Raw genomic sequence first — 72,089 nt, forward strand, 5'->3', positions numbered from 1 at the left:
GCCAATTCTCAAAGGCTTGCCCAAGTACCAGGGCAGCTAATCTGCAATGTTGGCATAGTGGAGGAAGACTATCTCTATATTGCACCTGGGGACATTTACATGCTTGTAGAAGAGAAGAATAGGGAGATCAATGACAGTGTTGTTCTCATGTGTTTAAGGTATGACTACATTTTTCAAGTATGTTTATTTTCTCATATGTTAATAATGTAAGAATATTTTCTATTTTGTTTATTTTTCCTTTATAAACTCTTTTAGGAAACTTATGAAGGAATTGCTTCCAAATCAAGTCAACAAAATATTCATTTGTGATCCCTTAGTGTCACCTGCATTGATTGATATGAAGAAAAAGACTTCCGAGCTGCATCCTATTTCAAGCCAATAAAAAATAAGAACATTTATTTTGTTGTTTTGCCATATAAGGTTCGTCTCTAATCGATGATTCCTATGTGTTTAAATATTTGACATACGATTTTTGCTTTCTTAAATATTTCTTTTACTTTTTTCCAATGGACACTGGAGTGCTTGTGTTATTAATCTTCTAAGAAGGAGTGTTATTTTCATGAATAGCCTAACTGGCATGTATGGGCAAATTTAATTGTAAGTAGTAGTTCTCCTTAATAACTTGAATATTAATCTTCCTTCTAAACTTCATACTTTATTTTTCCTTATATTCAAATTTAATTTTTAATAGGGCATATAAGAGAGCTATTGCGACTATTGAAGATGAATATCCAAATTTGAAAAAGGAGGTACAGTATAAGTTTCTGAATCAGCCAGTGGCTTTACAAAAAGATTCTACCTCATGTGGATGGCATGTTATTGCCAATGTGTGGAAATATCTTTTGTCTAAATATAACGAGATTGTGAGCAGAGTGTAGGTTAAGTTAAAAACCCACTATTTTTGTAGTAAATCTTTACTTAATTTTTTAACTTATTTTCTATAGTTCTTGGTTCTTAAATCTAAGAAATTTTCTTAATTTGACAGACTCTTGGATCTCACAAGTTTTGCATGTGGAGTGTTCGTGCAAGAGCTATCAATATTATTTTGAATAATTCAATTACTCCGAATGATCCAAATTCTCCACCACCCCCAAGGTAAGCCCTCCATCTAAGAAGAAGAAGAAAATGCATGTACATTCACCACTAAAGCATTTTATGTTTAAGCAAGGAACTCTACATAAAGAAACCAAGGGTGCTCCCTCAACAAGGCACACATAAAGAAACCAAGGGTACTAAATCAGGAAATACCTCAAAGAAAAGTGGTCTTCAAGTGGGTGCCAAGAAGGGTGTTGGCAAGAAAACTAAGAAGGGTGTTGCCAAGAAGGGTGTTGGCAAGAAAACTAAGAAGGAACCCAAGTTTGCTGGTAAGAATAACCAGAAACATTCAAAGGATATGGACATGGAGACAAAGGAGGCCACAAAACTAGAGAAGACAAAGGGGGACATGGAGACAAAACCAGAGGAGATGGAGACAAAATAGAAAGCTTCATTCTCCTCCCTATTTATCATTGTAAATATTTGTAAATTTTTTTCTAATTTTATAATCTTTTTGTAAAGATTGAGAAATTCTCTTCTCATTTTATGATGTTTTTACTCAAAACACATTTGTACTTAAATTTTTCAAGGTAGAAACATGAGTTTGTAATGGTTTTGAGATATTGTGCCATAATTGTCATCTCGTGACTCAAGTACATCTCTAAAAGGAAAATATTAGAGCTCTTAAAAAGAGCTCTAAATATTGTAATTCTAAAAGAACAACATGAAAAATTACAAAGGCACAACAATCACAAGACAAAACTTTTCATTAATGAATTACATACGTAAATTTACAAAATCCCAAGAGTTGAAGGCAAATATTATAATTCTAAACAAACTTCATAAAAAAACTCGAAAGCCTTCTTATTAAGTCATGCTTATATAATCATATTCCCAATCAGCATCTACCAAGGTCTTCAACTCCATTCGCATTTGAATCTTTCTATTCTTCACCTTGAACTGTGCCCCACTTATATCCTCACTTCCCATGATATTGAGGTGCTCCCTAATATTTAGGAAAGGCTCTGATGCCTGATTGCACTTACAATTTCCACCACACCATTGGGCAACCTAACGCATATGTCAAGAGGCAAAACAACTTGTTCATCTGCTTACAATGGGACCCAACTACTATTTTTTTTCATCCACCGTTCGTAATAAAAGCGAATGTATAAGGTAGCACGAGCTTTAAGATACCGAAATGTAACACTAGACTCTACTATTTTGCACTTAAACGTATCACCCTTATGCTGCCAATGTTTCACTGCTCTCCAAGCAAGGCAACCATGTCATCACCTAGTACTTTCTTGTGCACATCGGGAACCATATGCACATTGGGCTTCGGTGCATTCACATTATCACACTTCTTCTTATTTGGGCATTCTTTTGCTATATGCTTAGTACTTCCACAAGCAATGCATTTTCCCTCGCACATATACTGCTCTTCCTGCTCTCGATAGTGAGACCATAGTTCGCCACTTTGCCAGGGATGCTTCTTAGCAAACTTATTTTCAGGCTTTGGATCGTTTTTTACTTGGTTTTGGTCCTTTTTAGGTGGCTGTCCACTAATTTGCAGTTTGAGACAATCCTCTCTTTGCCTTGGAATGAGGGTTTAGCCTTTTAGATCGACTCAACTTGAATTCCCATTGCTCGATGGCAACGGTGATTAGTTGTTGTAAGGTGTGATCACGATACATTTGTAGTCTCGCTTTGTACACCGGTTGTATTTCCGATCGAAACCTTCTCTTCCTTTCCACCTCTGGAACATGCATAAATGGAGACACCTCCAAAAGAACTTTCCACCAAAACTTGTGCACAGATACATTCACCGTTTCCCCTTCATTCTACTTCACCCAATCCCACTTCATTGTTATCCCTTCAATGCATTGGGAGAGGCAAGAACAGTGCATAAAAGCTTTGCTTGAACTGTTCCCATGATCTAACAAGATTTGGGGAGAGCTTCTCAACAAGCCACCAATGAGCAGCAGCAGTACCTTTCATAAACATGCTTACATGCCGGATCATGGATTTGTGAGTGAAATCCTCACATAAGGCAATATCAAACTGGGCAATAAAATAAAGTGCATTTGATGCATCGAATTCCCATGATATGTATCAAACTTAATAGATTTGTCTCCGACTTTGAAATCATGAGACTTTGATCATTAGCATACATCTCAACATGTTTTCCTATGTGCCTGTCCATTTGGATAGCCCCTATAACCGGCATCATTTTGGTAACAAAAGGTAATGCATTGGGCAAAGAAACATGTACCCTAAAAGCATGAGGCATGGCTGGCCCCTCACCATGCATTGGTGCATTCTCACCCATAACTTCTCCCTCTCACGATACATTTGTAGTCTCGCTTTGTACACCGGTTGTATTTCCGATCGAAACCTTCTCTTCCTTTCCACCTCTGGAACATGCATAAATGGAGACACCTCTAAAAGAACTTTCCACCAAAACTTGTGCACACATACATTCACCGTTTCCCCTTCATTCTACTTCACCCAATCCCACTTCATTGTTATCCCTTCAATGCATTGGGAGAGGCAAGAACAGTGCATAAAAGCTTTGCTTGAACTGTTCCCATGATCTAACAAGATTTGGGGAGAGCTTCTCAACAAGCCACCAATGAGCAGCAGCAGTACCTTTCATAAACATGCTTACATGCCGGATCATGGATTTCTGAGTGAAATCCTCACATAAGCCAATATCAAATTGGGCAATAAAATAAAGTGCATTTGATGCATCGAATTCCCATGATATGTATCAAACTTAATAGATTTGTCTCCGACTTTGAAATCATGAGACTTTGATCATTAGCATACATCTCAACATGTTTTCCTATGTGCCTGTCCATTTGGATAGCCCCTATAACCGGCATCATTTTGGTAACAAAAGGTAATGCATTGGGCAAAGAAACATGTACCCTAAAAGCATGAGGCATGGCTGGCCCCTCACCATGCATTGGTGCATTCTCACCCATAACTTCTCCCTCTCACGATACATTTGTAGTCTCGCTTTGTACACCGGCGGTTGTATTTCCGATCGAAACCTTCTCTTCCTTTCCACCTCTGGAACATGCATAAATGGAGACACCTCCAAAAGAACTTTCCACCAAAACTTGTGCACAGATACATTCACCGTTTCCCCTTCATTCTACTTCACCCAATCCCACTTCATTGTTATCCCTTCAATGCATTGGGAGAGGCAAGAACAGTGCATAAAAGCTTTGCTTGAACTGTTCCCATGATCTAACAAGATTTGGGGAGAGCTTCTCAACAAGCCACCAATGAGCAGCAGCAGTACCTTTCATAAACATGCTTACATGCCGGATCATGGATTTGTGAGTGAAATCCTCACATAAGGCAATATCAAACTGGGCAATAAAATAAAGTGCATTTGATGCATCGAATTCCCATGATATGTATCAAACTTAATAGATTTGTCTCCGACTTTGAAATCATGAGACTTTGATCATTAGCATACATCTCAACATGTTTTCCTATGTGCCTGTCCATTTGGATAGCCCCTATAACCGGCATCATTTTGGTAACAAAAGGTAATGCATTGGGCAAAGAAACATGTACCCTAAAAGCATGAGGCATGGCTGGCCCCTCACCATGCATTGGTGCATTCTCACCCATAACTTCTCCCTCTCACGATACATTTGTAGTCTCGCTTTGTACACCGGTTGTATTTCCGATCGAAACCTTCTCTTCCTTTCCACCTCTGGAACATGCATAAATGGAGACACCTCCAAAAGAACTTTCCACCAAAACTTGTGCACACATACATTCACCGTTTCCCCTTCATTCTACTTCACCCAATCCCACTTCATTGTTATCTCTTCAATGCATTGGGAGAGGCAAGAACAGTGCATAAAAGCTTTGCTTGAACTGTTCCCATGATCTAACAAGATTTGGGGAGAGCTTCTCAACAAGCCACCAATGAGCAGCAGCAGTACCTTTCATAAACATGCTTACATGCCGGATCATGGATTTCTGAGTGAAATCCTCACATAAGCCAATATCAAATTGGGCAATAAAATAAAGTGCATTTGATGCATCGAATTCCCATGATATGTATCAAACTTAATAGATTTGTCTCCGACTTTGAAATCATGAGACTTTGATCATTAGCATACATCTCAACATGTTTTCCTATGTGCCTGTCCATTTGGATAGCCCCTATAACCGGCATCATTTTGGTAACAAAAGGTAATGCATTGGGCAAAGAAACATGTACCCTAAAAGCATGAGGCATGGCTGGCCCCTCACCATGCATTGGTGCATTCTCACCCATAACTTCTCCCTCTCACGATACATTTGTAGCAAAGGTAATGCATTGGGCAAAGAAACATTTACCCTAAAAGCATGAGGCATGGCTGGCCCCTCACCATGCATTGGTGCATTCTCACCCATAACTTCTCCCTCTCACGATACATTTGTAGTCTCGCTTTGTACACCGGCGGTTGTATTTCCGATCGAAACCTTCTCTTCCTTTCCACCTCTGGAACATGCATAAATGGAGACACCTCCAAAAGAACTTTCCACCAAAACTTGTGCACAGATACATTCACCGTTTCCCCTTCATTCTACTTCACCCAATCCCACTTCATTGTTATCCCTTCAATGCATTGGGAGAGGCAAGAACAGTGCATAAAAGCTTTGCTTGAACTGTTCCCATGATCTAACAAGATTTGGGGAGAGCTTCTCAACAAGCCACCAATGAGCAGCAGCAGTACCTTTCATAAACATGCTTACATGCCGGATCATGGATTTGTGAGTGAAATCCTCACATAAGGCAATATCAAACTGGGCAATAAAATAAAGTGCATTTGATGCATCGAATTCCCATGATATGTATCAAACTTAATAGATTTGTCTCCGACTTTGAAATCATGAGACTTTGATCATTAGCATACATCTCAACATGTTTTCCTATGTGCCTGTCCATTTGGATAGCCCCTATAACCGGCATCATTTTGGTAACAAAAGGTAATGCATTGGGCAAAGAAACATGTACCCTAAAAGCATGAGGCATGGCTGGCCCCTCACCATGCATTGGTGCATTCTCACCCATAACTTCTCCCTCTCACGATACATTTGTAGTCTCGCTTTGTACACCGGTTGTATTTCCGATCGAAACCTTCTCTTCCTTTCCACCTCTGGAACATGCATAAATGGAGACACCTCTAAAAGAACTTTCCACCAAAACTTGTGCACACATACATTCACCGTTTCCCCTTCATTCTACTTCACCCAATCCCACTTCATTGTTATCCCTTCAATGCATTGGGAGAGGCAAGAACAGTGCATAAAAGCTTTGCTTGAACTGTTCCCATGATCTAACAAGATTTGGGGAGAGCTTCTCAACAAGCCACCAATGAGCAGCAGCAGTACCTTTCATAAACATGCTTACATGCCGGATCATGGATTTCTGAGTGAAATCCTCACATAAGCCAATATCAAATTGGGCAATAAAATAAAGTGCATTTGATGCATCGAATTCCCATGATATGTATCAAACTTAATAGATTTGTCTCCGACTTTGAAATCATGAGACTTTGATCATTAGCATACATCTCAACATGTTTTCCTATGTGCCTGTCCATTTGGATAGCCCCTATAACCGGCATCATTTTGGTAACAAAAGGTAATGCATTGGGCAAAGAAACATGTACCCTAAAAGCATGAGGCATGGCTGGCCCCTCACCATGCATTGGTGCATTCTCACCCATAACTTCTCCCTCTCACGATACATTTGTAGTCTCGCTTTGTACACCGGCGGTTGTATTTCCGATCGAAACCTTCTCTTCCTTTCCACCTCTGGAACATGCATAAATGGAGACACCTCCAAAAGAACTTTCCACCAAAACTTGTGCACAGATACATTCACCGTTTCCCCTTCATTCTACTTCACCCAATCCCACTTCATTGTTATCCCTTCAATGCATTGGGAGAGGCAAGAACAGTGCATAAAAGCTTTGCTTGAACTGTTCCCATGATCTAACAAGATTTGGGGAGAGCTTCTCAACAAGCCACCAATGAGCAGCAGCAGTACCTTTCATAAACATGCTTACATGCCGGATCATGGATTTGTGAGTGAAATCCTCACATAAGGCAATATCAAACTGGGCAATAAAATAAAGTGCATTTGATGCATCGAATTCCCATGATATGTATCAAACTTAATAGATTTGTCTCCGACTTTGAAATCATGAGACTTTGATCATTAGCATACATCTCAACATGTTTTCCTATGTGCCTGTCCATTTGGATAGCCCCTATAACCGGCATCATTTTGGTAACAAAAGGTAATGCATTGGGCAAAGAAACATGTACCCTAAAAGCATGAGGCATGGCTGGCCCCTCACCATGCATTGGTGCATTCTCACCCATAACTTCTCCCTCTCACGATACATTTGTAGTCTCGCTTTGTACACCGGTTGTATTTCCGATCGAAACCTTCTCTTCCTTTCCACCTCTGGAACATGCATAAATGGAGACACCTCCAAAAGAACTTTCCACCAAAACTTGTGCACACATACATTCACCGTTTCCCCTTCATTCTACTTCACCCAATCCCACTTCATTGTTATCTCTTCAATGCATTGGGAGAGGCAAGAACAGTGCATAAAAGCTTTGCTTGAACTGTTCCCATGATCTAACAAGATTTGGGGAGAGCTTCTCAACAAGCCACCAATGAGCAGCAGCAGTACCTTTCATAAACATGCTTACATGCCGGATCATGGATTTCTGAGTGAAATCCTCACATAAGCCAATATCAAATTGGGCAATAAAATAAAGTGCATTTGATGCATCGAATTCCCATGATATGTATCAAACTTAATAGATTTGTCTCCGACTTTGAAATCATGAGACTTTGATCATTAGCATACATCTCAACATGTTTTCCTATGTGCCTGTCCATTTGGATAGCCCCTATAACCGGCATCATTTTGGTAACAAAAGGTAATGCATTGGGCAAAGAAACATGTACCCTAAAAGCATGAGGCATGGCTGGCCCCTCACCATGCATTGGTGCATTCTCACCCATAACTTCTCCCTCTCACGATACATTTGTAGCAAAGGTAATGCATTGGGCAAAGAAACATTTACCCTAAAAGCATGAGGCATGGCTGGCCCCTCACCATGCATTGGTGCATTCTCACCCATAACTTCTCCCTCTCACGATACATTTGTAGTCTCGCTTTGTACACCGGCGGTTGTATTTCCGATCGAAACCTTCTCTTCCTTTCCACCTCTGGAACATGCATAAATGGAGACACCTCCAAAAGAACTTTCCACCAAAACTTGTGCACAGATACATTCACCGTTTCCCCTTCATTCTACTTCACCCAATCCCACTTCATTGTTATCCCTTCAATGCATTGGGAGAGGCAAGAACAGTGCATAAAAGCTTTGCTTGAACTGTTCCCATGATCTAACAAGATTTGGGGAGAGCTTCTCAACAAGCCACCAATGAGCAGCAGCAGTACCTTTCATAAACATGCTTACATGCCGGATCATGGATTTCTGAGTGAAATCCTCACATAAGCCAATATCAAATTGGGCAATAAAATAAAGTGCATTTGATGCATCGAATTCCCATGATATGTATCAAACTTAATAGATTTGTCTCCGACTTTGAAATCATGAGACTTTGATCATCAGCATACATCTCAACATGTTTTCCTATGTGCATGTCCATTTGGATAGCCCCTATAACCGGCATCATTTTGCTAACAAAAGGTAATGCATTGGGCAAAGAAACATGTACCCTAAAAGCATGAGGCATGGCTGGCCCCTCACCATGCATTGGTGCATTCTCACCCATAACTTCTCCCTCTCACGAGCACACTCAGGGGCATGAGTAGCATGACAAATACACGGAATATTTGCACTAACAGAAAATTGCAACCCATGTTGCATGTGTTGTGCATACACGTTTTCAACCCACAATGGAATTTGACGTACATTTTGACCAGTGTCATAAACATTGCATTCTTCACCACCACGGGCTACTTAAGGTACATATGTAAGGTGTGAAGTCACCGATCGTTCCTCTCTAATTGTATGAGGATTCATCCTCTTAGACATGTGCTCTTGTTCAACCACCTGTGGAGCTACCAAGACACGTGAGATAGCTGCATTTTCTCCATATGCATCCTTAGCACGAGCCAAGTATGCACGTGATGCATCGCTTGGTTGCATGTGCAACCCTTGAGCTATTACTGCCATGGCATGATCCATAAATCATTAAGCTTTCTGCCTTCAAACGATCATATACCAATGGATCCTAACACTAGAGCTTCAATTCTTCTTCTTGTGCAACCTGCATACGAGTAAGTTCATCCCTTAAGGCTATGGACTCTCCTTCTTGTATTTTGTCTTTACCACACAAGATAGCTTTCCCACATGTTCATGTTCCTTAGTATGCACCACATCAGTATGTTCTTGTAAAACATTGAAATCATGCATATCATTGTCCCTGCCTCTTGCGTTGGCATCTTTAACATTCACTGTACGGTTTTCCATAGTGTTCTAAGTGTAAAGATAGCTAGTCTTCACGGGGATCATCTTTCACGATGGAAGTGAAAGAGAACCATATGCTCTCATTCTAATGTAGTTCCGTCGATCGGTGTGGAATGTTTGGTTGTTGAACACAATGCATCAACACACTTAAATACACTAAGATTTAATGGACAACAAGCACCCAAAAAAAAAGTAATTTATTGAAATGATAAGAGACACAATGAGCCATAATGGTTGGTCCCTCCCTCAAATAATGTATATTGACCTTGAGAGAATCAAGTACATAGTATCATGGGAATTTCTAACCAGATTTCCATACCAATGCATATGAATACGGTACTGCAAACAATATGATTGTCGATGAAGATCTTCAACTCACACTACCATCTTAAGTGCCCATGTTCCCTACATCTACTCTCTATTGTTATATCCACACATGATAGACACAATCTTCAAAAAAGCACGTAGGACAAGAGAACACTACACAAGGTATGTGAACACAAGGTATGTGAAGACAGAGTCCTGCTCCTTCCTCTTGCTACTTACTTCCATAATTGATTAATTAAAGCTTACCAATTGCAAGTAGAGTCAACAAAAGTCTTCGCGATGGAAGCGTCTTGAATGCTGAAATTCAAGTGATTGCAAGAAACACTAGGAAAGCTTCCCCCATGGTTCAACTTGAGAGAAAGGATAAAAGTAGGATTTTTAGCCGAAAGCCAAAAATTACGGCAAATAAAAGGATTGTTTTGCTGAATTTGAGCCATTGGGAGCGTGTGTAGGAGATTGAATATGACTTGGAAACACTCTTAAAGCTTGGAAAACACTCTAACAAGCATGGATATGATGTAACGAAGGAAGAAGTGCAAAAAACACAGCCATTAAGGCCTTCTTCAAGAGGGCGCCAATTTCTAGAGAAGAGAGAAGAGAGAAGAGAGAAGAGAGAAGAGAGAAGAGAGAGATAATGAGATGTCCACCTAAGGTGTTAAATAGAGAGGAAAAGTGAGTTGGGGTCCAAGCTAGGAATGACACATAGCTAGTTGCTCTCTTTGAACAAAGGGGATAAAGTCTAGGCGGTGGATATTAAGCTTTGTCCACCTCAGGACATCAGTGTGTACAAACACAAGACTGGTCATAATTTATAAGTGAGTTTTAGTCGCCTAAAACTTAATAAGTGTGTATACACTCACTTATAAATTAATGCTAGATCGTAAGGCTCAACTTTGACCACTACTTACCCCATGTCACATGCCACATAACCATGTCAGTAGACAGTTTCTCATCCATGGTTCACGAGCAGGCGTCCCCTTATTACCAGGAACTACACATTAGTCAAGCACACATCAAAACAACATGCAAATTCAATTTGCAAGCAAGCACATAAAGATGCTATTCAATGCAACATTGATATGGACAATCCCCATTCATAAGACTATACCAAAATAGACATGTTCCAAGCAAGTACACGAGGTACCATACCTAATGGAACATCAATCCTCCATGCATTTTTGAGACAGACACAAGTCCCAGCAGAAAACCAAATCCACAATATCACATGACTGACATCAATCCCCTACATGACAACCATGGACGCCAATCCAATGTAAACACGTATTTGATTATGTGGCATGTCATTTGGATACACATGCGGCACATTTTGATTTTAGCCTATACAGTGATTCATTTGTGCCAGGACCATACGGCATTCTAGCCATGAGTTATTGCTTTATTTAGTGGATACCCTAGATGCCATATTCACAATATGGTCGAGTGGATGGGCTTGTGAGCTTTCCTTTCAACCCAGGAGCTATTACTTCATCAGTTTTCAAGGATCTATGATGTATACCACGGCTATCCACCTAGAGGATATACGACTAGCTTCATCACCGACATTAATTCTCCATTTGATCTAGGTGGTTGAAGAGCCATTACCCGAGAGTTTGCATAGCTTGAATTTTCCTTTGCTCCAAGTGTTTGGAGAGCCATTACCCAAGAGTTTACATGGCTCGGATTTCCGTTTGATCCACGCGAAAGCATGGTTAGTCTCATCATCAATGGCATTCCATTATCCTATCCATTTAATCTCGACAATCATGCAACTATGGCATGACTCATATTTTGGCATTAGGTCTTCTTCTATTTGCTTTCAACATCGATACCTAGTTATAGGTTGATTTTTTGGATTTTGTATATAGCCTCTTGTATATGTTTGTTTGTGGACAACCACCCTTTGATTTCGAGGACGAAATCATTATAGGAGGGAATGGTTTGTAATAAAAAAAATTTACTATGCACATGCACATGGGACTTAGGGCATCTTTATGCATGTGGAATTTGGGACATGTGGCCTTGGGACTATTAAAGGTACATGGCCTATGTGCTTGCGTACCTTTTGATCATTATAAACTTTATCTTTCTTGGAGCTTATGGCCCAAGCTTTCATGGTGGCTACTCCCATGAGTAACGCATGTGTATTCCATGCTAATGAGTACAAGTTGTGTGTACTCCAATCAATGAGTACAACCATCATTCTCAATCCCTAGATCCCTTTCTTGCATCATAGATGATATTATGTAATCTCTTTGGAATCACCATGTATCGTGACCGCTTGGTTGGGCATATTGCACCACTTTTGGATAAAAAGAATTTAGTATAAAAAATTTGGCTACAATGTGGACAAAGACTTCAAAAGAAATCGCATGTCTACTAATTGCTATGTACCTAGACACTAATCTACGGATTAGGGATCTAACCCAAACCAAGTTAGGAGGTCCCTAGATTACTAAAACAAGCTTTATGGCCATTTATAGCAAGTTAGCTATTTATGACGTAACTATCACTATTTAAGTAAGCTTGGGTTATTATGAGACATAGTTGTGGGGATGAGCCACTAAAGGTCTAGCTTGGACCAAGAGAACAAACATGCTCTAGCCTTGTCTCGGGGGAGATCAGTGATGTCAGTCGTGGTTGGGAGGTGAGCTAGCCTGCTACCTCATGATTTGGTTAAGGGACTAACCTTGGTTTTCAGCTGTGTTTAGGGAGATTCAAGGAAGGACTTGACACTAATACAACAGAAATATATACCAATGGAAAGTTTAAATTATTTCCTACACTTAACGAAAACCAAAGTACGATCCTGATTCCATGAGTCTACTTACAAAGCTTCAAATCATCGACTCCATCATGCATAGCACATACCATTAGCTATGACATCCCCACTCACATAATCTTTAAAGATAATTCTAGCACTGAACACGCACACACACACACACACACACACGGCGCTGGCAATTGCACCGTTTTGGATAGGACGATTTAACATAAATCAGAAGGCCACAACTTGAACTATATATTCACAGGAATCTGCATGTCATGCACCAAAAGTTAAATGTTTCTATTACTGCTCAAGACTTCCTGGAGCACAAAAGAATGAAATCCCAAATTCCAAAATCTCGGATGCGCTGAGGTATATAAAGATAAAGAATGGTCAGATGGAGCTATTGGTGTAATGATGGTAGAATAGAGGGGTCAAGCGTGATTCCAAAAGGACCACTACATCTGCAATAAGGTTGAAATAGTAAAGGAAAATCAACAGAGTACTGTGAACACTTACAAACGTAGCATGTTTCTCTTCAAGATAGCTCATGAATCAGGAGGACTGCTCGTTTTCAGTTCCCCGGCTTTGCTCCCCACTACTTGTGTTATCTCTTGTAGAGTGACTGCCTGATAAAAAAAGACGGAACAACCAATGCAGAGGAACACTATCTATTCCACCGACTTCAGGAGAAGCACCCGGTTCCCCACTTGCTGCATTATTCCCTCCATTTCCCGACCCATCCTCCGACAAGCCGGTAGATTCATTAGAACCCAAAATTGAAAGCCTGGTCAAGTCAAAACCAAATGCTGGCATGCCCCACAAAGTGAACTGCCTTGGACCTTGACCACTTTCATTTCCTGAAGAATACCCCCCTTCTCCATGCCCTTCTCCTGCTGTTCCTTGCCCTTCCGACGGATTAGGATCTGACTGCACAGAAGTCGTGGTCTCATTTTTCCTCGCTTCGTAGTCGGCATCATCTGTGGGCAGCTCAAAGCGACAAACTGGACATGAATTATGCTCTGCTAGCCATGGGAGAATGCAGTCGGGGTGATAGATGTGTTTGCAAGGCATTTGCTGCGCCTCTGCTTCTAGCTCAAAATCATCCTTGCACACTGCACATTGCAGAGTATCAGACCCCATATGTTCTTCAGTAATCTTGAATCTTGGCAGTTTTTGAACAGCCGATTTGGCAGCAGGTGGAGTGCCATACCTGTTCTGATCATTTTCGGCCAGGAACTGAATCAACCTATCCAACTCAGGCCCCAGAAAGTAGTCCCCGAAGTGATTAGGCATCATTTGAGGCCCCAGGCCTTGCCCGTTATCTATGAAAACCTCAACGCTGCGGAATCCATTAGGCATGTCTCCATGCAGTATCAACATGGGGGAGGGTGCAGGGAACACAAAAGTGGTATGTGCTTGTGTATGGCCATCACCGCGACCATGGTCATGGCTGTTGTGTGCAGAATGACCTGAAACTGGTGTCCCATGGCTGTTTGCATGTGGGGCTGTACGGCCATCATCATCGTGTGCAGCAAGCCCTGAACCCGTTGACCTATGGCCACCGTCATCTTGTGCAGCATGGCCTGGAGTACTAGGCCCATAGCTGCTTGCATGTGGGGATGCGGCATTGAACTCTTCGACAACTTGCATCATGGCTTCTAGAAGAGATGGGACATGTGAGAACTGTCTGGACAAGAGCCTGGGGCGATGGCCTTGAGGGTCGGTTTGTTGTTGCTGTTGTGACGGTGGTGGTGATGGTGTTGCTTGTTGTGGGTCTATGGTAGATCTAGTGCGTGTGGTGCCAACAGAAGCAGGGGAGGGTCGTCTGAGAAAGTTACCAAGGGCAAGGGGTAAGGTGGAGAAGGCCACACCTGGTTCTACCTCGGTGCTGTTCATCTCTTCGATGAAACCCCCGCTGCAGAAGGCGCACACCACATCCTCGCCAACGTTGGGCGTAGTCTGCACATTGCACTGGTGGCACCAGTAAACAAGGTTTTCTGCTGCAGAAGCCATGGAGAAGACTGTCCAAACCCTGATGTATCGCAAAGACTCTACAGACTCTTAGCAGCTCTGCAACAGAAGATCTCTTGAGCAGGCAAGGAGCCACAAATATAAGGCTGACTTTTCTTGGAAGCCGCTGGAAGCATCGCCATACACATCATCCATGTGGGTTTTTCCCCCCTTGTCATGTTATAGGCTTTGCACCTTGCACTCTTTGAACCCATGACCTTTTTCGTTCTAGTGTTCAATGCACACCCATGGTTAATATGATAATAGTTACGATGGTGGATGGCAGTTGGTCACTTGGTGTTGAACATACACACTCCGTCCACCTTCTAGCCTTGCACCCTTTGCAAGAATCGTGTCACAACTCCGGACATGGTAGCGTCGCAAGCTGCTTGCTTGTGCACAGTTGAAATTCGCAACCTTGCCTTGGATTTCCAATTTGTATACCTCAAGTGAAACCCATTATTGCTGATACACTTATTCGCACAAAGCACTTTACACACTTTATTTGCACAAAGCACTATACACATGGTAATCAAGGTTTGCAGAGGCCATGCCAGGACTCTAGACACAATAGCGTCGCAAGCCATGAAGATGTGCTTGCTTGTGCACAGTTGAAATTCGCAACCTTACCTTGGATTTCGAATTTGTATACCTCAAGTGAAACCCATTATTGTTGATACACTGATTATTCAAATAAAAAAGAGGGAATGTTGTAAAATAATAATTAATTTGCCTTCATATCTTCAAATGCATGATTGCCCTTTCGAACTACAAGCCTTCATCGAGAAAAGGTCTAAGGATGTTACCAAGCACCACAGCATAAGAATGCCTTGATCCAAAGAAATGGAGGTGATTCGTTTACATATGAGGTCACTTTGACTGGGACATCCATTCTTGCACAACAAGGAGCATCCAAGGAGGGGCTCTTGTTTGCAGGGGGATAATGCACTTCCACGAGCTACATGGTCCCATCATATGGAAAGGCATGAAGACATGCTCACTTGTTCCTAGGCACTGAAAGTAGGTATAAGATAGCATTGAGATCTATGGACATATGTGCCAAGGCTCGAATGTGACTTAGATTAATTAATAATGGTCACTAACTATTAATTACTAAGTGAGGAGAGGTGGCATCTGAGGACAATGCCTCATCCTCGTGCTTCTTTGTAATCAACTCAAGACAACTAATGGATAAGAAAAGGAGAAGTTCGAAATATGATTTTTGGGTGTAGTAAACAATCATGGAAGAGCCTTGTTTTCTATGTTGATTTTAATCCTATTAATGAGAATTGAGACAAATTAATGTAATGGTTGTGAAATTATATTAATGAGAATTGACACAAATTAATGTAATGGTTGTGAAATTAACATAATGATTTAGTGATTAGTGAAGTATGTCATTGTATTAAAGGAGGGTCTCCTTATTTTAATCCAATGATTGGAAAGCATTAGTCCTTAATCTAAGGCTTATTAAGGCCATTGTAAAAACAATGGCCCCACTAACCTTGCATAGTTGATTGTGCGCAAAAAGCACAAGTGGTTGCACTAGGGCCTAGCCGGGTATGCTTTTTATATCCTCCTAGCACTGCTAGCAAGATATAATAGGGAGAAGTTGGGTTGTCAACGAAGAGAATTTGGTCAGCATTAATCAAATCTAGAACATTTAGTTTTGGCACTTTTTTCTTTGTTGCATTAAAAAGCTAAGATTGTTCTTCAAAAGGTGAATGACATGGAATTAATGAACTTAATTGCAAATGCTTATCTTATTTTAAAGTGATGCTTATGGAAAATGATTACAAATCAGCAACTTTAAGTAGATTTTGGGAGGACATTAATTTCAAATGGGATTTTTTAAACCTCTTGAAAAGATATACCTTTTTATGATAATTTTTTTACCACAATTATGATCTAGTAGGGTTTGGTTTCAAAAAAAGGTTAGTAATATAGAGCAAAGCTTTAATGAGGTGAGGGTAATAGCAAGGCTCAACATTTTTTAGACTCGTAAATTTTTAATTAGAATTTCTGGACTCCAACTTTTGTAGTTAGGTAGCCAATAACCCTTATTATTTGATTGTCTTGTCTTAAAGAAAAATATTGACCATTCAAATACATTTTTATCAATGGCCAAAATTACACTATATTAAAAGTAAAGCACAAGTTATGGGCCTCTCTCTATTCCATATTAATAATATGTCTTGACTTACTATCTAGATCTCTATTGGTTACCTAGCTTCTTTAGCTTTTTTGATAGAGACTCCATCCTTCTCATGTCGATGTAGAAGCCACCCTCTTACAACTATTCATTGATACTTTCTTTTTCCCACATTTGTACATGCACTCATCTCATACTAGAGATATATTGTTCTTGAAAGAATCTATCAAGGCACGTCATTTGAGGATTGGGGTACTTTGGAGTCGAGTAGTGTGTCCATTGATGTGAATACCCCCTTAGGGTGTGAACAGCCCTTATTAAGGTCTAGGTCAAACGATGAGGTTTGATGCCTATAAAACAATGTACATGGTGGAAGTATTATCATCATTCATTTATCATTGTGTTCTATAATCTCTCTCCATTGTGCTCTCTCTCTCTCTCTCTCTCTCTCTCTCTCTCTCTCTCTCTCTCTCTCTCTCCCATGTGCACCATTGTTATGGCTTGAGCTTCCATCTTATCTCTCTGCTTGCACTCTACTTCTACACAACTATCATGGGATATATTTCATCCTCCATAATTGTATATGTCTAATCCTGGATGCCAATATGGTATCAGAGGTATCAGAGCTAGGCTGAACCATATCTACATTAATTGTTGACCTATAGCCACCATCATCCTCATCTACCTTTCTGTGATTTTTAGGATTTGTACATTTTTAGGGTTTTTTGTATTTTTAGGGGTTTTGCATTTTCTCTACTGCCCCACCATCAAACTTGTGTTTTCTTCCATTTAGCCATTTTTTAATGAACTAGCCACCATCATCTCATCATTCTCTTACAAGAAAGGTCGATACCACTAGCTAGAAGGGAGTTTCCACAAGCATAGGAGGTCAACAATAGTCCCAAATTAGCGTCGATCTAATAGCCTATAGAAGTAAAATGTACATCATATAGAAGATGTCCAGCAAAGTCTACTTTAAGAGCTAGCATTCAACCCATGACTCCCACCATGAATGTTGCCATAATCATGTGATTAGGGTTGTATTTCTTTTCTGAACTATGGTTGTCCAACCATCAACATCTCCGCCAACTCACCAACCTACACATGTGTTATGTGAGTGAACTTTCTTAATAAAACTAGAGTTAGAGATGAGAGTATATGAATATCTCTAAACAATTAGAAAAATATAAAGAAAATAAATTTGTGATAAAAGAAGCCCACATGCCAAAAATAGTTGCATGCTCTTGCATGGGCTTGCCATTTACATAAAATAGGAGTTTCTTTTACCAAAAGCTTAAATAAACCCTTCCTATCCAAATCACTAAGAAAAAATATATATAAACCTCCAAGGGCTAATTCACGTGCAACCAAATTAATAGGTCCACACCTATGTATAACAAAAGTGAGCGGATAACAAAATACAAAATATCCTATAGTAAATACCACAACCAAAATACCATAATCATTGGCTATCCTGCCAAAGCCAAAATACTAAACGAAAAACCTTCCTGGTAAATCATGGCCATCATGTCCCAGCCATACCATCTTACAAGCACAAGGCTCGTCAATCTCACCGGTACCTACAGGTTGTCCATTCAAACACATTATACATTAGCAACACTTGCTAAAATTCCACAACAACACATAAGCATTAAATCTAACACTTGCTAAAATTACACAACAACACATAAGCATTAAATCTAACACTTAGTTCTAGCCATCCCTAAACTCATATGTCCTACACATGGAATATTCGGAATCACCCAACAAGTGGCATGCTTCAAACATAGTGGTAATTATTAAACATCCCCCAATTATCCACAAAGGGACGAATGGAAAAGTTATAACATCCCTCCTACCTGGGATAGCAATTGTCCGTAATTGCATCATATCAATTGGCACGTGTTTGAAAGTAAGATTAGATGAGGCCGAAATAGGTGTGAAAAAACCATTAGGGAAAACTTGATCAACACATAATGCATATATACAACGAACCAATCAAATGAACATATGTGAAACGAGTCTAAGTGTCCCATACCACCAAGGCACATTCCACATGCAGTCATAAGATGGTAAAAGATAGAAGATATAAATGTGTGTAGTGTAAGTACATGAAATGAATCTGATGTCCGATACCACCAGATATCACTTCTTTAGAACAGAAGCCTAAGATGGAGTGGCCCATGAACATCAAGAACTAAACCAAATTAACAAGATTGAGCATAAAATAATATAAAAACATGAGACATCACCTTCAACACAGTATTGGGTGCAATCTTCCCCCCACCAGAAGTATCGGCATCCTCCCACTTCTTAGGTATTTATGTCTTTTTTCACAAAAATAGCCCACATACAAAAAATAGTTGTGCTCTCTTGCATGGGCTTGCCCTTTACATAAAATAGGAGTTGCTTTTACCAAAATCTTAAATAAATATTTCCTATCCAAATCACTAAGGACAAATACGTGTAAACCCCAAGGACTAGTTCACGTACAACCAACTTAAAAAGTCCACGCCCATGTATAGCAAAAGCGGGCCACTACTAACAAAATACGAAAAATATCTCATAGTAAATACCACGGCCAAAATACCATAATCATTGGCTATCTCGTGCCAAAGCCAAAATACTAAAAGGAAAACCTTCCATGTAATTGCTCATGCCAAATCACCGCCATCGTGTCCCAGCCATACCAGCTTACGAGCACAAGGCTCATCAATCTCACCAACCTATAGGTTGTCCATTCAAACACATTACACATTAGTAACACCTGCTAAAATTACACAACACATAAGCATTAAATCTAACACTTAGTTCTAGCCATCCCTAAATTCATATGTCCTACACGTGGAATATTCGGAATCACCTAAGTGCCATGCTTCAAACATAGTGGTAATTAGGCATCCCCCAGCTATCCACCACAGAGGGATAGACAAACAAGCTTTACATCCCTCCTGCCTGGGATAGCAAATGTCCTCATTTGCATCATATCAATTGGTTGTGTTTGAAAGTAAGATTGGATGAGGTCCGGATAGGCATGGAAAAACCACTGGGAAAACTTGATCAACACATAATGCATATATGCAACAAACCAATCAAATGACATCAATGTCTGCAGCACTAGTTGAGCTCAATATCTCAACAAAAATAAGCTCCACAAAACCTACATCGTGGATAAGATTTGAAGTTCCAAAATAATAAAATGGCTCCCTCTTTACATCCAAAATCTTCAATACAATCTTTATCTCTAATCATCGTAAGATAAGATGTTCTTGTCTTCACACTTTAGAGAATTGCATCCTACTAAGATTTAAACACATACAAATTCTAATAGATTTACAATTTTATTGATTTATGCTCCCTTTTTATAAAAGAAAGCCCCCTCTTTACATCCTACTAGGATTCAAACTTATGAAAATTCTAACGTCCCATACCATGAGATAAACTTTAGATATCACTTCTTCATAATAGAAGTTTAAGACGCAGTGGCAAGCTTCCTCTAAAACTTAAATTCTGACACAAATTTTCTTTATCTTAAATTTGTTTAATTACAGAGGGACGGACAAACAAGCCGTTAACATCCCCCCTACCTGGGATAGCAACTGTCCTTCAATTACGTCATATATCCAATGGCCTATGTTTGAAAGTAAGATTGGGTGAGGTGAGAATAAGTGTGAAAAACAACTAGGGAAAAGTTGATCAACACATAATGCATATATGCAACAAACCAATCAAATGAACATATGTGAAACGAGTCTAAGTGTCCCATACTGACCCAAATTTTCTTTATCTTAAATTTATTTAGTTAATACCACAAGTGTGGAAAATATTTAAAGTATACATGCTAAAATCTATTCTTACTTGAGAAACGTTTTTTTGAAATCTTATTATAAAAATAAAGATGGTTTTCTAAAGGAAATTTAAATGACTTTGCTGAAAATGTGAATCGTTGGTGAAATGTGTAGTTGAAATTATCAAGAAACAAATTAACACTCCAAAACATGTGAAGTTTTATAATTTTCTATGTATAGGAAATATAAACTTGTTAATTTGAAGTGAGATATTAAAGAAGGGAAAAAAATAACAACTAAGGTTATAATTTAAGAGTTGTTATTTTAATAGTATTTGAAACAATAATTCATGAGAAACTTGACATCATAAGAATAAAATATAAACTGTTTATGGATATAAAGATAGGAAAAACTTACCTTGAGTGAAAATAGTTTGCTATTAAAGGAAAATAGAATTTTAAATGGATAAAAACAATAACTATTATATGTTCAATAGTAACTTTGCAATCCTCTAGTAATACGGATGGTATAATTATTTTCTCTGGTGGTAACTTAGTTTTAAGGTAATGAAGTCGAGTAGTAAATTCCTCATCAGATATTGATGAGTCATCCTCTATGCTATATCCTCGAGTGATGTTTATGTGGTCATTTGGGAGGTCTTTGATTGGATGTTAGATTATAAGTAAACAATAAACTAATTGACTTTTTGATACATCCAAAATTTAAGCACAATATAAGCATGAATATAATGGATGACTAGTATCAATTCTAACAATCTTGATTGATAAAAAATGAAAACATGAATTTAACTATTTCATGGTAGCTCTCTCTTATGAATCAAAATAAAAGGTTCAAGTCATAAACGAGATAATGTCAAAAGACATTATTGGGGATAGATCATATGAGATTACTCAAGGCCATAAAGAAGGTCTCTACACTAAATAGGACTTAAGGTTTGTACAACCTTTCAATGAAAGAGGTGTGATCATGTAGTACTTGTGCTAGCGGAATTGCATGTGAACTCACATGTGCACAAGGAGGACATGATAAAAAATTTAACACATCTTCTAGTGTCTCTATAGCATAAATTTTATTGAATCTTGTATAAGTATCTTTATAAGGTATTTATAGGAGGTGTCCCTCAAACTTGAAGAAGGCAACCTTAAGGTCATAATTTTCCACCATTAACATACAAGTCTAAATAGGAGTCTCTAATAAGTTTTTCTCTTAATGTCACATGATGGAAAATTATCCCAATTGTTTCGCCATCTTTTGGTTTTAGAAAAGTCTTAACTTATGCTTTTGCAAAGGAAATAAAGGTATACATATATATAAGCTATTTAATAGCCTCGCATAAAAATTATGGTTAAGGTTTTGGGCCACTTAAAGTTTTACTACACAAGCTTTAAATTTGAGCAAGAATAAAATCTTTTGAAACGGTTTACATAAACAAGTCTTTTTAAATTAATAACTCTAGAAGATAGATTTAATCAAATGAAGGTCATCTCGGCACATGATTTTGTAAAGTAAAGCCACATGCCATTTTACGGGCTCAACCAACTCATAACCTGGGAGATGAGGCCTTCAACCAATTTATCAACCATTTTCACTTCCACATTACACCACATGCAACCTCGATATGCTTCTTAACTTAATGATTAATAAGGTCCATCTCCAAAAGCCCAAAGCATGTGGATTATTCTCTTCAATAACTTCCACACTTCTTTAGAACCGGTAGCATCTTCATCAATGGAGCTTTAGTGACACGAGGATGGAGTTGTTGGAGAAATCATAGTCAAAGAGTGTGTTCGAGTGTGTACTAGGAACTAGTTTATGAGTCTTTGTGTGTGAGAGTGCCGCGTGTCACTTTGGGAGTTATCCCATAAGCATATGGTACTTGAGTGTGTGTGTTCACTCTATAAGAGTGCTTTCTTGTGTGTCACATCAATCAAATCAAGCTATCTTGGTCTACATGTAAGTACTTGTTCATTGCTTTCATTTCCTTTCATTTCCATTTCATTATGCTTGCCATCTTTCCTTTCTGCACCTAGAGTTAGCTCGCTCTCCTGTTCCAACACATGGTATCAAAGCCATGCTTCTCCATGGGAAACCCTTAGGGGTGAAGGCCAACCCACAAATGGAAGTTAGTCTTCCTCCTTGGGTTGTCCATCTCCAAGCTAACTCTTCATCGCTTCATCCACATCCAACAACCTCATCTCTCTTCATCCATCGCTTCATCCTCATCCACAACCACCATCTCTCCACATCCATCGCTTCTTTGGTTCCACTCTTTGACAGCTAAACGCTGCTGCTGAGTACATGTGAAGCGGAGGCTCCTCTGCCCGCAAGTGTTGTCCTTGCGCACAACAGCTTCTCCGCTTTCCCTTCTTCTCTGTGTGCATTGTGCCATTGCATTGTGCCATTGTGCAGCCTCCTCTGCCCGCCACTGTTGTCCTTGCGTGCAGCAGCAGCTTCTCCGCCCGCCCTTCATCACTATGCTACTCCACGGTTGTGCTAACAGCCAGGATCTTGATCGTAGGGAGAGATGTCAGAACCTGCAGCTTTGCTGAATGTTGCTTAGGCCATTTGGTGGATCATGTTGTCAGGGCAGAAGGCGATGGTGGCAGGAAGCAATGGCGAGCAAGTGATGAGGCGTAGCTCTACCATTTTTTTGGGATAAGTTTCACAACCAAAATCAATTCAGATTTCAGTCATGACTTCACTATCTTCTAGTACATTGTTCATGGATAAGCTCAAGGGGGAAGGCTTTCCCACATGGCAAACCAAGATGCAGCTGTCTGCTGCTACTTATGGCATGAAGGAGTGGGAAGTTGTTGAGAACGACACAATTTGATCACCCACAAAGAAAAATTTGGAAGCAACAAAATGTAAAAGCCATTACCCTCATTGGTCTTTGCTTTTGGCAAACTCTCTCATTCATCACGTCGACTTCACATCCACGGCTAAGGAGATCTGGCATCTATTGGAGAGCATCTTTGGTAACAAGGTCACTAATTCCAAAGTTTTTCTGAAATTGAAGTTTTTTGAGCTGAAAATGCAAGACAATGAAGAGCTAAGTGATCATCTCTCCAAATTTAATTCTCTTGTTCAACAATTATGAAGTTTGAAGTGTTCTCTAGATGATGAGGACAAGATGGCAATACTAATCAAAAGCATGCGAGGCATTTCTCATTTTGAGCAGACCATTGAAGTATTATGCCTGGCCGCTACTACATATGATGACTTGGTTGCTCTTCTCATTGAGAAAGACTGCCGGGAACAAGGAAACCACTTCTACATCCTTGGCCTCAAGCACTGAAGAGGCACTTATCTCTGCCAACACCAGCAAATGGAAAACCAACAAGAACATCATATGCAGATACTGTAAGCAGAAAGGTCATATTGAAGCCAATTGCTTCAAGAAGAAGGAGAAAGAACAAGAACAACACCATGCTAATCTTATTGCTCAGATACTGTAAGCAGAAAGGTCATATTGAAGCCAATTGCTTCAAGAAGAAGGAGAAAGAACAAGAACAGCACCATGCTAATCTTATTGCTCTGATGAACCGCCAGACGAGCTTCTCGAAGATCATGCACTTTCTGCGCATGTCACCCTCGATGAGGATGACAAAGATTATTGTTTCTGATTTCTTCTATGTGTGTATGGGTGCTCTGCCCTTGCATTATGCATAAAATGGATGAAATAAACAAAGTGATGTGTGATGGTCAATAAGGGTCCTCTGCCCTGGGTTGTCCCCCAAAAATGTGTATTGTTTTTACTTTGATATGATGTATTGACACCCAGTTTAGATAGTAAGAGGGGTGATGAGTGATGGTTCTCACTGCTGGTCGCGCAAGCTAACACACGGGAGGTGTTAGTCAGTTGGACTAGCTAGTTCTCACTGTCGGTCGCAAACTGATGAGACTGAGTAGTCACGACACACGGGAGGTGTTGGTCAGTTGGACTGGCTCTTTGCAGTATTGCAGTGGAGGAGGGATTGGTTTACTCCTTGCGTATTGGGTCTCACACTCTTTGCTCTGAGGGGGATGTTGGAGAAATCATAGTCAAAGAGTGTGTTCTAGTGTGTACTGGGAACTAGTTTGAGTCTTTGTGTGTGAGAGTGCCACGTGTCACTTTGGGAGTTATCCCATAAGCATATGGTACTTGAGTGTGTGTGTTCACTCTATAAGAGTGATGTACTTTCTTGTGTGTCACATCAATCAAATCAAGCTATCTTGGTCTACATGTAAGTACTTGTTCATTACTTTCATTTCCATTTCATTATGCTTGCCATCTTTCCTTTCTGCACCTAGAGTTAGCTTGCTCTCCTGTTCCAACAGTAGTCACCATTAGGAAGGGGGGGTATGTCAACCACTTTTCAAATTAACATGGTCTCATCTACCTGACTTATCGTGAGGTGCTTTGTCATATTTTCCATCTTACCCACATGAAACGAAAATCCATCTTTTGTAAGATGGTCTTACCTGCTCGACCTATCGTAAGGTGCTTTGCCATTTTTTCCATCTTACGCATGTGAAACAAAAACCCATATTTTGTAAGATGGTGCTTGACTTTATAAAATATCCTTACTCTGAGTTTAATACCAAATATGTAAGTTCCCAACTTCATGTACATACTTGCTTAAGACTAGAACTAATGGTCCAGGACTAATTTCTTTGTAATAAAATGCTTGTGAGCTCTCCCTCTTCTTAACTCTTGCTTACTTGTGTTTTGTTGGATTCTTGCATGTTTGATGGTACTTGCTTGAATAGGTTTGATTGTAGGCTTCTCTCTCTCTCTCTCTCTCTCTCTCTCTCTCTCTCTCTCTCTCTCTCTCATTAGCTTCTTCTCCACCAACCTCAATTCCTCCTCACCTATAAAATATCCAACAAATAATTTGGTAAATTTAGCACATATTCCATAGGCAAATAAAGCATCACCACACACATGTTTATCAAGCGTAAGTACTCCATGAATCATCCACTGGTGGAGGCAATGTGCACCAAACGTATTAGTATTTATAATAGTGCCACCTACGATATTAACATAATTTACCATAATACAAAATCAATCTAGGTGTCCTTAAATTATTTATTGATGGTGGAATAATATTTTTAAGAGGGATTAATATACATTCTCATAACATTCCCTCTTGCTTGAGTTTTTAATTGCCCCTAATTGCGGATCTATTGAAAAGAATAGAGGATCTCAGGGAAGGCATAAAAACACTTCTCACGTACTCTTTTGGAATTTTTATAAGGATGACTTATAAAAGCCAATAAATATTTAATATATTGATTGCCAATGTAGGTAGATATAGTCTATTGGTGTGGTCAATGATAGCATCTAGAATTAAATCTTCTTCCTTGACCTCGCTCTAAGAGGTGGATCCTCATAAACAAGATGAGTGGGAAGTGATCCCATAAAAGGTTTAAGTAGACTAACATGAAATGAATTATGAATCTGCCAACTTATAAGCAACGTCCTTATTCTTGTCAACCATTTTAAAAGGTTTATAAAATCTTGGTGCAAGTTTGACAGATAGAAAATTATTAGCACTCTTAAGTTTACATTTCTTAATTATCAAAAGTAAATAATCTCCTACTTCAAAATATATAGATTTTTTATGATTGTGTTTATGTGTCTATGTATATATGAACCCACTCTTATAAATGGTTAAGATAAGTGTGCCACATGTCATTAGTGTATGTGCATGTGTGTGTGTGTGTGTGTGTGTGTGTGTTAACACGTGTGCATGTGTGTGTGTGTTAACACGTGTGTATGTGTGTGTGTTAACACATGTGTATGTGTGTGTGTTAACACATGTCGTGTGTATGTGTTAAAAGATAAGGCTACTCTAAAGCCTATAAAAAGCATTGTACTTAATGAACTTCATCACATCTAACCTACCTGCATGAAAAATCATTGGCTTTGTAACATCGGGCACTTGTTCTAGTGGTTAAAGGGGGTGGCTTGTAACCTGGAGGTATTAGGTTCAATCCCCAACTAGACACCCATTTGTTACCTTGCCCTCACTTTGTAGAGGATATGAGGGGTCCTCAATCACAGAGTATGTTGCTCCCTATAGTCGCCAAATTTTTTAAAAATTATTAGCTTTGTACTCTCTGGCTCTCTTTGTCTAGCTTTGTACTCTCTCGCTCTCTTTGTCTGCTGCACACAATACTCTCTCTCTCTCTCTCTCTCCCCTTTCTATAATCATGGCCACCTTCTATTCTCCATGACCCATTATTGGTATGAGAGCCCGTCTCTTCATCGACATGTGGACTATGCATCTTGCTACTACTGTGCACCACTGGTTAAATCTCCTTTGCGCCATCGCAACATCACCATCCTGCCACCAGCTTTAGTGGAGCTTGTGATAGCCCCCCCCGTTGGTGGCAGAGGTGGTTGCTCAGCCAGCTAGGGTGGATCGGCGGGGGAGCGAAGACCTCAGCTGAGCCACCCAAGCACCATGCAAAGCTCTGCCTCTTTTCTACCTCTTCCTGTTCGACATGTTGGCATCCATTCTTTTTACTATGCTTGACCCCTTCTGCTCAATGACCGTGCTTGTGACCCCTCTTCTCAGTGCTCCATCCCTTCTCTTCATTCAGTTTCTTAGTCTTCTTGCCACTTCCACAGCTGTGCCACTCTAACATTGTCTGTTCATTGCCCGTTTCTGCATGTGGCTCCACATCTTTACTACTGCTCGTCTTCACTGCTTTGGCAAGACAGTACATTTGTGCCTCTACAGCCCAACTGTTGTGTGGAGCCTCTCTTATGACATCACCATTACCATCTCGTATGTGCTTGCCCACCATTACCATCTCGTATGTGCTTGCCCACCACTAAACCTACCTTTGCTTCAACATCACCATTACCATCTCGTATGTGCTTGCCCACCACTAAACCTACCTCTGCTTCAACATCATGGCAGCAAACAATTGACATATTCTCAGTAAGCATTGGGTTCCCTACCTGGCAAACCAAGATGCAGCTCTTGCTAATCCAAGAGGGAGTATGAAAAACGGTCTTATGAGATGATCAAAATCTAAGAGATACTCAACTAGACAAACAAAAGATGTGACAGTAACACAATGAGAGAGCCATCGACTTGATTAGCCTAAGCGTTAACCTTACAGATTCCTTGATGCATCACATAGACTTCAAATCTATAGCCAATAAAATTTGGGCAAAAATGAAAGGTATCTTTAGTAATAAAATTTGGGCAAAAATGAAAGGTATCTTTGGTAATAAAATCATTCTCTAAGGTTTTCTTGAAGCACAAGTTTTATGATCTTAAAATTACTGAAAATTAAGAGTTAAGTAGGCATCAGGTTAAGTTTTTGTCGATAGTCTAGCAACTTGCTAATCTTAAATGTGAGCCTGAAGTTGAAGACAAGGTTGCTATACTCATTAAGAGTATGCAAGGGATCACTCAGTATGACCAGAGTTTGAAAATCCTTCATGTGGTAGCTACAAACTTTAAAAGCCCAGTGGCTTTCAAAGAGGAACAACAAGCTAGTAGCAACTTGACCACGAAAAGGCTTTGTTAGAGCACATCAATGGAAAAGTAATAAAAAGATCTAATACAGGTACTGCAAATGACTAGGCCACAAAGGAATAAATAGTCTTAAGAAGCTTAAGAAACATTGCACCATGTAGATCTTGTTGCTAAAGATGAGGAGGATCCAATTGAAGACGAAGAGATAACTGCAACATCTTAGGTCTCCCTCAATGAGGAAGACTATGCTTGGGCATTCTAGTTTTGTTGATAAGGGTTCTTTGCTTGGTTTGTCCTCCAAAATTTTTTTTAATGTGTGTGTGTTTTGTGTGCCTTAACTCCACATTATCCTCTATCCCAATTGTTAAGAGAGCAAGGGCAGTAAGAGCTGACCTTGTTGCTTCGGCCACTTGTTTATTGGAGGATTAGCATGGCATGAGAGCTGCACATGGCTAGATTTCTCCCTTGCAGCATGTGTGATGGCGTTGGAAGTAGTTGCTTCCTTTGTGTATTGGGTCTCACCACCTTCGCTCCAAAGGGGGTTTGTTGGGTATTCAAAGCTTCATATGTGTGAACCAGCCCTTGTGTGTGTCCATGTATGTGTGAACCCATTCTTATGAGTGGATAAGGTAAGTGTGTTTATGTGTCCGTGTATGTGTGAACCCATTCTTATGAGTGGATAAGGTAAGTGTGTTTATGTGTCCGTGTATGTGTAAACCCACTCTTATGAGTGGATAAGATAAGTGTGCCATATGTCATTAGTGTATGTGTTGTTGGGTATTCAGAGCTTCATGTGTGCGAACTAGAACTTATGTGTTTATGTGTCCATGTATGTGTAAACCCACACTTATGAGTGGATAAGATAAGTGTGCCACATGTCATTAGTGTATGTGTGTGTGTGTGTGTGCGTGTGTGTTGACATGTGTCCTATATATGTGTGTGTGTGCGTGTGTGTGTTGACATGTGTCCTATATATGTGTCAAAAGATAAGGCTATTTTAAAGCTACAAAAGGCATTATACTCGGTGAACTTCATCACATCTAATCTACCTATCATTAAGTAGTGCTAAATCGTTAGCTTTCTACTCTCTCACCCTCTCTGTTTGCACAATACCTATCATTAAGTCGTGTGTTGACATGTGTCCTATATATGTGTCAAAAGATAAGGCTATTTTAAAGCTACAAAAGGCATTATACTCGGTGAACTTCATCACATATAATCTACCTATCATTAAGTCGTGCTAAATCGTTAGCTTTCTACTCTCTCACCCTCTCTGTTTGCACAATAATCTCTCTCTCTCTCTCTCTCTCTCTCTCTCTCTCTCTCTCTCTCTCTCTCTCTCTCCTTTGTATATTCATGGCCACCTTTTATCCTCATGAACCATTATATGTTCCTAAGTATCATTAGAGATTGGTAAAGGTATGAGAAGACCTTAAGCCTTACCCTTATAGCTTTTTACTTTCTAACAAATATGACATTTAACCACAAACTTTGCTAAATCTTATTTAAGATAATGCTAAAATAATTCTCTTAAAACTAACTACTACCATGTAGCAAAAACACCTCTATGACCCACGTATGACGGGTGTTGCATTTCCTCCAAAACACGTATGACGGGTGTTGCATTTCCTCCAAAACAAAATGTCTAAAGGACTAAGTGACACATAATCTCTTCTGAAAGAAGAGGTAAATCTATGACCCATGTATGCTGATTCATTTTCTCCAAAACTAACTATTTGAAGGATTGAGTGACACACAATCTCTTCTAAAAGAAGAGGAAGCCATCATGATACCGATGGGGTTCCAATTATTATCTTTAATGTTGATCCGAACTTCAAAGACATTAGGGTCTTGCTCATAAGACTTCCCATAAGGCTTAAAGCTCCACTCAATTATAGAGATGTTGGAGACATTGGGATGTTAACTTATCTAGTTGATATTGTATTATGGGTTGGAAACTCTGGATAAATGAATCCCATTTGATATATTTGGCTAAAAATCAAAGGCTGGGTTAATAAATGTCTAATGCTTAGTTTGTTTGTTTTAATCAAGAATTCATATCCCATCAAGTAATGTTTTCAAAGTCTTAGAACATGTACAACATCAACTAATTCCTTACCATATGTACTATAATTTTTTAGTTTAAGCTTATGGCTCTCGTAGACAATGGGTTGACCATCTTGCATAAACCTTATATGAGATAGCACCCGAAACCTTGCCCACTTGCATTAATAACTACCACAAAGAAGGGTTGCTGAAAATTTGGTAGCCTAAGGACTAGTGCATGAGTCAAAGCTTTCTTGAGTTCAGAAAAGGAATGGTCATGTCTACTAGTCCAGTCAAAGCTTTCTTGAGTTTAGAAAAGGAATGGTCATGTCTACTAGTCCAGTCAAAGTGTCTAGCTTCCTTAAGAAATTTGGTTATATGTAGGCAAAGTAATAATGCTTTTAATATTTTTAGGGTTCACTCAAATACCATATGTGCACAAGATGTCCTAAATATTCAATTTCTTCTTGAAAGAAAGTGCTCTTATATCGAGGTTGACATAGAGCTCATTCTCTGGAAGAAGCGAGAAAACTTGCTCCAAATACTCTTCATGCTCACGATAATTCTTACAAAAAACTAAGATATCATCAAAAAACAGTGCGACAAAATTTTTATACTTCAAGAATATTGTATTTATCATTTTGTTAAAAGTGGCTAGAGCATTAATCAAACCAAATGGCATAATCGAAAACTCATAGTGGTTGGTTTTTGGATTTGGGTTCTAAATAGGAAGTCTTGAAAATGTATCCTTTGTCCATATAGATCTGATAGTAACGAGATTTGGGATCAATCTTGCTAAAGATTTGTGCTCCCTCGAGCTTGTCTAGCAAATTATCCTAATTATCTTATTTAAAGCATAATAATTGATACACATTTGATATATTCCATACTTCTTTTTTACAAGAAGAACTGGAGCACCAAATGTAGAATTATTGGGCTTATTAAACAAACATAACCTTAATTTATTAAACCTATCTTTATGGTCCGCACACATAAAATTGATGGGTTTATTAAATAATATTAACTTTAATTTATTAAACCTGGTTAATGGTCAAACAACTTTGAATGGATTGTAAACTTGATAGCACCAATGCATAGAGGACCTCATAGTAAAACGTGGAGGTGGGCTATCGATAAATCCCAAGCCCCCATTTTTGTTGCTAAATAGGGGGGGAGGTGGGTTACTTTATCGTGTTTAGGGGGGCTGTGGTCCTTTTGTCAAGTGTCTTATAAGACAAAGAGATGAGCTTAATATCTATTAAAGGCCGCGGAGATGGATGTCATGAATGCCATAAATGATTAACACATTAATATTATTAGCCTTATTTCCACTAACTGAGTCATCATCTTATCACCTTTATCTACTTAAGTAGCTATCTAATGCCTTAGTGCATTTAATGTGCTCATGATGCAAACAACACGGCGAAAGAGTGAAAGTCTCTAATCTAGATGGAAATCCAATGAATGCACCTCTAGGAGTTAATATATGAGTACCCACATAGCCTATATAAACTATGATAATATTAGACTAAACAAGAGATTACAAGTTTTTTGCATAATAACTTCTAAGCCCATATCCTAGGTCATCTAGGTGCTCGGTCTTCAAGCTTTGCAACATGTCCTAAGGAAGATCACCTTCTACCCTAGAGTGTGTGCGGTCTATTAACCTACACACTTACATGCCTTCTACTTGGCATGGTGTCAAGTCTACATAAGAAGTCTCACAACCATTTGGCCACCAATGACCAACCCAAGTGTCTAAATTGGGCATGCTAGGTGCTCTCTGTTACTCCTCGTAAAGGGGGCCCTACAAAATAAAGTAACATGTCACAACAATGAGGGAGGAGCATTGATTTCTAACAAACACAACCATCTAATATAATATATAAACATCATATTCCAAATATAATTTATTACTCCCATGTATCTTCACACAAATCACCTTTTATGTGTATTTTCTCAGAACAAGGTTTCCATTTATGCCTTACTTTCAGTAAGCATGAGACCTAAAAGTAACTTTTAAGGCAAAGACCAAGCCCAAGGCTTTATATATACTAGATAACATCAAAATTATATCCATGAGGATTTCTTAAGACTTTTAAATCAGATCTATCACATGTGGGAAGGGATGGTGACACATGCCTTCCCAATATAACAATGTTTAACTAACTTAAATTGTTTGATTGGATGGTGGCATGTCTAGTCTCATCCCCTTGCTTCAATCGTTTAAAGATGATTTCTAATCTATCAACATGGACATCCTTCTACTACTTTCTCAAATTCTATGATGGTTGAACCTCATGTACACGGACATGTGTGCACGTGTGCACACGTGCAACACACACAGAGACACATGTCACATGCATACACCCCCCCCACACACATGCGTGTATGTCACTCTCACTCGCGTATGTACATACACACAAATTCTTACTCACAAGACACACAATAAATCAGGTGGTTAGGTAAGTATATTTATATTAAGAAAGACATGCCTTAAGTGAACCCTTTAAACCCACTACGTATTCTACAAATCATGACAACATAGTTCACATTTTTGTCATATCTTCCAAGACATTGACAATAATTCCATGTATATGATGTTTTTGTAATTCTCTTTTATCGTGCATAATTCATAGTTGGAGATATGAGCCTTTCTTATGTGTCATTTACAAAAGTTCAAATGTGAAAGCTTCATGAGATCCATGTAAGGTTGTTGGTTTTTATAGTACTATGCAAATGATTGATATTTTTTTACTATCAAACCTCATTAACATGTGAACTAAACTTTACAAAGTTGTTAAAAGATTGTCAGTGCTGCCCATGTTTTATATATGTGTAAAGGGCCTAGAGTATGTGTGAGAAAGAAATAGTTGCAACCCTTGGGTATGTTTTATCTTGTACTTCCCACCAATTATACTCTTTATAGGTGCATTAATTTAATGCATCCTCATAAGGTAAAACAGAATGTTGACCATGTTGACGACCGACGTTGTCCCCAACCTATCCTTCCATCATACTGTCTCCCTCCCCCCTCCACCCAGGTGCTTGCCCCTGAATTCCATCTAGCCTTCTCTCACATCCCTTTGCTCAGATTGCACTCTGGCAGTAGCCATCCCCCTCCTCTCCTTCCCACAAGCCACCTTTAACTCAAGCAAGCAACCCTCGATGCCTGCTTTAATTGTAGTGAGCATCAATAAAATCCTTCTCCCCATGCTTGCGCCCCTAGCATGCCCCCCCAACCACCATGACCTCCATTGTGTGTGTGTGTGTGTGTGTGAGAGAGAGAGAGAGAGAGAGAGAGAGAGAGAGAGAGAGAGAGAGAGAGAGAGGACCAAACAAAAATTAGAGGATTCATGCGCATAGAAAAGAGAGAGAGAGACACAACCTAGCGGTAAGGTGTTGAAGTCCCGTGCATGAGGTGTTGGGTTCAAAACCTGCTGGCTGTTGATGGCGGTATGAAAAGCACACACGCACACGAGGACAACGATCCCAAAAAAAATGAAGAGAGAGAGAGAGAGAGAGAGGACCACAAAAAAATATGAGGATTCTGCGTTTCTATTAACCGACTAAGGTGTTTGAACCTTTGAAAAAACCATAGGTGCCTTTTGAAAAGTAAACGGAGCTTGCTCCACAAGCCACCATGGAGCTCGTGATTTGTAGATTTGTTTGCCATTTTCATGAAAAGGTCAAAAACAATCAGGAGCAAAGGTTGCGGGCCATTTGTGGTGGGAGAGAAGCCAACATCGATAACATTTCATTGAGACCGTGGTGAGTGAGAGAGAAGACATCTGCGTTATGTCTGCAGCGAAATGGATGCCCGACATCATCAACGTTTGTGCGGACGTGCAGAAGAAGGGTTTCCCTGCACCGATCGCCAAGAACCTCCCAACAAGTTTTGCTCCTCCATTAGTCTCTTCGAAGAAGGTGAGCAAAAGCTCTCTCTCTCTCACACACACACACACACACACACACCCACACACACGCACGCACACAGAGATGTCTTAACTACATCACTGCATCTCTCCTGTCGCAGATTCGCTTGCGAATTGGAACTTCTACCAGACTCAAGTCCTCGTTGCATAGATTGCGGGCAGCAGTAGCTCTGCCTGACCTCAAAGCGGATGATTTTAGCCACCCCCTTGATAGACAGGTCAGTGGAAATCTTAATCCTTTTTTTCAAATTTATGCAGTCTTTTATGTGTATGCCCAGAATGGGGCTTTCAGAACTACTGCATAAAAGGTATGAACCTGCCAACCCTCAGATGATATGGGATTCTCTGAAAGGATGATAAACCATCAATGACCCTGATTCTACATGGTGCATCCTTGTGAGAGATCACCCTTTTCGAGTAGAGATATACCATAGAGCTTAATTCAAAGGGGGTAGGTGCAGACCACATACATGCGGACCATATCATTTCAATTTGGTAGATATACGATGTATGGTTTGATGTGTAATGCATCGTTTATCATATTTTCTATGTGGTGCATCCGCGTTCCACCTTAAACTAACATTTTCTTGACATGCTGCTAAAAAACCTAGTGATATCTCATAATTTTGTTTTTATTTGAAAGTGTATCAAGGACGATCAAACATAGCTTTGTTCGGTTTTGTACCATAACATGAAACTAGAGGTAATGTAGATAGAGCATGACAAATTTTACCACTCTTCAATGTAACCATTAAGAATGGTAGCCATGAGCACAAAAATCAACTTAGGACATTTCCACTCTTGGAAATAAATGGAGGAGAATCCAGCTACTTGCATCAACTGCCTCGGAAATTAGGTTTATGTCTGTCTATCAAAACACGTAGCTACGTATCAAGGAGCCAGCGCAACTGAAGCTGCTATTTCTGAATCCTGATGCATATGATCGTGGGAATAAGACGAAAAAAAACAAAACCTTTTCAGGTCCTTAAAGAACATAAACCATCCGTAAATCCTCGTACATAGGGGATATTATACCTCTCTCTCAGAGACTTTTAAAACTATCGGGCACCCCAATTGCGTCTCCTTCAAGCCATCAAAGTCTCTGGAAATCTGGGTTTTAACCCAAGTCCTACCAAACATAATGTAGCTATTGCCATAACTATATGCTCAGTAGTATCATAGGCAAACTTGACCATATGGATGTATCTCTCCCAATAAAATGGTTGCTTGGAGCCGTATTAAGGACCAAGATGGTGTTCTTCTCTAGTTATACAGATAGTTTCCCCCCATGTTTTTCCAACTAGAGTAGGAGAGGGGGTTATTAGCAGCTCCATTTGTGGTGCATGGGAACTTGAGTCGGAGTTCCAAGCAAGAAAAATCTGGCAGGACAAGGTCAGCTTTGGGAGCTATGAACTAGATGTGTTCCAGGTTCATTGTTTGGTCTAGCAGAGACTCTGGAGAGGATGTGTTCCGAGTTCATTGTTCGAGGTTTTGGGATGTGATGTGTTCACAGTCCACTATCGGGGGATTATGGGCGTGGTTTTTCCGATAGCTCATTATGGTCGAGTCTGCCCTGTATCTCCGGAGCTCTTACAAAAACTTAGTACACAAACCTTTGTATGAATGTATGCTGTGTGCGCGTGGGGTGTGTGTGTGTGGGAGCATATATTGATACCAAGTTCTACACCCACTATTGGGCACTGATGATGTTAGTGGGGATGTCGTAGTATCTAGTCCATACTATGCATGATGGAGTTGATGGTTTATTATCTTATGGATGACTACCATGAGGTTATAAATTGCACTTTCTTATAAGGTGAATTTGGGCATGTTCCTGGATTCATCTAGGTATATATACATCATTCTATGTACTTGGAGTTCACTGCACATTGGTGTGGGTTTTTGGAGCCAAGTATATTTCTTTGCTGTTCAGGGTGGCATTTTGTTTCGAGGAGTCAGGTTGGTAGGTGCTCTTTCCGAGGTGTATTGGGTATTGCGCAATTATGGAGTGTCCATGGTTGCATTTGCATTAGCTTATCTTCTTCAGACTTTTTGCACACTATGAGCTGCAGAGGGGGTGTTAGAATTTGTGCATCTCAATGTTATGGGAACATGGCCTTTTTTATTCACACTTGTATTTTCTCTTCTTTTATGAGTCGTGGGGCTGATCTACACTTGTCGGCCAGCTCTTGGCCTCCTTTATAACGGCCTCCTCCCCTTATCACTCTTATATCCAATCCCAAGCACACATTGTAATGCTCAATTGCTGGCTATCACCATTGTAAGCCTTTTGCTAATCAATAAAATGATCTTGTCTACAATCTTTGTTTCTCCTTCTCTCTCTCTCTCTTTTCTTTTGTCTATGCTTTCGCCTTTGCATACTTCAACACTAGCCACCTAGGATGACGTTGATCGTGAAATGTGCCAGTAGTCCACTCATGAGGTATAGTTTCATAGGGAGACTTTTAAAAGTTTTCCAAGCAATAACCGTCGATGCACATCTATCCCAGCCAGGCCACTGCAGATATCTAGATGTACCCAAAGGTCGTTCAACCTCATCTCTAATGAGGTCATTCCACATAATGGGCTGACTATCAATCTCATCCACTGATGTAAGAAGCCTTTGTCTCAAACAAAGTCTCATGCTACTCTAGGCTTTGATAACGGTAGCTATAAGTGGAGAAGAAGGTGGAGTATACTCTATCTCGGTGAAAATGAAACGTGAACTGAGCATCCAATCTCCACCACCACGAGGTGTACAACTGGAAATGTGAGATAAAAAAATCCTTCCAAGGCTCAGTGCTTGGAAGGAACACTGTGATCGCTAGCTCGCAAAGCAATGCCCTGCACTGTATATCCGGATCTACAATATTCAGCCCCCCTTCCAAACCTGAGCAAAGAAAGTTACGGACCAATCTCCGCAGCTGGCCAATGCATCCATGAGAGAAGCACCAACAAGAGGCAATGAACCAGGTTGGGGCAAGGAGTACTTGGTTAACCACCAAAGCTCTGGAGGCCAGATCCAATCTCTAGAACTCCAATAAAGAAGTTTCTTCCTAATGCTCATAAGCATTGGTGCAAATTGTTGTGCATGCAAAATATCAATCCCAACTTGACACTCCAAATATTTGGTAGTACAACCTCTATCAATCCAAGTAAGCCCGAGCTTTGCACTCCAATTGACTCTTTGGGAGTCACTAATCCAAAAGCCATTTGACTTATGCCAATTAATGGGAGCCCTTGCAGCCAAGCGAAACTCCTCCAAAGCAATCCGAAAGGAACATAAACATGTGTGTGAGGCCTCGAGGAACATAGCAGTATCATCGACAAGCTCAAAGTCCAAAAGCTCATCCGCACTGCGCTAGGGTGGACTCAAACCAGAAACTCTAGCAGTGGTGCGAAGAAAAATGCTCATAGCCTCAGCAACAATGAGGCATGGCAGGGGGGCTAAGGAGCATCACTGTCGTACAGAGCGAGAGATCTGGAAGTGATCACCTCTACCACCATATGCAAGCACACTATTGTGAGCATCTCGTTACAAGCATGCGACACCTTTGATCCAATTCTGAGAAAATCCCATGCATCTAAAAGTTCCTTAAAGGAAATCCCTATCAACTTTATCGTATGCCTTCTCAAAATCTAGTATTAAGATGGCTAGGGGATGGTTGCTTAGCCCATTCAACCGCCTCCCAAAAAGCGAAGATATTATCAAAGATGCTTCTTCCTTGAAGGAACCCATTCTGCGTATCATGAATCACATCTTGCAAAACTGGTTGCAACCTCATGCTTACTGCCTTGGCAAGTATTTTATAGGCAGTCCCAAGTAATGTGATAGGTCTCCATTGACCAATATTTGTCTTATCACCACCTTCTGGGATAAGGTGAATAAGACATGAGTAAGAGAAGAAGGCATTATCCCTGTGTTCCCACATTTCTTAAAGGGCCACAGTGATATCCTCTCCAAAGTCGTCACGAAAAAGGTGGGTGAGAGGCCATCATCCGTTGGACAGTTACCTCGAGGTAATGCAAGGAGTGCCTACCTGAACTCCTTAGAGGAGAAGGGGGCATTAGGTGAAGTACACGTCCTCCATGATCGTCTGAGTAAGCCTTTTAGTCCAGGTCGAGACCATAATGAATTAATAATAGCCCAAGACTCACTTAAATAGTGCTTATCGTTGCTATAAATAACAGTACAGTCATAAACACCCAATAACCTTGGATTTATTAAATCTGAACCTTAGCCACTTGAATTCTTTTCCTAGTCTGAGGGCTTCCCTAACCTTGTTGGATTAGTCCCTAACCCCTAGGGTGAGTGCTAGGTACGCAACATTCCTCCCCACTTAGGACGTATTCCACTCTTGGAAATAAATGAAGGATTCATGTGCAGGACAATGCACACCTGACCTTGTCCTCATGTGCAGGATAATGCATACTTGACCTCGGACGACTGGGATGGAACCTTGGCTGACTCATCCCGGACTGGGCTCACATGGGACGAGTTTACCATCCCAGGTCCTACACCTTTTGTACAGATATGTCTACGTGGCATCCAAGTGCGGGATACATGTGACATCCCCTTCTGCTTAACTTGATGGAAGCTGCGTAGCCTCCAAATAATCCGTCAATAACGCCGGATAGTCGTTGAAAAACTCTTTGTCAAGCCATACCGCTGCGTGGGTCCCCCGGTCTTGAAACTTCGTGAAGAACCGTCTTTGCCTTCGGCCTGAGCCATGCTTGAAACGGTGCAAAGGGATCTGTTCTAGAACCATAACTTCTGCTTCATCAATAATATCTGGTTCCGCCTCGTCTTTAACATCTGAAGGGATCGGACCTATATATGGCTTTAACCAACTGACGTGAAACACATCATGCATAGTCCAACTCGGAGGTAGCTTCAATTGCATTGAAACCTCATTAATCTTTTTCTGGATGGGAAAAGGTTCGAAGCTCCTGAAAGACAACTTTGGGCATCGCTTGCTCACTTGCCTCAACCTTTGCTTCATAATCCGAAGATAAACCCAATCTCCTTCCGAAAACTTCATATCCCTTTGGTCCTTATTAGCGTGTCGAGTGTAGGGCTCTTGCACTTTAGCCAACGTGTCTTTTACTGACTCTAAAATCTCCTGGTAAGGCTCCGTCACTATGTTCGCTTTAGGTACTGAAGATGAGGTCCTGGTCAAAAATGATTGCAATGGTCTTCCAAACGCTGCCTCATATGGAGTCCTGCCAATAGCTGAAGAGAGAATCATTCAAAATAGCTTGAACTAAAGACAAAAATGATTCCCACTTACCTTGCTGATCATGGACATTACACTTCAGCACATCAAAGGCCAATTGGTTGTATATCTCTGTCTGGCCGTTCGTTTGTGGGTGAAATGCACTGGAAAAATTCAATTTAGTACCAAAGTTATCAAACAATGCCCTCCAAAAATGACTGGTAAACTTGGCATCCCAGTCTGACACTATGGTCCTAGGAATCCCGCCAATTGGGTACCAATGCCGAATGAACAACTGGGCAACATCCTCGGCGGTCACATTGGCCCTGCAAGGAATAAGCATAACAAATTTGCTAAATCTATCAACAGTAGTTAAGCATTGAGTATTACGCTTACTCGGACTGGGAGGGAGATTCGTGACAAAGTCCTTTGAAAGATCTTGGAAAGGTTCCTCAGGAAGGGCTGTAATAACCCATCTTCTTTCCATGAGGAGCTTTACCTTTTGACAAATATCACAACGTTGTATATATGTAAACACACCTCGCCTCATCTTTGGCCAATAATATTGCTGTTCCAATTTCTCCAAAGTTGAATTCATGCCCCTATGACCACCAGTAATGGCGTCATGGGCGTCATGGAGAAGAGTTGCCCTGAACGACTTCATGACACTTAGTCGGCCTTTGTAGAAAAGTCAACCATTGCGTATCAGAAAGTGGCATTCTGAGGTACTTCCCAATTGACAATCTCGGCCACTTTAGCCGGATCAAGTTGAATGCCTTCTGCACTAATTATGTATCCCAGGTAATGCATCTGGAACAAATAAAATTCCGACTTCTTCTCATTGCGTAGAGCTCGTTGCTTTCCAGCAACTTAAGAACTTTCTCCACATCAATGTCATGCTGCTCAACCGTAGTTGAAAATACCAGCATGTCGTTCATAAATATGAACACACACTTTCCAATTAAATCCCAGAACATTTGTAACATCATGCGGTTGAATGTAGTTGGGGCGTTTGTCAAGCCAAACAGCATGACCACAAATTCATAGTGGGCTTGTTCCGTACGGAAGGCTGTTTTGGGAATGTCCCCTCCACAATCCGCACCTGGTGGTACCCACTCTTTAAATCGAGTTTCGAGAACACCTTAGCTCCATTCAGTCTCTCGAGAATATAATCTATTCGAGGCATCGGGAATCTACTCTTGATAGTCAGCTTATTGAGTGCATGATAATCGACACACAAACGAGAAGACCCATCTTTTTTCTTAACAAACAAGATCGGTGCTGCAAATGGCGACACGCTGGGGCGGATGAAGCCAGATTGCAACAATGCTTGGAGTTGGTGGTCCAACTCCGATTCCATTGCCTTGGAAAGGCGATACGAAAACTTGCTCGGGGGTTCCGTGTTGGTCATGTCCACTCCCGGCTAGTTCAGGTGTGAACCCAGCTTACTCACGGGCACTTTTTTCCTGTGAGACTGGACACAGTTTTTTTCCCCATGTGAACACACTTATGCATTCCAACATTTGGTACAGGTGACAATCGCATTAGCAGATTTACAGGTGCAGATCCGGTTCAGATTTGGTCTAACTGACTGCCTAAAAATTAGGGCTTTTCTACATTGAGCCCACTTTTGGAGCATTCGACCAATTTACCTTTGATTTGCCAGGATTTGAGCACTTGCAGCTTTTACAGGTATCAGCTGATTGTGTTTTTCACGGCACATGTATACATTTGTGGTTTGCTGCAGTATATGTATGCCATTGTGGACACTTTGATAGATTTGCATCATCGTGCAGTACACTTGCAGATTTGGGACATGCTTATGTATTTCTCGTGGTGAAGGAGTTCCCTTTCAGTCCATTGATTATCGTGCTATTTATCTCCCGCATTCTTACGGTTTTGCTTGGCATTGTCTACTTGTGGTGACTTGTGACAGATTTACTGTGCTATCATGGCCAACAATAACAATGATCTCTTTGGAATGCTATCTCAAGAGGACAAGCTCAATGGGGATAACTACCCTATGTGGGGTTATATGATGCGTCATGTATTGGTTGCCAAGAATGTATGCCTATATGTGGATGGCGCTGAGGAGCGTCCTCTTGCACCTGCTCCAGCGGAAGGTGAAGTGATTCCCGCTCATCCTCCTGCAAGTCCACCTCCTCGTCTTCCTCCTACTCAGCAGCAGCGTACTTGGGATGCTAGGGATGCTCAGGCCCATGCATTGATTGCTCTCTCGTGCCGCAAGCATATCATTCCGCACATTTGTTCTTGCACCACTGCAAAGGGTGCTTGGGATACCTTGGCGGCGTTGTATTCAGGTCGCAATGAGGCTCGTGTAGCTTACCTTCGGGGCAAGCTTGAGACTGACCGCATGCTTGAAGGTGACTCTATCGATCAATACCTTACGCATGTGAAAGACCTACGAGAGCAGCTCATTAACATTGATGAGGTCTTGACAAATAGCTATCTTGTTTAGACAGTTTTGCGTAATTTGCCAGACTCTTATCAGACATTTGGCACCTCTTTGCGGTTGTTCGCTGGCAATGCACCTAATGCGGTCACTTTTGACAACCTTGTGACTCTCTTGCTCAGTGAAGAGCAATCTCGTTCCAACAAGAACAACATGATGTCTGCTGAGTCAGCAATGGGTGCTCCCTTTCGTGGGAATAGATCTGGGCCTAAACCTAGCCCATCGGATCCTCCCAAGACAGAGGACAAACCTGAAAAGAAAAAGCGTTGTAATTATTACAGGAAAACAGGGCACACCATAGAGGAATGCAGGAAGCGTATTGAGTGTGAAAAAAAGAAGAAGCTGGCTTCTTCTTCCACAGGTGTAGATGAGGCCAATTTGGCTACACGTGTCAGCCTTGACCCTTACATCTTCATCACTTGCAGAGATGTCTTTTGATGCCGTTGCTTTTGATGGCTATGCTTTATAGTCTGCACTCCATGGTATGCATTGTCTGGCAAATGCATTTCAGGGAGGGATTTTACTTGCCCACATGCAGTTGGTGATGCCTCATGGTCACTTATGCTTGTTGACCCTTATGTTGGTCTATGCTAGACGCTTTCTCTTATGTGATGTCTACTGGAGATGCCTTTTATGCTGTTTTCCCTTGCAGCGGGATTGTTTCTACAGTGTTGACATTGTCACTTTCTCACATGTGATGTTTACTGGGAGTGCCTTCTACACACTTGGCCAGTGTTGGCTTGCTCTCATGGTTTCGAGATGTCACATGTATATTATTCATTTTGGGATTATGCTTCTTTACACTTGCCATACATGCCACTGATCATGGCATCGCTGAGAGTTTACCTATCCTCTCATAGCATTGGCTGATGCCCGCCTCGAGCCCCCATTTTTTCTCCCCATTTTCAGCTTTTCCCATTGCTGAATTTTTACTTTTATCAGCCCTACCATTGCTGATTTTTCCTCATCGGATCCTCCATTGATGAGTTTCCCTCTTGCAGCTTACATTGCATGTCTCACAGGCATGACTTCTGGATCGTGTTGCCTTTACACATGCGTATATCTGCTACCTCTTCTTATGCTTATCACTGGTGCAGTTACAGAGCATTGATGTTGATTACATGTAGTTCAGCTTGGCATTTGGTACTTGCCTTCAAGGGGGTATTATGCGATGCCTCTTGATTTGATGCAGTTGATGTCCATATGATCTTTGCCATGCATTTCTGGTGATGCATTTATGTACTACTGTGCTCTAGCATTAGCGCTATGTCATTGGGGATTCTCCTTTTTCCCGTCATATAGTGCTTGCTTTTTCCATTGGCACTGCAGTTCACTCTTACTGTGGAGCATAGTGCAGGGCAGCATTCATAGCTTTATCACCCTGTTGTTACCCGTTCAAACTTCACACCATCCACTTGAGGGGGGTTTGTTGGTCATGTCCACTCCCGTCTAGTTCAGGTGTGAACCCAGCTTACTCACAGGCACTTTTTTCCTGTGACTGGACACAGGTTTTTTCCCGTGTGAACACACTTATGTGTGTTGGGCACTTATTCCTAGGCCTTTTAGTACTCACTTGTACTTTCATTTCATATCATTATTGAGTACATCTTTTCCAGCACTCACGTTTCTCTGTGCTTGAGGTTGTGTGTGTGTGTGTGTGTGTGTGCAGGCTAGCTTCCCTTCTACCCAACATTCCGAGCCTGGGAGGAGGTCAATCTTGTGGTCCTCCGGTCTGGACGAGGGGATCTCGGGAGGGAGATTGTCTTGAAGAAAAATCTTCTGAACTTTTCATGGAGAGTCGAATGCTTCTCGGAAGCACTGGCCACCGTTTGGGCCGTCTGGATGTATATCATTACACAATGTGCGCCTTTCATGATTGCTCGCTTAGCATGCAAGTGGCTTATGAGCGGAAAGTTCGGAATTTCAAGCTCACACTTAATGGTCACTGGGGCGTTTGACACATTCCGATTAATTTGGAAAGTGTGCTTGTCCCACTTGATATTAGGAAGAAACTTGTGAAACCACCGAATGCCTAAAAATTATATTTGCTCCTACATTTGGGACAACCATAAAATCACGCACAAATTCTATGCCCTGAATAACTAATTTAGCACCTAGAGCTTTATACTTGACGCTCGTTGTCATGCCTGTGCTAAAACCCTCAACTTGTTTGTCCACCGAAGTCAGGACGAAACGGGCAGGCCGAGCGGCCTCTTCCGTGACCATATCCTCTGTGTTGCCGCTGTCAAACAAGACGACGACTCTCTGGCCACCTATGTAGCCAAAGGTCTTGAGCAATTCGTTGCCCTCATACTCTTGGTCATGGACGCCCTTCTGCTTATCTTCGAGCTCCCGGCTAATGATTGCTCCAACTGAAGCATTGGGATTTGAAGAACTAGGGGCAGCCACTGGGGTTTGTGTGGGAGCTGGGCTCACCACCACGGAAGCTGTGGAGGCGGTCTTTGGAGCGGTAGTCTTCTTAGGACACTCCCGAGAAGTATGTCCTTTTGTATGACAAAAGAAATACCTACCCTCCTTGTACTGAGAAATCTCCTCAGCACTCAACTTGCCACCTGTCTTACTTGCCTCCGCTTTCTGGTCTGGAGTAAGCTTGGACGCATTATTCGAGTTCTTGGAGCCAGAGGCTCCCGTGCTATCCTAGGGAAGGCCCCGTCTGGTTCTGGCCTTCCCCCCCCCCCCCCCTAGGCGGTAGCCTTGGGAGTAGCTGGCTGGGAAGTCTTGGGCTTGCCACCATTATGCTTCATTTCTGCACTCTGCGCAAGCGAGAGTGCGTCTTCGAAGGTGGCTGGCCTAAACATACGCACCTCCCACTGGATTTGCGTGTCAAGGCGATACAAAAATTTCCCTTTCTTGTTCGAATCGGATAAGCCTAATTGCAAACATAAAGTCGAAATTCGATTGGCAAACTAAAGGACCGGTTGTGCGTTCTGACGCGCTCCCTTGAACTCGTCTTCGAGTTGCTCAAGGTAATGGGGCGGTAGGAACCGCTGCTTAAGGTTGCGGACAAACTCGTCCCACACATAAGCTGCCATACCTAATCTGGTGTGGGCATGAGCCCATTGAGTCCACCAAGGAATGGCCTCATCTTCCAAGTAACAACTGGCTAAGATCACTCTGTCAGTATCTGTCTTTCTAACTGCGCCAAAGTAAGCTTCAAATTGATGCAACCATGAATAAAGAGTTGTGGGGTCGAGTTTACCATTATACTTAGTGAAGTTCAGTTTCTTGAGAAAATGATTCCAGGGCGTCGCTGGTGTCAATCTGGCGTCCAAAGCTGCAAGGTAACGCGCATGTTCCACGCGTCGCATGGCTTCGTCTTCACGTTGTCGGATCTCCAATGCATGCATCTACAACTCAAGCAAAGAACTCGGCTGCGGTCGTGACCCTTTGAGATGGTCCCTGTGTAGAGGATCTGGAATCTGGGATACGGAAGGAGAGGGAGGAGGAGATAGAAAACGCGGCGTTGGAGAACGGGTACGCTCTTCCAGAGCTAGGATCTGTGCCTTCTGCACTTTCAACTTGGTCGTCTGGTCTGCGATTGCTCGCATCATCTGCTGGAACATCTCTGTAACACTTAAGCCTGTTGCCCTAGCGGGGCTGCGTGGTGCACTCTGGTCCCAAGGTTCTTGGTCTCTCGCGCCGTTGAAGCTCGCCCTAGCAGGAAAACGCACTTCCTTTCCGTAGTGCAATCTGACTATCCACTACGTGTGTGGGAGACTTTTGGAGGCTGAAAACCAACCGTCCTTCGAGGGACAAGAGTCACTCTGAAAGGGGTAGTCCACCGGAGTCTGAAAACCAACCACACGAGCGAGAAAAAATTCTAGTTTCTTGCTGAATCTTTACACTTGAAGTAGGCTCTGATACCACTGAAACGTCGGGGGAGATCGGTAACTTCAATGCTCAGAAATCAGCACACTTGTCGCGACGAAATTAACGCACAAAACTGAATGAAGATGTGCAGAAAAATAGAGAGAGAGAGGGAGGGAGAAGAGGACACAGTATTGGGTCCCGAATACCCTCTGTAGGGCCCCCACCACGAATGGTGTATTTGCTTTTATTAGAATGATGTAAAATACTGAAATAAAAGACTGGCTGAACCTTCTTGGACAGCAGTTGGCTGGCTAAAAGGCAGTCAGTCCGGCTGTCCCAAAATACTCCACGACTGAATATTACAGCATAAAATCCTAATTAATGCTGCGCTAGACTCCATACTTGGGCTGGGCACTTAGGCGCATGGATATAGGGGCCGGGTGCTGTTTCATGTGCAGGACAATGCACACCTGACCTCGGACGACCAGGATGGAACCGTGGCTGACTCGTCCCGGACTGGGCTCACATGGGACCAGTTTACCATCCCAGGTCCTGCACCTTCTGTACAGATATGTCTACGTGGCATCCAAGTACGGGATGCACGTGACAATAATAGATTTTTCATTAATGTTTTGGTCATCAACACCGGATGTTACATTTCAAAGGCAATGTTACTAATACATTATGACACCTATGTCAAGATGTGAGAAGGCCTACTAACATGCACATCTTTTGATTGTCGGTCAGCCATCCATGGCTACATGGCAGTCTAGTTGTTTCAGCAGCTATTCTATGTTCACTATATCATGTTATTCTATTGTTGGAGTGGTGAGTTAGGCTTTTAGGTTTATGAAAGGCACAGCTTAACCCATTTGGAATTTTAGGTGTGCTTTGGAACCATGTGATGCTCTTTTATATTATATAAACAAAACACTTTTTATTTTGATTTTCCTCCATTAGCACTTTATTCTGTCCATTGTAATCGCATGCTATGTAAAACTCATGACAATAGTGTTGTGGCAGACAGTGCGCTCATAGAAATTTTTAATATCTAGTCTCTGTTTGTCAAGGTTTAAGTTACCGCTAAATACAGAAAAAGGTGTTAAGGCAAGATGAGATTGAGTATTCCTGTAGGAGCTTGCCAGTATGTATCTTAAGTCTACCTTTAAAGGCGTAGGGACAATTTCTAGCTAAAACAACATACTAGGATTCTATATTAAGAGTGGCGAAAGTAATTTGTATACTAGGTGTGATGCGGTTTTGTTTAAAGCCCTTCAAAAAATGTGGATATACCTCACCTTAAGTTTGTTTGTTGCTATGTTACAAGCAAGCACACATGCACACGCACATGCATGCACACACACATACGCATATATATGTACGTACAGGTTCATATTGTCAGAAAGATTATTAGCTTCTTCCTTGGAATGTGAGAATTTGTCATTGTCATCATTGAATGCAGAACACAATGCTATTAAGAGCTATTCCAGGATTGAATGAGCTAGGAAAACTAATACTGGGTAAGCTTTCTATCCTACGGCTATAAAGAATGCTAGAGTGACGTGTTTCTATTTTCAAGGTCAATGTGGTCTTTTTATCTTTGAACAAGCTCAAGAATCAAAATTAATTTGTATTTTCTATTTAGCAGACCTGCTTAAGAAGCATGCTATTTTAAATGTGTGGATCTGTGTGGCTTTCAGTCTGTTGCAAAGCACTGCATTGAAAGTTTTTTTGGTTGAAAACAGGACCAGCTGCAGAACAAGTGATGCTGCTAGAAAACATAGGAACGTCTATACTTGTTAGTGAGGAGCAGGTATTTCTTTCCTTGTAGCTAAGCTCAATTGGATTCCAAATTCGAACCAAGGAAAGCTCCTTGGTCCTGAAATGCAGCATTTGAATGGTTTAGTGCCTGATTAGCTATCATCTAATGCTCAAAACTAAACTTGTTGGCGGGTAACAGCTTCCTGAGTTGCACAATCTTTTGATTGAGGCAGCACGAATTCTGAACTTGGAGGCTCCAGAACTGTACATTCGGCAGAACCCGACACCTAATGCATATACTTTGGCAATGAACGGGCGCAAGCCGTTTATAGTTCTTCACACTGGTCTTGTAGAACTTCTAACACCATCAGAGATCCAGGTGAGATCAAGTATTTTTTGCATTGGTTGGCTGTATTGGAAAATGTCGACAAGGTTCAATTGGTAGCTTTTTCTGTATTTTGATCACATTTCTGAATATGAACTATGCTGTCCTACTTGTAAACACACGTTGTGAATTGTGGCGATGATATGAAGCTTCTCTCATGGATTGCTAGGATGACCATTCTTCAAGCAATGGTTTCTCATTTCGAGTTCATTTATAAGCAATGCTTAGCAAACGGGTTTTGTTGCACACTTCACCCTTCAACTATATTTGTATGAACCATTTATAAGTCTATTCTACACCAATACGTCTCTCTCTATTGGCATCAACATGTCTCTCTCTATTGGCATCAACATGTCTCTCTCTGTTGGCATTGCAATGCTGGATGAAAAAGAATGCAAAATTTGGTACTTTCATGACGTAGTAAATTAAGGAGACCTAGAAAGATCAAGGCTTCGGATTTGCACAAGACTGCCATTCAGGTTCAAAGAGGTATCCTATCCACAAGCTAGTCAACCAAATGAACAACAAGGTCTCTCCATGTACCCTTCTATGATAATATGGATTGAAATAATACTAGCAATGAAAATTCAAATTGATGACAACATTGAATTGTTATGAACTTTGCGAGCCACCAACAGAATAAAACTAGAGCGTAAAGCCATTAAGGATGGAGAGAACAATGATGCACGACCCATCCCAACAAAGTCAAAGTTTGCAAGTAAAGAAATGGACTCAAGTTTTGTGAAAAATAGCATGTTCAGGCTGGTTCCAGGATACTTAATGTGCATAGAAGCTTGGAGAATTTGCAACGCTTAGAGATTACAAAGTCAAGGATTCTCAATTTGGTAATTAACCTAGTTAGATATGGTTTGATGGTAAAGGAATGAACAAGATGATATAGTTGACTTTGATTTTCAATTTGGAGACTCAACTTGAGTTGGAGGAATGGTTGACGGTGAAGAAAAAAATGTGCTTCAGCCTCCTCAACACAATCAATGATCAAGTGGGGGTCATTGGGATCGAGTGATTTCAAAAGACCTTGCAAATGTGTTGGTCGCTTTCCATGGATTTTCAAGAGTAGGCGATGAGGGCACGTCTTTGACCTTCATGCTGGAAGGAGAAGTGCGGTTGCATTCGAAGGGAAAAGCAATGATGTCAAGTATTGAGGAAAGAAAGCATCTTCTTGTATCAAGAAAGGCCGCTACACTAAAGAAGCAAGTAGATTCCAAGAATGGCGCTATGGAGGCTACGGATTTAAAGATCGGAGCGAGTTCAACAAAGAAGTTGATTACATATTCCTTATACTAGAGGAGCTTGGGGATGAGGCTAATGTGATTCATGAATCATCAATGGTAGTGCATTATGACACATAACTAGTTATAGAGAGTGGGAGATAGCATCAACGGAGCAATCAGGGACACTCCAAGGTAAGTAGAAAAGGGAAATAATATCTCCAAGGTAAGTAGAAAAGGGAAATAATATGGTGTCGTTGCTTTCAAGTGAAGGCTCACATGGTGCTTGGTTATGACCTGAATCTTTTTGAAGAGTATGTTTCTTGTTGTAGTAGGGTTCATTTTTATTGCAAGGGAGTTGCCGTCTCTTACATAGTCCTGATAGAAGTTGTCCGCAAGCATCTCCTCGAGCTTTTTTACTTTTCTGTTCCAGCCAATGTTCAACAAGCACGTGTTTGCATGAGAAACTTGGCAGCATTGGAGCGACAACCTGAGGAGACTGGGATAGCAAGATTTCCTGAAGACAAGGAAAGTGTTATGTTATGTGGACAATGTTTGCTAGACCTTGGACAAGCTTGTGGGCTACCTAGACGGCCTGATTGTAGAGACCTTACATGATTTCTCCATGGTGGAGAATCTAGCAAAGTCGATCCTGTTACAGGATCACCTTCCTTTATCTTACACATCCTTGATCTTTGTGTACACTATCTATTGATAGGAGCTGATTATACTTACATGAGTTTCAGCCTGATTGGTGCAGTCCCAGAACAGCAACATGGAACAGCCACACACAAGTTTTATAAGTGGTAGCCCAGAGGTATATATTACGATCATCCATATGATGCTCTTAGCATGATCCTTCGCTTTCTCATGCTTGAGGATAAATTCCTGTACTTAACACAACTAAATCATCAAGCTGCACTGAATCATCAAGCTGCACTGAACTCCTTTTCTCGTGTCACTAATCCAGTCTATCCACAGGTCTCAACTCCCAAAACAAGTGGTCCTCAAGTTTGGAGTAAGTACACATAACCACATCTTGAGGTTTCAAAGCAGCCACCACTTCATTTCTCAGGCAGTTCAAGACCCTCTACATTTTCTTTGTCCACTACCGCTAATGTGGGTAAGGCCGTTAAGAAGCTGCACAATGGGAGAGCCAAAGACCAATGTTGGACTAGCTTATGGATGGAAGAGAATTGCCCCGATCTTAGCGCAACTTTCTAATGAGGCTGTTTGAGGGTTTCACTAGTACATGGTCTCAACACCATAATCCTATTCACGAGGCTGGTGACTTTATGGAGTAAAGTAACCATAGAACCACTATGGCGAGTTACACAATAACTAAGATATATGCCTCTGCTCAGGGTTGTTTCCGTACGGTGTACGACGGCTTCTCATACGGAATATTGTACGGCATGATACTGTACGGACTCATACGGATTTTTTCAGAATTTAAAAAAATAACAATTTTCCTTTTTTTTTGGGGAGTTAATGGTCTTTTTTTTGCTTATCTATGGCTGTTTGAGCTTCCTTTGTACTATGGTGCTTCCCCTCTTTTTAAAATACTCCATATTTGGAATTGGAAATACCTAAGTTTATAAGTATTTTTTTAAAACACCGTATTTTATCGCACGACAAGAAAACAATTTATATCGTACCGTATTTTCCCGTACGGTGTTGTATCGTACGAACCGTACGGTATCGTACCTGACCAACTATGCCTCTGCTCTTGATTCCATTGTTAGCAATCTTCTAGATATAGCCAGAAAATGGGAGCGAAAGGCCAAGCTGGTTTCAGATACAGTTATTCCACCTTGGATCATATTTTCACGTGAAGGGCTGTTTATGAGGAGGCATATGCCAGGTCTCAAAAACTCTATTGCTACTTTCTGAATTTCTGAAAGGCTTCCCATGGCAGAAGCTCTTTGAATTGTTTCAAGAGCTTGACTTTCCACACTGACACTATATTTACAGTTTATGAACAGGTTACTAGATGTGTGAGAAGTTCTGAGGGAATGTGAGGAGATTAGAAGCACCACTGGAGTTAAAAGGGCCGTCCATTATCTCCGACTCTTTTTGGGCTTTACGTGATGAAGTGGCTGATTTTATTGAGAGATCAGGAGGGCCTGGATCTCTTTTGGGATGGGCTTTCATTTCTATCTTAATGTATGATATTGTGTTGATTTTCTCTTCAGCGGAGGGGTTGTGAAAGTGAGAACTTCTGAGGGAATATGAGGTGATTAGAAGCACCGTTGGAGTTAAAAGGGCTGTTCATTATCTCAGACTCTTTTTGGGCTTTACATGATGAGGTGGCTGATTTTATTGAGAGATCAGGAGGGCCTGGATCTCTTTTGGGATAGGCTTTTATTTCTATCTTAATGTATGCAGAGGATATTGTGCTGATTTTCTCCTCAGCAGAGGGGTTGTGAGAGAAATTGCTAGCTCTTGAGATGTTTTATGACCAAAAGGATATTCAGATGATCTCAGCAGTGATGAAGGTGATGACTTTCCATACTTCTAAGATGGGAATTGACAAATTTGAATTCACATACAAAGGGGTTCTGGACCTTTATCACAGTTTATCTAGCACTTGGACCAGAGATCTACAGGCATCTACCTCCTGGAGGTGAGAGGATTTGATAACCGCTAGGGAGACTACTGATCTTTGAGACACTCATCACCTATTTCTTTCAGAGGGTATAGAGAATAGCAGGAAAAGAATGCAGAGAACCCTACTTTGGGGTGATGGAACAGTCTTCTGTTTTGTCACGATACCTTCAGCATGTCACATATTGGAATTGGGATGATGATGTTGCTAGGGTGAGAGTCAAATGCCCCAAGCCCAGAATCAGGCATCCACCCATAGCTAGGCAGAATCCAGATGCAGGCAGCCAGGATCGGAACTTGACATACAGCTGCTACTTGGTCTGTCCTTGATTTGGAGGAACTTATTGTAGTGTCTGAGGACGGGTGGTTATATCTAAACACCTTAGGTCACGAGTGGCAATATGTGCATTAGTAATCATGTTCTCATCCTGTATCTATAGTATGCCTTATTTTTTCTCAGTGAGTTTATGTATATTGATTACCTCTGTGTTGTAGACCCTTGTTGCCTTTTGTGGACGGTAGAAATTTTTCTTTCTTTTCGGTCTCCGACGAGCTTGGCATCCCAATGGTGATGGATGGGAGAGTATGCACGAAGTTTAGGTAGGACATCAGATTTATGTGACCAGAGTGAAAATGGACTTTTGTGGTCCCAAGAAATACAATTTTCAACTGATACAAGCGTCATGATTTTTATTGAGGGTGGATTTGGAATAGGAAGGTTGGAATCACCGGCTGCTCACACAACCAATGGCAAATTTTTGGATTCCAAGGTTCGAGATGGTACATTCCCTTGGTGTCTGCACTCTATGGCCATTATTCCTCCCTTGAACAGGGCCCATGTTAGGTCCTTTTGATCTCAGCTTATCTGGCCCTAGCCCTGGCCCATATTCTTGCTTACATGCATTTGGAAGAGTGATGCATTTGAGGTGCTGAGATTCATTCATATGATTTGGCCTTGCTGAACAGGATGTGCAGGGGCATACCCATATGATGTTGGCTAGCAGTGCATTTTTCATGAGAATCTCTTATCAATATGAAATACGGTACAAAAAATAAGAGATCAATGTCTGCATACAGGAGAAGACTCCTGCAAGTTATTAGGACTAAGTGAGTCTGATGTGTGGCACTGCCACTTGAACTGAGAATGACAGTAGTGATGTGATTCTGTAGGGCATTGTTTATAGATTTAGTTCAGAGATTGTCCTATTACATCCACTCATAATGGGATCCACTATAACTGACTAGGGTAGATTAAGAGGCAAGTGAGGAGAGTCTATAGGACTGATGCTTTTGAGCTGAGAGCACTGGCTGCAGAAGATTTGTAGCTATGGAGAAAGGGCTGGGGCATTAAGGGTATGCACTGTGTCTTTTTAGCATTTATTGCACAACTTGAACAGTGCATGTCCATGGTCTGCATTTAATAAAAAGCATCTCTCATTGACTCTAAAACTTATGTCAAGGAAAGATTGTTGTAGCACTGTCTATTTTGAGCAAGCTGGTGATCTGTTGGCTAGAATGGCAGGCAGTCGTAGCACACGAGCTAGGCCATTTGAAGTGCGACCATGGATTATGGTTGACCTTTGCTAACATCCTTGCTTTAGGGGCATACTCGCTACCCGGTTAGTTGGCATGCCAATTCTTTGTTTAATATATAAAGGAATTTGATGCTGGTGGTAGTCTCTTTGAAGTTAATGTTTTGTGAGAAGCCTAATTGTATGCAGGACTTGGTGTTATAATTGCCCAAACCTTGGAGGAACAGATCATGAGATGGTTGAGAGCAGCTGAACTTACCTGTGATCGTGCTGCACTTCTTGTCACTCAAGATCCAAAGGTACGGTCTTTTGCAAAAATATCTTGGAGCTTGGTTTTTTTTTGGGTGGTCAGCTTCTGTCATTCTCTTAATGTCTGTCTAGGTCAATTTTCTCTTATCTTAGCAGCCCATGTAGTTCCACATGTTGGGTTCGGCACTCATCATTAAACTTTTCAATGATGGATATAGATAGATGTTTTATCATCCTTTCGAGATCTAAAAATCAGAATATGGTTCATGAGACCAAACTCAGCTACAAGATCAGGAACAAGAGGATGCTTTCTGTGTGGGTGGGGTGTGTATGTGTGTCTAAGAAAGTTCCTACACTAGGATCTTATGTCTTCTCATCATCCTTATCCATGAGCAAAGTTAAATCATGTGCAGGGTGTTGCTAAAGACAAATACTGTCCTCCATCATTGGTATGGGGTAGGAAAGCTTCTTCCACGTCTCATGGGGCTCCCTGTTGAAAGAAACATCTCTCACTATGATCTTCTATGCCTAAGTCATTAACCTTTGAACTCTGTGCTATTTCCCAAGAAGACGCATTTGTGGTTCTTTGGACATCTGGCAGTCACACAAAGCATTTGTGAATCTTTGGACATCTGGTGCACAAAGCAATCATGCCCAAAAATTTCAATTGTAAAGTTGATGGATTCATACTTGAGTAAGCTTGATGGGGTTGTATCTGGCATTGCTTTGGTCATAGTCCTACTTGACTGAGATTAGTTTTGATATTATTTGGAACCATCAAGCTTTTTTAGCAGTGGCTTTAGGAAGTAATTTTTAAGGTATTTTTTTCTGTACTTAGAAAAGTCTTGTTTGTTGAATAAGGAAAGACTTCAGATCGTCTTGACGAAGTGACATGTAAGGTTGTGGATGTTTTCCTTAAAAGTAGGATGGAGTGGATTGTGTGGAGGACATGACAGTGGTGATCACAATAAATAATCTCCAAGCTCAAAGAAAACATCTTACTGAAAAGATATGTTGGATCACCTCAGATTCAAAGATTTTATAGAGTGGAAATCAAAAGTTTGTAAGGTTTTATGAGCTTAAGATTTTTGGCTCTGCTTCTTGGAAAGGAAACCATGTAGCAAGCCTACACAGACATGTTCCTCTTATGTGTTCCGGTCCACCAAATCTGCCCTACTATTGAATCAACCCAAGCTATCTAGAGACTAAAAAGTGGTAAATCAAAAGACCATGTGAGCCTTCAATGAGAGTTGTTCAGTCAGGTTTGTGAGACCCTCGCACCTATTCTAGCTGAGCTTTTCAATGAATCTATTTGTTGTCATGGCTTACCCCAAAACTGGGTGGAATACATCATAATACATGTTCTCAAGGGAGTGGTGTGTGTGTTTTGGGGGTGGAACCAATGAATCGATAGAACTACTGGACTGTTGTAGTTGGTCGTCTCATGGCCAAGATATGTGGATGAACTGTAGAGGCATATCTGAGTGATTGTGTGGAGCGATGGGGATTTGAGCCATTGCCAATTAGGCTCTTGCTGTGTTACGTAAATAGGCTTTTGGTGTGTTACGTACCTAATACTAACCCCAGTAGGGTCAGGCATCATAGGAATTGTGTTGCGAAGCCCAGAGATTTTTCTTGATGTTGCTTTTATGGTTCAAGCGTTGGTGCTTTTATGGTTCTGTGTCACACAAGGGTGTATGGTCCTGAGGGTAGGAGAAAGCATGAGGAAGAGGGTGTATGCTGCTGAATTCTGGATATGCAGGCGTTTGGGGTATGGGCATGTAGAAACCCTAATCGTCTCTCTTGAGAACCTGACTGTGTGTATGTGTTGTGCTATGTTTTCTCAAGACCTGTGGGCTGTGTGTAGGCCTGTAGATTGCCTACAGTCACACACAGTCAGCATGTGTGGGGAAAACACTCAAACATGGGCCGCCAGCTGTAGGACTGCAGTGTGCAGAAGATCTCAGCCTGTACGGCAAGTAGGGCTGCATGGGAGTGGGAGAAGAGAAGCAACAAAGGTGCTCCGATCAGGCTGGCAGGTAGAGAGAGATACTGTGTACAGGTGGGGGGCAGAAAAAGCATGCAGCCAGCAGAGAAAAAAACACGTGGCCAGCCTTGAGGAGTAAAAAAAATGTCAGTAGAAAAAACGTGACTTTTTTTTCCCCAGAAAAAGTGCCAAGAATCCCAGGTGTAGATAGAATTTTTTTTTTCGTAAACTGTGAAGACCGCAGTTGACTCAATAAAAACGCCCAAATCAATGTGGATAATGGTGAGGCTGTATGAAACATTTATGAAACGTTTCGTTTCATAAAAACGTATGAAACACGTTTCATTGCTACTATAGGCAATTCGTGAGTTTGGATCCTCCCATAGTAACATAAAAACCCGTTTTGCCCTCTCGAAACGGCACGAAACGTTTCTGGCACGAAACGTTTCGAAACAAAACGAAACCTGCCCATCGAAACAGTGTTTCGCCCAAATGTAAAGTGAGGTTAAAAAAAAGGGCGGAAGGTTTTTTTTTGCAAATGCGATTTTTGCCGTCGTTTCCGTTCTTGTTTGCTGCCCATTTGCCACTTCACGCATTTGACGCTTCTTCTCGGCCGCAACTTTTTGCTCCACCTCTTCTCCTCGTCCACTCCTGGTTTTCGCTCCTTCACTTCTCCACGCCTCCTCTTCCTCTTCCCTTTTCCTCTTTCTCTCTTCTCCTCGACGGTCCACCCCTCCTCTTCGCTCCTCTTCGCTCCTCTTTCTCTCCTTTTCTTGTCTTCCAAGTTTCTCTCCTTTTCTTCTCACCTCCTTCCCTTTTCTTCTCACCTCCCTCTTCCCTTCCAACTTGTTTCTTTCCTCCTCTCTTCCTCTGCTTTTCTTGCCCTAATTTTGAAAATACCAAAAAACCTACTCCCAAAATCATGAATTTCATACCCACTAGTCCCAAAAAATGCATCTTCATCTTTTTGTTGGCTATGTTATAAATTTGGTATGTGTATATAAGAAGTGTCATTTTGAAATCTTTGTGTTTCGTCCAAAAGAGACGAAACGAAACCTTCGAAACGACGAAACGGACGAATCGTTTCATGTTACTATGGATCCTCCTCATGTCACTCTATTGTTGGCTTTGACATATCACATCTTCACTGTCCATGGTTGCTTCCTGGCATCCTCATAGTTCTCATTTATTTTTTCATTTTTATTATGCTTTGTTTAGGCTATAGGGAAATGACATATGCATCTCCCTTTTTAATAGACATACACTCTCACTTATACACAAACCAAATTCACACTCTTCACTTATACACACAAACTTAACATGTATTGTAAACCTTTATTTGTTTCTTACTTTCTCTCTTGATTTTGCAATTTCTCAAGTTGGAAGTTGTTGTTTTCAGGTTGTTGTTTCAGTACTCATGAAACTGTCTGGTGGAAGCCCTTCCTTGGCAAAGCAACTGAATGTGGAGGCATTCCTCAAACAAGCACACTCCTATGACAAGGCATCATCAAGCCCTTTAGGATGGTATCTCAGGTAAAACTGGTGGTTTGTTACGGTGGCATGATTTGATGTGTGTGTGCTGCATTCTGTATTTTTAGGAGTCAGAGATGAGCAAGCAAAGGTATGAAGGGGTCCTCCATGGGTTTGAGGTAGTTGCACCAGCAAACCCGGAGAAACAAGAAAATGTTGATGCAAAAAAATGGACATAAAGGCAAGACAATACATCCCTTTGAACCAAGCTATTTTGCATGCAACCACAATTTCAACAAGGCAATTCATTCATGTGGCTTCCAATTCTCTGTAAGGTCCAGTTTTTCAATTCACACACTCCTGTTGTGGATGATGCGCATGATCAATTGGGCAAACCACAATCCGATTCCCCTACCCCTTTTTTTTGGACTGGCCTTGGTGGCCCAAGATCCTCCCGTAGTTACTGATTTTCCACCGCCCGTAGGTGATGCCGCTGAGGAAGCACCAAGGGGGGTTTTGAATCCATGACCTCTTGGTCCTAGGCAAATACCTTCACCACTTGAGCTATCCCCTACCTTTATTTCACTGTCTGGGTGAAAATGGAAGAACTAGAATGAAAGTACGTAAAGTAGTTAGAAAAAATGTGTGGCCTGAGTGGCAAACTGCACAAGTGGGAAAAATTTGCTCTTGGTACACGTACACTCTATAATGTCTCGACTAGAATACAAAGTGCTTATGAAATGAAGAAATATAAACAACATAATAGAACACCACTAAAGATGGTGCTGCAAATCTGGAATATCATCCTTAGTGTTGACTAGTGCAGATGGAGTAAGCCCTTTGAGTTTCGCTGGTTCAGTTTTGTTGTGGTATCAGCCTCAGCCATGGCCTCAGCTACAATCCTACTGGTGGCCTAGATCTGGAGGCATTGAGGTGGCTGTTGGAGCTGTAGATATGGCATTTACTCTTAAATGAAGTTAGGAAAGCATGTGTGTGGGCATATGTGTGTTTGAGAGAGAGAGAAAGAGAGAGAGAGAGAGCAGCCATATGCAGGTTCAATTCAATTCAGTTTTCTTTGGTACAGAAATGCACAAACACGACAGTTATCTCATCCGCTTCCTGTATTGAGAGCCCGAGAAATTGATGGTTGGGCCAAAAGCTTGGAGTATCAAAACCTAATCAGTCGAGCCACAAAATTGGACTCGCAGAAAGCAGGTGGTAGATAATATTCTAAGCAATATTTGGTGCTTATCTTTTAAAAATGTCAATTTGGTTGTAATATAATCGAAGGATCACGTTTATAAGCCATCCAGCCATGGTCTATACGTGGGAATGACTGAGGATGTATTTATAATAAAAAAGGTTATTAAATGCTTTATAGGTTTTACACATGTCTAATTTACTGGTGTATTATTCCATGTATTGCATGAAGGGATTGCTCAAATTTCTGTATGGAAACGGAAGTCCTTTTTCTCCAAACTTTCAAACATGTCTTGTGAAAAAATTTGCATTTTTCTCAAGGAGAGTGACTCACACTCAAGCAGCAACACGAGGAGGTACTTTTCCACTGGACACACAAATCCTTGCTTGCTTAGTCCTGTCAGCCATTGCAAATGGATAGCCCATTGCAATGCAGTCCAGTGTAAAAACCTTGAGATCATGCATTAACTATGACTGGATTTTTCCTAAGAGTCTCAGTAACTGAAAGGGCTAGTGCTTATGCATTGCTTCCACAGATTAGGCATTCCACCACCTTTCATGCATTTGAGTGACATTTTTGTGGTGTATGACAGAAACTCAGAAAAGTACCTTTATTGGGATGTGTGTGTGAAAGAGAAATATATTAATGTCTACTAAAGATCCCATGGGTCTATGAGACCAAAAAGTGTTGTAAAAGTTCCAAGTGTAGATTGAGTGATTGAGAGAGAGAGAGAGAGAGAGAGAGAGAGAGAGAGAGAGATTCCAAGTGTAGATTGAATGATATTAACATAGAGAGAGAGAGAGAGAGAGAGAGAGAGAGAGAGAGAGAGAGAGATTTGAATTCACTTGAGTTGAAAACAGTTTCTCAGAAAGGAATGTAATTATTAAAAAACTTTACATGACATTATTTTCACTGTCAAGAGGTGTTACAGAAACAAAGTCATGGATTTACATAAAATAATCATTCAAATGAAATTTCTCTAGTCATATTGAGTCATTTTTATTAGATTGACTCAAAAGGGAAAGCAAGAAGGTATAGGGTGGTGTTATTTAAGTGCATATTGCACAACTATAGAAGGAAATGATTAGGGTACATGTTGGTACAAATGAGGTTGTGAGTGGGCGAGTGGCATTGGCAACAATTATTGGGAGTTTGATCAAAAAGGGGGGAGGGAAAATGTTGATGCTCTTCATTAACTTGTCATGCATGCTCTCAAACTCACCTTTACCACTACACTAACACGTGTTTGACAAATCTCCCCCTATGCAAGCGATATACATCTAGTGTGTTTGCGTAGTGTACTTCCAAATTTCACCACCTTTAAAGAAAAAGTTGTCATGCATGCCTTCTCAACCTTGCAATGCCTTGATAGTAATGAGTTCATGCTCCAAGTAAGCCAATTTGCATGTGTATGCAACGGAGACAAAGGCTCCGCTTATGGCCCTTTCCTAAGAAAGGTCATGTAACTTCTTACCCAACTAATGAAGTGTCAAGGAGCATTGAGAAGTGTTGTGTAATTGCTTCATTTAAGTGACCAATACAACCTCCTCTTTCTCTCACCCTCGTGACAACACACATTCTTTTGTGAAATTGACATTGGAGTATTTTTGGTCAAATTCTCAACTCCTTGCTCATTGGATTTTCACCCCTAAGAGAGAGAAAAGAAGATATATTAACATCTTCAAAAGATTGAAAGGGATTGTGAGACCAATATTAACATCTTCAAAAGATTGAAAGGGATTGTGAGACCAAAATGATGTATACATAGTGTTGATGAATCTCGTCCATGGATGACAACGAAAAAGCAATAGTAAACTAGAAGTGAAAGCTAGGATCTAAGACTTTGTGATTATACAAGATGAAAAATCAAGATCCAACTATGCCATGTATAGGGTACCATAAGTGATGGGATATGGGAGAGCTAGATAAAAGCAATCAATCAACCATGTATGTTGGGCAAGGGCCTATCTAGGATGTCCATCATGGGTTAAACAAGAAGGCTAGAGATGTTGATAGCTTGCTGAGGATGAGACCGATTGATGGCAGGTTAGGAACTCTTGAATCTGGGTCTGATGAGCTAGGGGTGGTTGGGGTTCGATAGGACGAGGGCATCTAGCTCTCTGGATGTGTGTACGCAACTTGATGCGACTTGCGCAAGGGGGTAGTGTGGTATAGGCTCTCGTATCCACCACTGTAGTGGGCTATGGTGCCTCCCTATCCACCCTGTAGGTTGGAAAAAATTGATGATGGTAAGTTGAGGAGGAGTGTTGGGCGCGAGGCTCTCTGAGTAGTGACTTTGAATTAGCTCTAGTAAGAAGAGTCCAAGGTACTCTATGATCCAGGAAGCCCTCTCTGAATAGACTTTGAAATCTCTCTCTCATCTCATAGCAAGTTGGACATTGGCAAACATTTTGCTCCTTTGACTCAACCCTAGTCTGACTAAGTCTACATGTCTTGTTCTCTCTGGGTATTCTCTTAGCTTTGAGAGTCTCATCCTCATTCTATGAGATGATACCCTAAGTTGGCCAATGGCTATCCTCATAGCATGAGACATGAAGACATCGACATAACCTGGTCTTTGTATGAAACTATCTGATGTGAATCTCAAGAAATGATCTCTGTAGTTGTGCACCTTGGTAAAGAATGGGCCTATTGGTGTGATCCATGTGCTATGTGTGTGTAGCCCTAGTAAATCATATCGGTTCAATTGATTCCTGTCCTCATGTGTTAGCCTAATGTATGGGGAATCTGGATCATACTGAATTGGAGGAAACCGGTCCATCTGTAGTCCATGTGCTTGTAACCAAGTGAGTATTGTGCCTTACCACCAGGATGAATGCTCTCCTTTGGTTGCTATCTGTTGTGATGATTGTGGTGCAAGTTAGGGGAGTTGAAGTGGATCCATCTCGCTCACCCTTTGTTTATAAGTGATTGTCTAGAACAAGGTCTCGGTTAGCATAGGAGTGGCAACAAACTCTGCTTGGAATGGTTTGTTGTGTATCCTCCGTGATAACATCATGATCTGATGATGCTCTATGCATTGCCAATCTGTTGGGGATAAATCTGGTGTCCAGAAGGGATCTGCATACAGAAGGGCTGGGGTGACGAGGGTTTCAAAAGGCCAGCCCTTTGTCCTTGGCTCTTGAAAACGCACTTGGAAGCACAGCCTCTCCGATATGTCCTCTAGTGAGTCTATCCTTTGTTTCATAAGCCTCTAATTTGTTTGATAAAGTTTGCATCCATGGCATCATTCACTTTACTTTTCAATTTCTCATCTATTGATCACATTAACGCATTTGTTGTTTTTTTTTCTTGGAATTATCCTGCACTAGATTAAGTCATTCAAGAGTGATCACCATCAGGTGCAGGGTGGTATGGTGGGCATTTATAGTGTCCTGTAGCTATCTTCTCCAGTTGTTTGCAAAGCCTCGTACTCTTTCCACTATGGACACACACAATCCCTACTTAGCCCCTTGCATTGAAAGCAATGTCAAAAACTTAAGGTCAATTGTCATATAGGTTTGCTTGATAATGCAGCCACTATGGCTTGATTTGTGATAGGAGTCTTAGGGACTGAAAGGGCTATCTGCATTACATGACCTTTCATATACGGTGCATGGCACATGAACTTGGAAAATGATCTTCATGTTTGTGTGTGTAGCCGACCTTCATATGTGTGTGTGTGTGTGTAGCTGGCTGGCTGCATGGATGCATTCATAGCTAACCCCTCCCCCTCACTCCTCAAAAGGGGTAATAGAGTGTGTTTTTTAGCTCCACCCAAAAATGAAAATAAAATTAGATGCTTTCTATTTTATCAATATCCTAAGGTTCATGTAAATGTTTCTATTCGACGAGGAGACAATTTTGCAATCATCATTTTGAGCTACATGTCGAAGAAGGAAAAAAAACTTTCTTTCTTTCTTTCTTCTTTTATTGTAGGAGCTTACCTCCATCCCTCTAATCTTATTGCAAGCCATGCCCCACTTTAGGCATCATAAGGGTATGAAAAGTTTTACCCTTCAAAAGAGAAGCTTAATTTCATAAAGTCCTTTAGTATTTCTTCTTAAATCATCTCTCAAATTTGTGGTCACCTCCAAAGCAATATTAGAGGCATTGTACCCATACTCTTTGAATTATTCATGGGCCCTACATAGCTCACAATGTCAAGAAGGGGATTATGTACAGTTTCATAAGGTCCTTTCGTTCAAGTCAAAAGCTTACCTTAGCCTTGTTGCGGCATGAGTCATTGGGCCTTGTCTTTGAGCCACAAATGTAACTTCCCGATGTGGCTGCACCTGGTTGTCGCACCGGAATGCTCCTTGTTGATGGGTTGAAGGAAGAGCTCTCTTCGCCTAGATGAAGGCAATCGTGATGGTTCTCTATCACAAAAGGCGAGGAAAAGAGGGAGCATACAAGTAGAAAACCTACAAACAATCCTATCTAGCATGCATTCTCATCAAGCGAGTAAGATTCATTAGCATACATGCAAGCAAGAAGAGGGAGGAGAAGATCTCACAAGTATTCTATTGCAAGAGAATGATTGTGCATTGCTTATTATAAAAAATGACTTATATACAACTGACTAATTTTCCCACTAGGCTGATCAAACTTAAAAATGGTTTGGCCTCTATTTCTAGTCTTAAGCAAGTATATATACAAAGTCCTTAGACTTTCCTTATTGACATTCAGCACAAAAAGACGATAAGGCTACTTTATATGTTCCAGTGCCGTCTTACAAAACATAAGTGTCCATTCGAGTGGGTGGAATGGAAAAGAGCCTCACAATAGGTGGGGTGGTAAAACCCTACGGAGTGGTTAACATATCCTTCTTCTCCCAATGGTGACCGCGTTCTCCCAATGGTGACCGCGTTCTCACGTCAGAGGTGAAGCTGTTTTGCCAGATTAGAAGGTGTAGATGGTTCAGGATTCACCATGAAGTTGGCATGCGAGATTAAATGGTATGATTAGGGACCAATTCGCAGAGCAAGGCATATTGGTGAGAAGCTTTGGGTAGTCTTGATGGTAGACAACTTGTTGAGGTGGTATGAAAGTTATAGGCGATGTGGAAGTTCTTTATGTGTGAGACCTCCTTCTATTGGAAATGGTTGGGACCCTTTAAAATTAGGTAGTTGGAAGAAGTCTACACCTTATGATTGGCAGAATGAACACTAGGACCACCATGGAATGATTTGCAGGGGTAGATGGTGATCCAGATCTTCTTGGCAGTACATGATATTATACTCCACGCTTATAGCATGAGGCCTAGATTTTGGGATTTTTCATGGTGTTGAATTAAAGTTGAAGCAATGGTTCCATGCATTGAAGCTCTTTGGAGATATAGGTCATACCATGGGCAAGGCTTGTGCCCTTGCCATGGTTCCCCCATCCAGAGATGTGCTTCAAGGGTTGGCATTGACAAGGTTATTTGTAGGTGCATGGGTTGCTTGTAGTGAAAATGTAGGTGACATGCATGGGCAATGGGCAGAAGGTGTGCCCCTTTGTGTGTACTTCTCTAACACATGAAGATTTCTTCAACTCAAATGCTTTCTTTGACTCTCTTGCATGCATGGGAAATGGAAGGAAGGTGTGCCCCTGTGCGTGTACTTCTCTAACTTAAAGTTTTCTCTAGCTCAACTATTTCCTTTAACTCTCTTTCTTGCTTCTCCAACATTTTCTTGACATCCCTTTTCTTGACATTTTCTTGACATCCCTTTTCTTGGGATGTGAAGATCATTATATTGTTGATGCATGTTAGTTGGCCTTTTCCATGGCATCAATGGAGGCGGAGGATTTGGCCTTAGTGAGAATTGGGGATAGAGGGGCAATGTGGAGCAATGGGTGGTGGGGCCGAAGAAGAGGCCACGGAAGGTTCCTGTTGATTTGAGGAAGGTCGAGAGACGATGGGTTGTACCATGGGTTAGGCTTGCACCTGCCATGATCTCCTCATCTAAAAACGTACCTGGTGGTGGATGTTGATAATGAGGCTTAATGTAGGTGCTTGATATATCAATGCCTATTGATGTGTACTAGATCCATAGCCTGTGTGTGTATTGTAGGTGTTGTGCATGGGTATTGGACAAGAGGTGGACCCATGTAGAAGCTCCTTTTAGTGAAAAATCTAACACATCGCTTTCTTTGACACTTAGTTATTTGCTTTCTTTGACTGTTACACATGGTTTAAGATAGGGAATTGAGTGTTGATGCGTAGTGATGATGGTAGATAAGGTGGGTGTGAATGAGGTTTGATTCTCCATGATAATGGAAGAATTTAGGATACCTAGTATGGCATGTACTTATCTTTAGGAACTATTTTTGATGGGGTTGCAACTTCTGACCTCGTAATGTTTGAAGGTTCTAACGGTTCTGACAAATTAGGAGATTCTTTGTTTATTAGGATTCAAGATCCAATCGGAGAATACATGTAGTTTCTTCGTGGGTCCAATTCTCAGGGATAAACCGCACGTTGGTTAAACTGCGATTGTTGCTGGATGGATTGCCAAATAATATGGCCAAATAGATCTGAGCATTGCTTGAGCCTCTTTTTGAAAATTTGGTGGCTACTCGGACGGTTTTCTCGCAGCATGATGATCATGACAAAAAGGAGTAAAGCATGACAGAGATTGCATGACTTTTGGGTGAAATTTTCGATTGTTGAACAATGTTGACCGTAGCATGCAACCTCTAGGGCATCTCTACCTTGCTTGATTTTAGCATGGTTGGAGGAATTTTTACGCCTTGGTGGGAGATGTGGAGCCCAATTAATTCTTGGGCTTTTCTTGGCTTTGTTTGTGTTTCGGCTCTTCTTCCCGTTCTCTTCTTGAGGGAGTTTTTTATGCTCGCTCCTCTTCCCGTTCTCTTCTTGGGGGAGTTTTTCATGCTCGCTCTTTGGCGCCTTGTTTCTCTCTCTTTCTCTTCTTTTTTCTTTCTCTTTTGTTCTCTCTCTTTCTTTATTCTCTTTATAAAAAATAAAAAAAATAAGTTTTTTTGACATGTGGAAAGTGACCCTACATCGCCACGTGCTATTTTTTTTTCCAAACTTCTTTTGGGAAGTTTTTTGGGTGATGATGTGGCAATTGTGAGCCTGCATTGCCACTTGTGAGAGCCTACATTACCATTTGGCCTTGATTTTCTATTTTGGGTGATGATGTGGCGGCACAAGTGGGCTTGTCACCGCACATGGCACTCTATTTTTTATGTACATTTTTTAAAAAGGTGTGTGTGTGTGTGTGTGTGTACGTGGATTAATTTTGTCCAAAGGAAGGGGTGTTTTAGAAATTTAAGGGGAGGAAATATAAAGAAAGAGGGGAGGGGGGTTTGGTTTCTAGAGGGGGGATGTGTGTGTATGCATGCGTGCATGTATGTGCATGATGATGTGTGCACATAAGTACATGTGCATGCTTTTAATTTTTGGTCATTTTTAGTTTTGTTTTGTATTTCAAGTCTTAATCATTCATGGGTATATTTGGTTTGGTTTCTAGAGGGGGGATGTGTGTGTATGCATATGTGCATGATGATGTGTGCACATAAGTACATGTGCATGCTTTTAATTTTTGGTCATTTTTAGTTTTGTTTTGTATTTCAAGTCTTAATCATTCATGGGTATATTTGTATGTCTAATTAATAGGAAGTGCTATGTAACATATGTCTAATTAATAAGTGCTATGTAACATATGTACAACGACTCTTTAAGGTTTCAACTTACCATGGTGGTTTCACCACCATGGCACTGAGTGAAGGTCGCGGAGAGTTTCTTATTCATCCATGACAAAAGCCTTGACGTTATTGTCCATGGCTTTGCTGGTGCGCTTGATTGAGCTTTATCTGTTTTGTTGGAGAGTTGGTGTTATGACATGTCACATTAGAGGTGTTGTGGGGTCGTGTTGTTCTTTTTGAGCCTTGGAGTTGCTCATCTCAATGGTGTCACAAAATTGTGCGCATGGCTTTCTTTGGGTATGGCATCAATGGGTGGCTCTTCTTTGATGGGAACAAGGATGAATAAAACCATTGCACAAGGTATTGTCTCTTGCTACATATACAGACTCCTTTGATTTCTCCGTAGGCGGAGCTGGCACATGAGTCGAGGTGGTGTTGACACATCAGTTGAGGTGGAACAACTACTTGCCATTCCTGCTTAAGCTTTGGGGTTGGCATCAGAGGTATGTCTTTTGGTCTCCCAAGTGTGGAGTTTGTTGGCATGGTTGTAGAGGCTTGTGGTATTAGTTTTCTTAACTTTGGAACCCAAATGTAGGGGTTCCCTTCGTAGAAGCTTGTGCTTCTAGGCAGCTTGGTTGCGATCCAACGGAATGTAAGCTAAACCAAGGTTGGCACCTGACTCTATTTGGCTTTGGAGATTGTGGTGCGGATATTGGGACCCAAATGGAAAGTTTTTTTGTTGTTGAAGCTGTGAGCTTCTTATATCTTGACGGGGATCTCAGGGATCCAACGGGGCTTCGAGGTTGGGTAAAGCTACTTTGCATGGGGTTCCTGCTCTAATAGATCTCTGCTCATGGTTAAGCTTCTAGATTTGCTAGTAGGTCTTTGCTTAGACATCGTACTTTCCTTGGTTGGCCAGGGTACTCTTAGGTACCCACTCCTTCTTGGTGATCTTTGTGAAAGGTTGATGAGGTTGAGGTTGAGTTGAGGTTTAGGGGGTGGTTTGCCATCGGCGATGTTTTGGATCTCCATAATAGTTTGAGGTCGGGGGTGGTGACACGGGCGAGGCGACGGGAGTGTTGAGTGTTAGGAGTTTCATGAGGTGATAGCTTATAAGTGGAGGATGAGGCTTGGGATGTTGATAGGTGTAGGATGCCCCTCATCCACTAAGGTTACGGTAACCATTCCATGGGGAAGCTAGAGTGTTGTTGTGGTTCTTTTCTACCGAATTGACTACACAATCAGTTGTGGGCTGCAATTCATCCCCTCCTAAGGATGATGCTCTCAAGATGTAGGTTTAGTTCCAATACAGTTGTCGACAACTTCAAGACAAAGCAACACTAAGACATTAAATGTTATTGATTACATAGTTAGAGATTTTGGCTAAAGAAGATTAGGTGTAGAAATGGATTAGAGTCAACATCTTAGCATGCTAAAAATGTAAGAAAGACATTAACACTAATGATAATGCTAATGACAAAAAGGAAGCAAAGTGATAAGGCAAGGGATTTGATCCATTAGATAGAGTGCCTTTTTATAGGATTGAGTACATCTCCATTAGCTATTAATCATGATCCATGTAGATGACTCTGCCGGTCCTCTCTAGGAAACTTGAGGACTACCGACACAAACACTAGGGTTGGGGAAAAGGGAGCGTGGATCCTCTCAGGGAAGTATACTTGCCAAGGATGAGTTGACCTCACTGGCTAAACATGCAAGACCTATGCTCTACACAGTCTATCGTGCTCTCCGACCACCACCTACTAGCACCACAATATCCCTACAGGCCTCTCACTCACTCACACCATACACCATAGTAACCACTCACGCACCTCGCTCACGCAGAGAGATGAACAAAACACCACAAGAGCGCAACACTGTATACCAAAATGTAGACAAGAATGATACAAGAGAGACTGTGCTCCAACACAGAGAATGTCATACATCAGAGAATGTGCTCTCAGCCAAATGTGCTAGAGTGAATGTGACACGAGAGAATCTCCTCTGTGAGAATGTGCTACAATGAATGTCCTACAAGAGAGTGTCTTCGTCCATCTGTGTGTCCGAGAGAGTGTTCCCCTTGTCTCCTCCTTGGGTGTCCTCCTCCTCGAAGTCCCAACCCTCATCATGTAGTGTAGAGGGAAGATCTTCCATCGGGAAAGGAAGATGGTGCTCAAGAGGATCTTGAAGAAGATCTCATCATCCCTCAAGAAAGGGAGAGGGGTGTTGCCTCCATGAGTGCCATTGGAGTTGGCCATGCACGTCGGAGATGTCGAAGGGCATCGGTGGTTGGAGCGTTCGGAGGGCACCAGCGATAATGGTGGTCGGAGCCATCTCGGAGGGCACCGATAGTTGGAGATGTTGAAGGGCATTGGGGTGACGACGATCAGAGGTGGTGATGGCGGTCAAAGGGCATTGGCGGTGTGACGGCGGTCAGAGGGCATTGGCGGTGTGACGGCGGTCAGAGGGCACCAGCGATAATGGTGGTCGGAGCCATCTCGGAGGGCACCGATAGTTGGAGATGTTGAAGGGCATTGGGGTGACGACGATCAGAGGTGGTGATGGCGGTCAGAGGGCATTGGCGGTGTGACGGCGGTCAGCGCGGCATCGACCGGGGACGGCGGTCGAGGTGGTAACGGTGGTAGGAGGGCATCGACTCTATCAGAGCCGTTGGAGGGCACCAGTGTGATTGGAGTGGTTGGAGCACACTGGTGGCCGGAGTGGTCGGAGATGCTGGAGGTGTGGTGGTGGGAAGCTTTTGGGGGAGTGTGGAGGACCTGGCTTCCCATCCATAGGTTGCCCACTACTACTCAATTCACCTTCCCGGTGAATGGCATAGACAAAACAAAAAAAATAGGTGGTTCTCTGGCAAGCTAGCCTCCGGGAAAAACATCCGACGCAAGAAGGCTCCTAGGCATACCTCATACAATGATCCTTCCATACAAACCTTCTGGAGAGATACAGAATAAATGAAAATGATTCAACTAGGCTCCTGGGCAACTTCATCTAGCAAGCGAGCTATGGAAAAATGATCAAACTGTGAGCTCCTGGGCACTTCATCCAACAAGTTATTTTTAAGAGCTCCTGGGCACGTCATCCAACAAGTTATTCCTAAGAGCTCCTGGCCACTTCATCCAACAAGCCATCCTCACTACATGTATTGCCACTGTCGTCCCCTCACTGTCGTCCCCTAGGCAAAGCATCCGATAGGAAGGTTAACACTAACAAAAGCACAAAACCAATCTAAACAATAATCACTGGCCACTTCATCCGGGCAACACTTTCGGCAGGAAGTCCAGGTATACAAAGATACAAAATGAAACCTCGCCATGGCCAATACATAAAAGATTCCATCTTATTGACAGAAGAAGATCCACTTCTCCCAAGCTTCAGTAGCATGTGCCAAGCAGCTTCCAACGGAATGTTTGCTTCAGGGTCAAGAAGACTGCTCATAAACTGTCAAGGAGATGGCCATACCAAGGGCTCTGCGCAGTCAAAGAGGAGAGCTGTACATGCACATGGTGTGTTATGGTATTGCATAGCGTTGAAGAAAGGACCGTGTCCTAGAGATTTTCTCGACAACCTATCAGCACCCATGCCCAAAAGCTCTTTAACACATTCTGATGATCCTCCACGTGCTGCAAAATGAAATGATATGCTTCCAAAACCACAGTTGCTTCCACTAGATCTTGTAGGCATTGCACACATGAGAGACCCCTTACTTGAAAGCAAGCAGACTACTGTAGAATGGCTAGACTGGCCTGCCAAGTGTAGAGGTGTAGCTTCACATGTTTGTGCTACTGTGGGCATTTGGACAACATCCAAAACTCGTTAAACACAATCAAGGTGGCCTCTCTTTGCTGCATAATGGAGGCATGTCCTCCCATTGGGAGCATCAAACAACACGAGGATATCAGCTCCCCAAGCCACAAGCCGCTCAATGCAAAATACCCTTCCATTTTTACAAGCACGCGTACGAGGCATCTGTTTATGATGATTCATTGTAGACACACCCTTCTCCAACAGCAGCAAAAGTACCTCAGATTGGCCATGTGAGGCAGCATAATGCAAAGGTCAGAGGTGGCGGTTGCAAAAGAGGGTGCCGATGGGGAGTGACAAATCGGGGGGCCGGAGAGGAAGAGAGGGGGGTGGTGACTGCGCACAAGGAAAGGGAGACGGAGACCCGATACCTGGCACTTAGAGTGAGTTGAGAGATCCACCACCCTTGGTCAGCCACATCTTCCAAAGTGCAGTGATTGAGGGGTCTGAACTCTACACAGATCTTCTAATCTTGTTGGTCTTCTTTTTTGGAATCACCACTATAGGTGACCACCACTTGGAGTGCTCAGTGGGAAAGATGATACCCGCCTCTTCCATCTTGTCAGCTCTTTCTTCAACACTTCTGAATAGTTGGGATCCATGTGGTAGATGCCCTTGCTAATAACTGGCCGACTGCCTTCTTTTAGTAGTGGAATGCTGTGAGTGCAAATGGCTAGATCTATCTTTGGGAGATCCTTGTAGGTCCATGTAAACACATCTTGGTGATCTCTGAAAAAGTTGGTGATTCTTTGAAGAGTGGAAGGGTACTCCCAGACCCAAGCTGCCACCACTAAGATGGGGCATGGCTCCTCTGATGTGCCCAGGTTTAGGTCTCTCACCTCCTTGTGGGTAAGTGGTGGGGTGGAAGAGGAGCGGTGCCGAGTGCTGCTTGATGGAGAGATAAGGGGTCATGGGCTAGGGTGATGTCTAGAGGGAAGTCACCAATACGTTCCTTCGTTTAGCCAGCGGGTATCTCTTCTACTGGCAAGACTTCCTCCCTAGTCTTGATGTGCTCTGCCCGCCGCTCCTTGCGAATGTGTCTAGGAGGGGTTATAAATGCCTTTGATGACTCCTCTTAAGAGACCTTCTTGCGAGTTTGTCTCAAGAAAACTCCGGTTCCCCTAGACCTATGACTTCTAACTCTTCCTGTTGAGACACTATTGCAGAGGAGGAGGCCAAAGTGAGCAAAGATTCTGTCAAATCAAATACTACTGCTTCTTTTGAGAGCTCTTCTTCTTGGGACACCTCTTGAATGGGGTCTGGGTCCCAACTCCACTATGTCCACCATATTGCAGTGGAACCCCTCATATGAATTTAACCAATTCCATAGAGGTTCTGTCGCCTCTCCCTCTGAGCCGAATAGATCCCAGGTCTCATCCACGTGTAATCCTTGCCATTCCTCCTGCTCTTCCTTGTCACTGGGTCCTTCCTCCCGAACGAATGGGAATCATGTCATGTAGGGCAGTGCCCCAGGACAAGATCACTGCCCTCTCTGGGTTAGGGATATGCAAGTTGTCCCGACCCCAATCATGGATCACTTGAGCTGGCCTCAACCAAGGCCTTCCACAATGAGCAAGTTGTAGGCCTCAACCAAGGCCTTCCAATGAGCAAGTTGTAGGCCTCAACCAAGGCCTTCCAACCAAGGCCTTCCAATGAGCAAGTTGTAGGCCTCTTGAGCTGGCCTCAACCAAGGCCTTCCAATGAGCAAGTTGTAGGCCTCTTGAGCTGGTGGTAGGTCTAACACCACAAAAGTCATTTTGCATACTAATCCCTCAAAACTAATCGAAACTTAGTCCCACGGGCATCACTTCTCTTTGGTTTGCCACTCGGATGGTGAAGGGAGCTGGCTTAGTAATTCGGAGACCCAAGACTTTTCTAGTAGCTTTAGGCATGATGTTAACACTAGAACCACCATCCACAATGGCCCCTGTAATTTGAGTTTCTCCCATGGAGACTGCCACCCTTGGGCTTCGGTGATCGGCCACTCCTGAGACAGTGAGTCATACCCTTGCTTGCTACCTCCTGAGCCATTGCCCACTACTACTAGATGTGGCTTCACGCCTAGTTGCCCTTCGGATCCATCCAATGCTGGACCAAGCCTATCAGTTGCTCTCCTATTTCTTGGCTCAAACCACATAATTGAGAAAGGGTGAATTCCACCTTTGCTCCTGCCAACTTTTCCTCCCAACTTTAATGACTAACCTTGGGTTGGGTAGACTTCTCATTCGTCTTTGAAGGTGTGGTGGTTCGAGGAATGACCAAGGTAGGCGCCGCTTCCTTCTCCATGGGTGGTGTTTAAATGAATTTCTCCACGGCCTCCTTATAAGCTTGGTCCACAATGGATGGATAGACTACACCATCAGGGAGAGGAGTCAGTGATTTGGGGCTCCTTGGGACCAAGTTACGGCCACCACTATTGGAGTGCCAGTGGGAGGTGGAACCATTGCCATGATTGGAGTGCCAATAGTGGGAGGTGGCACCACAACTTCCACCATGTTAAACAGTGGGGTTCTAGGACAATCCTGGGTGTAGTGGTCTTGACTCTTCGGGCAATGGAGGCTTGGGGG

General features: G+C 41.7%; 2 protein-coding genes across 2 annotated transcripts; one reads left to right on the forward strand and one right to left on the reverse strand.

Moving 5' to 3' along the window:
• Positions 1-12,907: 12,907 nt before the first annotated feature.
• On the reverse strand, positions 12,908-14,861 carry LOC147605961 (uncharacterized). The gene has a single exon (XM_086792775.1). It carries the CDS (start codon positions 14,684-14,686, stop codon positions 13,226-13,228), a length of 1,461 nt encoding a protein of 486 aa, XP_086648901.1. The 5' UTR covers positions 14,687-14,861; the 3' UTR covers positions 12,908-13,225.
• An 18,925-nt stretch (positions 14,862-33,786) lies between these two features.
• Positions 33,787-58,336, forward strand: LOC147605962 (Peptidase family M48 family protein). The gene is made up of 9 exons (XM_086792392.1): positions 33,787-34,098; positions 34,208-34,324; positions 47,089-47,146; positions 47,372-47,439; positions 47,587-47,766; positions 53,134-53,230; positions 53,333-53,442; positions 56,779-56,912; positions 57,934-58,336. Exons 1-9 carry the CDS (start codon positions 33,970-33,972, stop codon positions 58,073-58,075), a joined length of 1,035 nt encoding a protein of 344 aa, XP_086648518.1. The 5' UTR covers positions 33,787-33,969; the 3' UTR covers positions 58,076-58,336.
• Positions 58,337-72,089: the final 13,753 nt, after the last annotated feature.

This window comes from Cibotium barometz, chromosome 58, assembly GCF_041138505.1.
Source record: "Cibotium barometz isolate CiBa-2024 chromosome 58, ASM4113850v1, whole genome shotgun sequence".
In the NCBI taxonomy this organism is placed as follows: domain Eukaryota; kingdom Viridiplantae; phylum Streptophyta; class Polypodiopsida; order Cyatheales; family Cibotiaceae; genus Cibotium; species Cibotium barometz.

Excerpts from the sequence above, each read along its gene's own strand:
- LOC147605962 (XM_086792392.1), top strand. The coding sequence starts at position 33,970 with ATGTCTGCAGCGAAATGGATGCCCGACATCATCAACGTTTGTGCGGAC. Across the intron at positions 34,325-47,088 it reads GCCACCCCCTTGATAGACAG|AACACAATGCTATTAAGAGC; the intron begins GTCAGTGGAAAT and ends CATTGAATGCAG. Across the intron at positions 47,147-47,371 it reads GCTAGGAAAACTAATACTGG|GACCAGCTGCAGAACAAGTG; the intron begins GTAAGCTTTCTA and ends GGTTGAAAACAG.
- LOC147605961 (XM_086792775.1), bottom strand. The coding sequence starts at position 14,686 with ATGGCTTCTGCAGCAGAAAACCTTGTTTACTGGTGCCACCAGTGCAAT.